General features: G+C 34.5%; 8 protein-coding genes across 11 annotated transcripts; 6 read left to right on the top strand and 2 right to left on the bottom strand.

Moving 5' to 3' along the window:
* Positions 1-2,413: 2,413 nt before the first annotated feature.
* On the bottom strand, positions 2,414-3,579 carry LOC140860434 (transcription factor MUTE). The gene is made up of 3 exons (XM_073263450.1): positions 3,484-3,579; positions 2,948-3,328; positions 2,414-2,521 (listed from the first exon to the last, which is right to left on the bottom strand). The coding sequence occupies exons 1-3, from the start codon at positions 3,577-3,579 to the stop codon at positions 2,414-2,416; spliced, it is 585 nt and encodes a 194-aa protein (XP_073119551.1).
* A 6,909-nt stretch (positions 3,580-10,488) lies between these two features.
* Positions 10,489-12,063, top strand: LOC140865854 (probable aspartic proteinase GIP2). Its single transcript, XM_073270675.1, has one exon. The coding sequence runs from the start codon at positions 10,601-10,603 to the stop codon at positions 11,858-11,860; it is 1,260 nt and encodes a 419-aa protein (XP_073126776.1). The 5' UTR covers positions 10,489-10,600; the 3' UTR covers positions 11,861-12,063.
* Positions 12,064-16,278: 4,215 nt separating this feature from the next.
* Positions 16,279-17,845, top strand: LOC140866387 (probable aspartic proteinase GIP2). The gene has a single exon (XM_073271365.1). It carries the CDS (start codon positions 16,387-16,389, stop codon positions 17,710-17,712), a length of 1,326 nt encoding a protein of 441 aa, XP_073127466.1. The 5' UTR covers positions 16,279-16,386; the 3' UTR covers positions 17,713-17,845.
* A 1,333-nt stretch (positions 17,846-19,178) lies between these two features.
* On the top strand, positions 19,179-20,717 carry LOC140867296 (probable aquaporin NIP7-1). Its single transcript, XM_073272371.1, has 5 exons — positions 19,179-19,532; positions 19,617-19,841; positions 19,932-20,126; positions 20,231-20,292; positions 20,390-20,717. The coding sequence occupies exons 1-5, from the start codon at positions 19,347-19,349 to the stop codon at positions 20,601-20,603; spliced, it is 882 nt and encodes a 293-aa protein (XP_073128472.1). The 5' UTR covers positions 19,179-19,346; the 3' UTR covers positions 20,604-20,717.
* Positions 20,718-22,728: 2,011 nt separating this feature from the next.
* On the top strand, positions 22,729-24,148 carry LOC140866181 (uncharacterized GPI-anchored protein At5g19250-like). Its single transcript, XM_073271092.1, has 2 exons — positions 22,729-22,883; positions 23,460-24,148. Exons 1-2 carry the CDS (start codon positions 22,814-22,816, stop codon positions 23,969-23,971), a joined length of 582 nt encoding a protein of 193 aa, XP_073127193.1. The 5' UTR covers positions 22,729-22,813; the 3' UTR covers positions 23,972-24,148.
* A 224-nt stretch (positions 24,149-24,372) lies between these two features.
* Positions 24,373-27,285, bottom strand: LOC140864371 (peroxisomal adenine nucleotide carrier 1-like). 2 transcript variants are annotated; one of them, XM_073268518.1, is made up of 6 exons: positions 27,030-27,285; positions 26,741-26,896; positions 25,593-25,824; positions 25,163-25,309; positions 24,904-25,067; positions 24,373-24,820 (listed from the first exon to the last, which is right to left on the bottom strand). In XM_073268518.1, exons 2-6 carry the CDS (start codon positions 26,881-26,883, stop codon positions 24,541-24,543), a joined length of 966 nt encoding a protein of 321 aa, XP_073124619.1. In that variant the 5' UTR covers positions 26,884-26,896; positions 27,030-27,285; the 3' UTR covers positions 24,373-24,540. The 2 variants fall into 2 exon arrangements, with proteins under 2 accessions (XP_073124619.1, XP_073124618.1); XM_073268517.1 differs by having other exon boundaries at positions 26,998-27,283.
* A 14,944-nt stretch (positions 27,286-42,229) lies between these two features.
* On the top strand, positions 42,230-48,607 carry LOC140864732 (protein phosphatase 2C 70). Of its 3 annotated transcripts, none has more exons than XM_073269065.1 (14): positions 42,230-42,290; positions 42,372-42,575; positions 43,638-43,830; positions 43,961-44,155; positions 44,256-44,431; positions 44,513-44,671; positions 45,536-45,679; positions 45,762-45,823; positions 46,224-46,359; positions 46,894-46,988; positions 47,228-47,343; positions 47,430-47,559; positions 48,268-48,322; positions 48,407-48,607. In XM_073269065.1, the coding sequence occupies exons 2-14, from the start codon at positions 42,396-42,398 to the stop codon at positions 48,566-48,568; spliced, it is 1,803 nt and encodes a 600-aa protein (XP_073125166.1). In that variant the 5' UTR covers positions 42,230-42,290; positions 42,372-42,395; the 3' UTR covers positions 48,569-48,607. The 3 variants fall into 3 exon arrangements, with proteins under 3 accessions (XP_073125166.1, XP_073125168.1, XP_073125167.1); XM_073269067.1 differs by having other exon boundaries at positions 42,242-42,290; positions 42,382-42,575; XM_073269066.1 differs by having other exon boundaries at positions 42,266-42,279.
* An 821-nt stretch (positions 48,608-49,428) lies between these two features.
* On the top strand, positions 49,429-54,483 carry LOC140864032 (probable LRR receptor-like serine/threonine-protein kinase At5g59680). The gene is made up of 9 exons (XM_073267911.1): positions 49,429-49,954; positions 50,292-50,838; positions 51,273-51,736; positions 52,235-52,370; positions 52,663-52,734; positions 52,817-52,885; positions 53,112-53,183; positions 53,904-53,975; positions 54,054-54,483. Exons 1-9 carry the CDS (start codon positions 49,861-49,863, stop codon positions 54,091-54,093), a joined length of 1,566 nt encoding a protein of 521 aa, XP_073124012.1. The 5' UTR covers positions 49,429-49,860; the 3' UTR covers positions 54,094-54,483.
* The last annotated feature ends 16,649 nt before the right edge of the window (positions 54,484-71,132 follow it).

A 71,132-nucleotide genomic window follows, 5' to 3' on the forward strand; every position in this document is an offset into this window, starting at 1 on the left:
TCACGCTTGGAAACTGGTAAAAGTGAAGGATTATTTCTTTATCACGAACAAGTGGGCATGAGAGAGTTTCGAGTGATACGGGGCTAATTGCATTCACCCCTGTGAAAAGTCTAAAAGACATAAAACCCTTTAAGAAATATTAATAGGCTAATGCATTCCTAATTTTTTTAAAATGTAGCACATTTCACCCCTATGTTATATAAACTCGGGCACATTTACACCCTCTCATAGGGTTTTTATGCTAATTTTTTTAAAACATAGGATCTAACATGCTATTAATTTTACACATGATGTTTTATGTCTTTTATACTTTTTACAGGAGGTGTGAATGTAATTAGCCCAATGATATGTTCAACATGTGCAAAGTTTATAAACTTAGGCACCGTTTGGTTTGAGGTATGGTATAAGTAATATATAGATAAGTAGTATAATGCAATAAAAAATAAATAAAAAATAATAAGTAAAATTTGATTTGATTGATTAAATTTTATATAAAAATGTTAAATGATTTTTTTTGTACTTTTAACAATAAATAAAATAAAAATTATATTATTTATAAGGGGTAATATAGTAATTTGAATTCAATGATTTGATTGATGGTGAGATAAGTAATTAATGATTTGATTGATGTAAAATAAATTGTTAATATATGGAAAAATAATATGATGAGAAGAACATGAGATGAGATGAGATGAGTTATATATATATTAATAATATAGTTAACAGAACGGTGCCTTATTAGACAAATTATATATCCTTAATTTCTTTATCCAAACTAACAACAATAATTTAAGTTTTGCCGAATCTTGTGAATTAATTCGATTTCGATTTTAATGCGTAAAGGAATGTATTTAGGTTTGTGGGCTCACAATTATATATAATAATTAGTATGAGAAATGAATAATACAAAATTTATTTGAAAATTGAAATAGAGTAGATGTGACTCCATTCCCATCTCGGTCAACACCATAATGTGAAGTTAGGTTTTGATAATGACGCTCCACATTTCCCACATTTTCATACTACACGGATCCGCCATAAAAAATTAACCAAGATGCAAAAATTATCGTGTTTTGATTTAACATTTATTGCTCAAGACAAAAAAAAATTACACTGTTTATTTATCAAATTTATTTTAGTACGATGTTGTTATATAAAAACCTAAATCATAAAATAATCAATATAATTTTGCGTTTTAACAATATTGAAGCTTATTACAACTTTTGTTTTTGCATGACAATTAAAGTTGACATCATATATGGATATCACACAGTCTGATTCACACTTCACGAATGTGGAGCACATGATCTTTTGAATCTTTTTTTTTTTTTTTTTTTTTGGAAAATATCTTTTTTGACTCTTATAACATTCAAATAGAAAAATAGAAAAAAGGTTCAAATAATGCTTTTATATTTCCATGCTTATCGACATGATTTCTTAAAATATTAGTCATGTGCTTCTATATATATGCTGCAAAATGAAATGTGCAGACTATCATATGAAATAATAGAAAATAATAAATTTATCAATGTGTGTGAATATATATTAATTAAAATTTTAACTCAATCTCAAATCAGGAATATTTCGAATTACAACTCAAATCTATTATTTCTCGTTGTTTGAGCCAAAGAGCAAACCGAAATTTGGATGGTTAGATTTCGAATATATTTTTAATGTTTACAGAAATAGATCATAAATTTCTAATATATTTTGATTGTTCAGATAAATAGATAATAAAGTTCAAATCCTATGTAGATTTTTTTTTTAAAAAAAATACTCACACAATCACACCTATATATGAATAATTTAAATTTATGTTAGCTATTGTTATTATTATCATTACTGGATTTTCTGTTCCAATGCATGTGAAAGCCCAATAGTCAACAAATAGCATTAGCCACCAACGAGTTTTAAACATTTGGGCTTCAAACGAAAAAGGCCTTGTAAGTCAAGTTTAAGGCTAAATTTTAGCCCGATTTAAAATTCGGACACAAAAATCTCAATCCGGCCGGCTTGCTTGTAATACAATTGTCACCGGTCTGATTGAAAATCCGTGTAGAAAATAAAGTCATAATGTTTTAAAATATGATTTTTAAGAAATCGGTTTCAAAATGTAATATTATAAACAGGGTTCTGCTTGGCTTCGCCATTTTTGTTTTACAAGCTAATTAACCAAATAAAAAAAGAAGGATTTTTTTTAACATTTTTAATATTCAAATAGGAAATTGGAAAACATTATAATTCAGTTGATAAAAACCAAACGGGCAAAAATTATAGGTTAACCTTAACGGTAAATAAACCATAATTACTACTATATATGTTATTCGATGATGATCATGTAGCATTGTCCATATATTATATTATATATGATCTTTTAAGAAATTAATTCAAAGCTTAAATATATATATTTGGCTTAAATGTGTGTAGATTCCTTGATACAATTAGCCGTAGCCTCTGGGCAAAAACTTTTCTGAACTTCCAAGGCTAGTTCCTCCACACTCACTTGGCATTCCAATCCAATCTGTCCAATATCACAAAGAGAAATTAAAAGGGCTAATCTAATTTCTTAACATGCAAATTCATATGTATAATAATTTCAAAGATATTGAAAAAATTGGAGGGTTTGGACTTTTGGAAAATCAAATCCCAAGTTTTGATGATAATCATATATGCTGAGGTGAAGTGACTATATTAATCATGCAAGAACTTGCATTTAATAACATTAAGCCTTGATAAATAAATTATATATAATTCGGTTTGGTTTTATTGATGCATATCAAGTACTGTAAGAATTTGATGCTAACTTAAAAAATAATCAATACTAAGGTAGTATTTAGGAGAACTTTCCGGAAACACTTTTCATCTTTTTTTTAACAAAATTTCAACGGAGAAATTAGCATCAAGTCCTTGCGTTACGAAACCTAAAGCGATGCTAATTAATTTATACCTTGATGACAAATGAGTATAGGACAGTATCTTCCATGCTACTGATGTTCAAGTGAAGGATCTCGAAAGAGAGATTCTCTAGGACATGGATGATCCTCACAACTTGACCGGGGATCCGCTTGGAGATGGTTCGAAGGAGAACGTTGGACCCCGAAATCTTGGCCTCCACATCTACGATGGGTGAGTTGCAGGAAGCCCCGAGTTCTTTGAAACTATTAGTGTCACCATCTGGTTCACGAGGACTCAACTGGAACGGTTTCGGACTCGGTCCCGGACTAGGGCTCATGCTTTTTCTTTTCTTTTTAGCTTCCAAGGATTGCACCACTTGGTGCAATTCTTTGATAAATTCAATCACTCCACCTATAATGGATGCTTGATCTCCCTTTGGAATTCACACACAATACGTAAAATTAGTCACAATATTATTAATTAATTACTAGAAACTTTGCTATGTACGTCTTCTATGTACGTACATAAATATATATAGAGATAAATAATAAATACATTTTGGAAACGGATTGAGATGTGGTGATTTACCCTTTTGATGTAGAAACATGGAGTGAGGGAACGTAAAACCTTGAGATGTTCATTCATTTGTCTCCTTCTATTTCTCTCTACAGCAATGTGAGCCATGGTTTATATATTCAATTCCACCAAGAAATTATATTTGTTGTTGCTGCTTCTTTGTACACAAAAAGCCACTAGCTTTTATAGTGATCTGTGTGTGTGTGTGTGTGTAATTAATAAATCCAGCACGCAAATGCAATTAAGTTGGTGAATGCACGCACACAAAAACATATGTATAAATATATTATTATTATAATTATTATTATTAAAAGTACGTGTAGGGGAGGGATATCCCTAAAGTTGTTACTACTTGCTAGGGTTTTCATTGAATGCAAAATGCTGCAGTCTCGTGAGGTTAATTATTCAGTTTTTACTCTTTTACACTCCATGTGACCACACGGTTGGGATAAATTTTCATGCCTTGCATTGTCCATTGATACAACATATTCACGGTTTAATGAATGCATGGTTGTAGCCCTCGAACCTTATAGATCGGAAAATATTGATGATGTCGATCACGGGTCGATGTATTTTTCTAGGTCGTAGAGGGTAGTCATATAGGCAATTGAATCCAAGGTTTATTTAGTGATTGGAAAACTGTCAATTTTTTCATATATGTTTATCATTTTGTAATTTTGGTAATGATCATATACGTTTTCAAAGTGATTGTAGTTTTATATTTTCAGTTTTAGAAATTTTAATCCTCGATCAGTGGGAATGTAATTGCACATTTGAGCATCACGTTGTCATGTCGGTATCACATCAATATCATATTAGAAAAGAAATCGAAATAAAAAAAAAAAGAGATAAAACTACATCATGAACAAAATTATAGTTTTCTCTTAGAGATTACATTGTTGCCCTTATTATTGCCGAATGACTTACCTAATATTTCAAGGAGTAGGTCTCTAGTAAGACGGTCTCACGGACGGATTCAACACATTTATATTTACAATAAAAAAGTAATATTTTTTTTATAGGTGACCCAAATAAAATATCAATCTCACAAAATTGATCTGTGACACCATGAGTTTATGTGTACTTCAAATTGAGTCGAATTCTCAAGTTTTTATACGTGATATGATTTTGAATAATATAAGAGTACATTAGAACTGCTTCAATGACGAATAAAATACTTTCGATTACAAATTGTTGAGTTAGTTGATGGCTCGAGACTCATTGATTCATATGCAAGTGTGACTGCTATATTGTATCTCACGCTCATGCAGTTGGATCGAGTCATACGTTTGACGCGTGAAATACCATAAATTAAATAAGGATACTAAAAAGGGTATTTTTTTTTTAATATTTCATGTATAGAATATTATTCAGCGTATATATATTTCATGCACTTTACCTGTTACCTCATGCACGCCACGCTTTATTCTTCAACACTACATAGTCAACCCTATATGAACCACTCAATCCCCATGCGCATTCATTAGTCTATCTTTGTGCCAACTTAGGATCACCTTCATACACTACTCACACACAATAACGTCTTAGCACGCGCTGGAACGTAGTCAGAAAATTTTTTAACCCGGGGCTGGCTGTTTCGATAAAAAGTTAAAATAATATAAATTAAATATTTTAAATATAAAATATAAAAAATATCTAAAGTATAATCAAGGAATACTTGCAAAATATTTAATGGTAAAAATATAAACTGCTAAAGATATGATGTTTCAAGTGAACTGACTCGTGAAAATTCTTGGTCGTTGTAAAATATATGATGTTTCACATATATAACATACTAAATTTTCCTCTTCAATATCAATATTCTTACAATGTACTCAAAAAAAATGATGATGTTTTAAGTAATATAGAGTAGATCATATATACCATGCAAAAAAAAAAAAAAAAATCACACGTAAACGACTCAAAAAATATCTTATCAGTTATAATAAAAGAATGAGAAATTTCTTGTAAAAAAAAAAGAATGAAGAAATTTTAAAATGCAAAAATATTTATTTCAAATGAAAAAAATGCAAAAATAACATAGAAATTTATAAAACTAAATCATTTCAAAATATATATATAAGAAAATCTGCATCACAATTATTTTCTAGAAATCCATGATTTCGCATATCAATTAAATTAAGCGGTTAAAAAAACAAAATCTAATTTAAATAAACACAAAATTCTAGATAAAAATTGAGCGTTCGGAGCGAATGAGAATAAACTTGAATGGAAAAATAAATGAAAAAGAAGAAGAAGTGTTTCATATGCTTAATTCACTTTTTTTGAGAAACAATTTTATAAATCAAACAGCGCACGTCTCACAAAATATTTCAAAAAAATAGACTTTACCAAGTCTACACAAATTTATGTTTTAGAAAATAGATTGAACTAAGTATGGGGTTAATCAAAAAATTTAAGACGGGCTAATATTACAATTTTAACCTTAAATAATTAAATATACAATATAACTAATATATATATATATATATATATATTTTAGCATGGGCTGGAGCCCACCCAGCCTTTGGGGTGGGTCCGTCCCTGAGCACACACATATATATGTGTATATCAGATTAAGATAGTATTTGAGAGAGGTTCTAGTAAACATTTCTCAACGTTTCCTTAACAAAATTTCACAAATTTCAAACTTTTGTTAAGAAAAATATGATATGTGCTTTTTAAAAACTCTCTCAAATACTACGTAAATTAAATTTAAAATTTTCCTTAACGATCCAACACGCCAATAATCATTATTGGAAAAATGAGAAAATGATCTTAAGCATATGTGTATGAATAAGATGAAGTAATAATTTTTATGAAGGAAATCAACTACCAAGTAGTCGAATATGCTAATGGGAGGTTATTTCACTAATTTTAAAATTTATCAACGTGGAGGTGGAATTAATGGAATGCCTTGTGAAAATAAATAAAAGTTCGACATTTTGTTTACATTTTCAATTTATTGTGCGAGGGTTAATTTTGGAAGTTTACTTGAATATATTGAAAATAGTTATTATAATACCTTAATCTTTTATTAAACATAGAATAGATATATATATACTTTTATGATGTGTCAAAATGGGCCGACTCACAATCATCGCAACCCACCATCAGGCGGGCCGGATCGGCCCATCTTTTAGGCGGGTTCAGAAAACATCAACCCAACTCAACCCACCTAATTTAGGTGGTGTGGCGGGACGGGGCGGCCCACCTTTAGGTGGGTAAGGAAATTGCCAACCCAACCCACCTATTTTATATGGTGGGGTGGGCCAACTCGACGAATATAACCCAATTTAACATCTCTACTCATATTATCTTTGCATGAGTTGCATCGTCTAATAGTCCCGAGTTTGGCTAAAGTTTACAATAATTGGAGTTACATAAATAATTATCATGTTATCTTTATCTTTCGATTTATGGTCTAATCTCACGAGCCGATCGGTTAAATGGTTTGATTAATAAGCTACGTGTTTAAAACCATGGATTTTAAATTCATTTGACTTAATTATTTAAATATATTGATACTGATGATCAATTTCAAATTCACCAATCACCATCATTTAATTTAATAAGTACATTTATCATCAATATAATTGTGATATTGACGCTAAAATATTTCACCCAAACATATACATTTCACGTTATTGGCATTTTACTGTATGTAAAACGAGGACCGTGGAAAACTTAAAAATAAAGGGGGTAAAATGCGAAATAATTTCTTAAATTTTGACATTAATATATATCACATTATGTATGTCTTGAAATGCATATATGTTGGCAATATTTTGTGATCAAAGAGATTATCTATTTTGACCATTTTATCCTATTCGAACAAATCTATTCCTAATTGGTTTATCCTATTTTAAATTCGACCCAACTTACTCGATAATCTAAACTAGTAATCCACCGTTCGCGTTATGTGCTTATATAAATTTTTTTAACGAAAACAAAAAGATAAAAATAAATTGTGAAATTTATTTTTAAAAATTAAAAAAATATGGCATTTCCTAAGAAAATAGTCAAAAAATCGATTTTACAAATGTGAGTTGCATTTTCGGAAATAAATAAACATCAACGGACACAAAGTGTGTGTTATTTTAGTAAATAATAAAAATTTAACGGCTAAAAAAGAAAAAAAACTATATAAAATGACTGATTTTTCTAATCATTTTGCTTTTATTGAAAATTAAGTTAGAATATATAATAATTTCAAATCAAGATTCACCATTAATTTAAAATTAGTTAATTAGGAGGTCTGCCATAATAATATTGTAAGATATATTATGGTTTTAAAAGTAAAACAACGACAAAAAGAATTAAAATTAAATATACAAAAACTTATGTGAATAGGTTTCACGGGTCGATTTTGTGAGACGGATCCCCTATTTGAGTTTTTCATGGAAAAATATTGACAAAAACTCTTATGAGACGGTTTCAATGGTATTTTTTTTAGACATGTCTTTTATATGGGTTATCCATTAAAAAAGTATTATCTTTTATGCCAAAAGTATTACTTATTATTATTATTATAAATATGAGTAGGGTTGACTTGTCTTGTGAGGCCCATGCTCTCAAGCCCAAGTACCGCCCCGGCCCAAATTCCTACTTGATATTTAAAACTGAATTCTTTCAGTACTCTAGGAGGCGAGCATTAAAAGTATAATCTACCTCTCAAAAATCTCTCTCTCACTCTGTGAAAACTCTCTTTCTTTCTTTTTTTCTCTCTACGAAGAACGTGAACGTCAAATGCCATCTGCAAAGAAAGCTCTCTTACAATCAATCTTAAATTCAACACTAGTGTAAGATGGTAAGTGTAACGTGTTCAATTGGTTTGGTTGGAGATAGTTTTCTACAATTATTTTGTTTGAGTTGATATTATTTATGATTTTGTCTAGTAGGGTTAAAATAGATATACATGATCCAATCTGGGGAGTTAAGCCAGATACTTATGATCCAATCTGGGGAGTTAAGCCAGATACTTATGATCCAGTCTGGAGAGTTAAGCCAGATATTATGATTCATTCTGGGGAGTTAAGCCAGAAACACATGATCCAATCTGGGGAGTCGAGCCAGATATTTGATGTCTATCATCGTTTATTTTAGGCTTAATGTTTTCTTAGAACTATTTTTTTAACTGTAAATTTTGAGAACACTGCCGATGTCCATGCCGTCCAACTCGGGGCGTGACACGTCTCATGAATGAGACCATCTCACAAGAGTGTTACTAAAAAATATTACTTTTTTCTGTCAAAAATATTAATTTTAATTATAAATATGGTTAGGATTGACTCATTTCAAGAATAATGATCCGCAAGACTGTGACAAGAAACCTACTAATCAGTGGCTAATAATCCAATTATTACAAATTATCGAATTGTTGAAGTCCATGAAGATCAGGAGTCAAGCCCATGAACGGCTTAGACCAAGAGGAAGGGCTCGTTTGTTACAAAGCCCATGAAAGTTCTAATAAATATGTCATTTTCCTCACTTGGAAGAGTAAGTTTTCATTGTTGGCATCTCGAGCTTCTTTCGTTTGTTCTTGTTTTTTGGCAGCACTGATTTGATCGTCAGAGAGCTTTCGTCGAACAAACTTCGACACCTCTGACACTCCATTCGTCACACTAGTAACGATCCACTATTGTTTTAAGGATTCGTACACGTGATATTTGCTTGTGTGGACCGATGCTCCTCCCTCCATTTCGATATTATCTTCAATAGAATACATCCAGGTTTTAAAAAAAACAAATAACTAAATACGTCTCTTGAGTTATTTGTCATACTATTTTCGAAAAATATGTGGTTCACGGCATGATTCAGTGTTAATAATATTCTACTATAGTTTAAAAAAAAAAAGCAAAATAAATCATCATTTTCATAATTCTTTTTTGAATAAATCATTTTTCATAATATTAAGTTGTATTGAAACTTGATAAAATTCTTATACTTGCACAATCTTTGAATTTATCTCATTCTAATATAAGATTGTTTCATTTATATCTTTCTTTACTTAAAAATCTATCAAAATCCACTCTTTATCCAATTGTTTGTGAAAACCTCTTGATATTGACGATATCTTCGCTCTCTTATCAAGAGGCATAGTTTGGTACGAAGGATAAGATAAGTATATGATATATAATATAATGATAAATTAAGGATAAGTTAAATGGTAGGATATTATATTGTATGTTTGATATGATTTTAATACGAGTGATTAAATTTATATATTCGATTTTAATGACAAAATTAGCCTTACCATAATGTGGAGGAGAATGAGACGTGGTTAGAGTTTAGATGTTTTTATATAAGGAGGATAATTATGTCTTTTTGTAGTATTTTTTTTAGTTGTATTAAATTTATCACGCCAAATTAAATGGATACATAGTTCACCTTTCAAAGCATTTATCAAAGGCCTATTGAATTATCATGGGCATTTTAAAAATGTATCAAAGCATGAGATGAAGGGCTTAGTTCAACCTACCTTAAGGTTATTATCTTAATAGGAGATCTAACAACTAATGATTTGTCATGTCAACCCTATAATATTAATTATGCATATATGTGTTGAGATGTGGACCCTTGGATGAATGATTTGGGTATTACTCATATGGTAGGATTTCATTAAACAAAATGTAAAAAGATAATTTATTAATCACACTCTTAACAATGTACCAAACAATGCTTAAATGTCAAGCTAGAGGGAAAAAAAAACGATATTGGGTTTTAAGTGACCAGTTGTCCAAAAAAAACAAGAATCCATAAACAATGGTGAGAAACCCGGTGGTTGGTTCAAATTTTGCATACAATATTTAATTAGTTAAATTTATTGTATGTAAAGAAAATTTTGCCAGGAAACCCACAAGTCTCTTCACAAAAACGTGATAGACATTCAAAAATTTAAAGAATCGAGTCTAGTCAGCACAATTGAAAAACCCAATCGATTCTTTTCATCCAACCTTATCCATAAGCTTTTTCTAAAAAATTAATTTAATATTTTCAAAAGGCAAAAAATTAATTTAATAATATTAAAAAAAAAAGACCAAGACTCCGCAAAACCTTGAAAACAGCCGTCCACTGCGACACTCCGCCACATTCTCTTACCACAATATCATCCTCGTCGTCTTCTTCCATGGCTGGTTTTCTTCAATTTCTACTACTTTTTCCATTGATTTTATTACAAGGCGCAATTGCTAAAAAATATCCCACGTTGCCGAAAGCTGCGGTTCTTCCACTTACCAAAGATCTCTCTATTCTTCAATACGTTACAGAACTCGTGATAGGTGAAAATCTAGCCCCTGTCAAGCTTGTGGTGGATCTTGGAGGCAAATTTCTGTGGGTTGATTCTGAGTTTACCTCCCAATTTTCATCTCCCGGGTCTGTTAAAAGTTGTTCTCTGCAGTGTTCGATGGTTGAAGTTAGGGGTTGTTCTAGGAGTGGTGGGGTGGGGTACGATGCCTCCAAGACTTGTACTTTACAGGTAGAAAACTCTGTTTCAAGTGTTTCGACATCTGGGGAGATGAAAGAGGATAGAGTTGGTGTGAGATTCCTGGATGCGATGAATCCAGGTTCATATGCGTATATTCAACGCTTCTTGTTTTCATCTGCACCAAACTTGTTGCTTCAAGGCTTAGCTAGAGGTGCCAAAGGTATGCTGGGGCTCGGAAATTCAAGAATTTCTTTCCCATCTCAGTTTTCTACTACTTTTGGCTTCTTCCACAGGAAATTTTCCATGTGTTTGTCCCCATCAAAGGGTGCAATTTTCTTGGGTGGGAGTCCTCCTGAAATTGAAAACGATCCCCCGATTTCAATGATGTACACCCCTCTAATTTCCAAGAACAGCAACATACAAGATGGGTACTACATAAATGTGAACTCGATCAAGATTTCTGGCGAGAAATTGTCTCTAAATCCTAAAGGGTTTGTTGGAAGGACGAAAATAAGCACAACCATCCCTTACACCACAATGGAGAGCAAGATCTACAGCACATTCGTTGCTGCTTACATCAAGGCTGCTACTTCAATGAACATGAGTTTGGTTGCACCTGTGGCACCGTTTGAAGTTTGCTTTAGTCCAAATGAATTGGGAAGCAAAAGTATTTTGCCAAATTTTCCGACAGTTGATCTTGTTTTGCAGAGTGAGTTGGTGAAGTGGAGGATTCTTGGGAGGAATTCAATGGTGAGAGTTGGTGATGAGGTCATGTGCTTGGGATTCTTGAATGGAGGATTGAATCCGATGGATCCAATTGTTATCGGGGGTCATCAATTGGAAGATTACATGTTGGAGTTTAATTTGGGGAATTCTATGCTTGGATTTTCTTCACCATTGGGGATGGGGAAGAAGAAGTGCTCCGATTTTGATGCATTTTTTGTGTATCCAATGGTTTCTTGATTTAGTTAGTGGGTGTAAAGCAAATTTTGTAGAGATTTGTTGACTTGTGATTTATTAATTTTCATCTTGAAATTGCAAGGCATGCCCTAGAGGCGAAGGGCCGGCCACCGTGTTTTTATTTTTTCACGACCGTCGGGTGTCATGTAATAGTTTTTTTACATATATAAGATTATTATATTGCCAAGTTTTGCTTTATAATATTGACAAATACGACCAATTGCTTTGATCTTTACGAATAGAGTCCGTTTATATACGGTTGGCAAAAATATTGAAGTTTCATGTACATCTAAGGTGATGCGCGATCGTACTGAAAATCGTATATCGTATCAAAAAATATCGAAAATTATGATACTATAAGAAAATGTTATAATGATATTATACCGAAACTTTATGTATACCGAAAATCGTTATATCGAAATTTTTGGTACATATAAATAGCATACCGATCGTATTGAAATTTTGGTACGGTATTGGTATATACAGTTTTATATCGAAAAAAACCTTATATATTTTTTTAAAAATTTAAAAATTTATTTTTTATAAATATTATATATTTTTACATTTTTATATTGTTTCGTCTTACCGGTATATATCGAAATTTTCAAATTTCCTACCATTACTGCACCGAAAAATTCGTTATCGTTAACGTACCGTACCGAAATCTTCGGTATACCGAAAATTCAATAAATTTGATACGGTAACTTTGGTATATCGAAAATTCGATATTTTCTCCCCGGTAGATGAGATCCTAGCATATGGGTAATACCCAAATCATGTATCCAACGGTTCGTATTTTTACACATAGGTGTAATTAATTATATATTATTGACGTGGCAAATCATGAGACATTAAATCTATCATTGGGATATTACTCATATGCTAGGTTGAAATAAACCTTCCCGCACCCTTAAATACATCAAAGTTACTATATCAAAAAATATATATTTTTTATATTTCAAAAATTTCAGTACAATATGATATTGAAATTGTCGTATGGTGTCTTTATAGAATTTTGAGGGATTTTATGTTATATCAATAGCAAGATTCTTAGCGTATTTTTGTATAAAATATTTGCGCGAATATATCTCTCAAAACAAACGTTTTAGAGTTTTTTATTTTTATTTTTTTTGTTTTGAAAAGAAACATTCACGTTAATATTTTATAAAAAATATCGGAGCTCTCCCCGTAGCATAGAATGGATAAAGTGGAATATACTCTAATGCAATATATTGAAGGGTATTTTTGCAAGAAAATATCACGTCAAAGAAATTAAAAACAACCATTTTAGGTGGATTTAGGCGCGTTCAATAAAGTTTGGCCTTTGGATACTTGAAAGATCGTCCTCTCTTATGTTCATCAAGGAATGTGCGTGTTTTCCCACGTGACAATTTAAACCATTATGCATGTGACAATTTAAATAATTGTTATTTCAAGGGTATATTCTTTTATACTCGGCATATTTATACCCACTAATTATAAATCACCCATATATAGTAGAAGAAATTAGTATTAACTTAAATAATGCTAGAGGTACAAATAATATATCGTACAACGATATTTACAACAATTATATTGTGATATTTTGTTATTATTTACCAAAAATTTCGCACATATTGTATATTATACTGACATTTTTTAGTATTGAAAAATTTATATAAATATGATCTCGGTATATCAAATCCGAGATTTCAGTATGATACATGTAACATATTCATATATATCGAATATTTCAGTTGTACCACGATATTGATACATTATCGATATTATGAATTTCATACCCAAAAAAAACCTTATTTATAAAATAAAAATGAGGATTGGAGCGATTTTGATTTTTAGGAATACAATTAAGTTTAAAAAATTGATGACTTTTGAGTCTTAGTTTTCTTATTTTATTTATAATAATTTCATTACTTAAAAATATTATATATTTTTAATTTATAGATATTGTTGTATGACAAAAATTAGTTTGTAGGACAAACTAGTTACGTGAACCTTTTGAATAAATCAGAAACCACTGATAATACATAACAAACAACCGAGACCTGTAAAATTACAATTTCCTTAAAAAAGATTCGTCATCTCCCGGATGTGCTCGGAGGATCACGACTGACGTCTGTTTCCCATGATACAACGGTATAACCCTGTAGTCACCTGGCACGAAGGTACCACACCGGCGTACTGAATACGTAAATGAACGGTATCATGTAGAAGCCCAACTTGAACAGTATGGAACAAAGCAAACTTCCAAATATCTGAGCAGTAGAATAATAGCTCGAGCAGTGATGAACAAACCAGTATTGCATGCACTTTTCCACAAGAATGATGAAGCATAAAGCTTTTCACGTGAGAAGGAATTGAATTGCTTGTGTGTTGCCTTCTCAATCATGCACATTTGCTATTAAATACACATGCACTTGGGCAGCACACCATCTCGGGCAGCAGACTTGTTGGGCATCTCAGGTAGCACCGTAGCAGCCATGCATTCAATTACGGATTCCAAGCAGCCCATGTTGAAAATACAAAATGCACAGGCACTTGGACATGCATTTATTGAGGGACAGGCACTTGGACAAATCTATTGAGGGATGGCCGAACACCATTAATTCAATTCACATTTCCATTCACATTAATGAATGGTCCAACAATTGTTTCAGTATAATATACCGAATTGTCGTTATTTTCAAGATTTCAGGTTCAGTATGTGCTACACTAGCTAAATTGGTGTACTAACATTATACAAGATCATCAATTAATATATATATATATATATATATATATATATATATATGTTCTAAATTAAAATAAAAATATCGTTGAGCTCACAAGAATATCAATTGATTTTCTTATATAAAATCATATGATCCCTTTGTGCCACACCCGATTTACCGTAGATTGACTCATGAATCCATATTCTGGATGTTATAAAATATATTATATTAACAACAAACTCGTGATCTCATTCTTTAGACATGCTGATTTCAGAATATATATATTGATGCATGCATGTTCATTAATCAAGCATGCCACTTCATTTGTCGTGATTTCATTCCAACAAATAGATCGATGCATCCGGAATTTGATTTCAATGTTTTGTATGTTTTCGACAAAATATACATGTACCCTGACAAGTATGTATGTATATATATATATACATAATTTATAATTATATATGATCTTTCCAGAAATTACACTGCTTCTTGTATTACGTACTTTTTTCCAAGATCGCGGGCCAATTATCTTTTGAATAAAAGATTATCAAAATGCAATTATTTGTATTAAAAAAAATTCTACATAAAAAAATCACACATTTTATAATGTTTTTATATATATAGAATATAAATATAAAGGTTTATATTTATCATGTATAAAGTAATGTAGCTAGGTTCATCATGAATATTTTAAATCATTATTCATATTGGACTAAATTTTTTCATGTGAAGTTAAGCATGATCATTAATCTTTGATCTTTGACCAATATTGAGTTGTGAATAAAGAGGTGAGCATGAAGTTAAGTAAATATTTATTGGAGAATCCTGTGGGCAGTTCATAAAATAATAAAAATAAAAATGGGCAAGAAATGCAACATTATCCTACAGCTTACAATATCTTGGTTTGTGTTCCTCCAGTTCATATTCACGTGTAATTTAATTTCCTTCAAATTAAAATCTCGTCCACCGTTTTCGATATATATATATTACAACAGGGGTTGGCCTTTTACTTTGAAGTTTGAAGAGGATCGGATTCATTATTTATTATTATTATTATTATTATTATTATTATTATTATTATTATTATTATTATTGATGGGATACACGTTATTGCTAACAAGTTGGGATCAAAAATTTAAGTTTGGACTGTTTCATTTCATTATTTTTAGTTACTAAAAATACACTTTCCTATTTTATTAGCGGTTTCCTCTTCTTCAACGATGCATCCATTTTATTATTATTACTTATCTAGTACTTGAGGTTTTATGAAAATTCAAACTTAAAGAGTGATTTATAATAGATTTATATGTAAATAATAATAATAATTTGAGAGGAGATTTGACTAATTCAGAATTATGAAGTGATATGATCTGCATATATGTAGAGAGAAAAAGAATTTGACTAGGTTCACAATTAATAATAATAATAATAATAGCAAGCTATGGAAGCGTTGGAGTATATTAATTTATGTAGTACTAGTAGGCAATGAATTACAAGTCACACAATCGTAGGAGTATGTATATCAATTAATTCCAAAATAATAATGAAATTTCAAAAGAACTCATAAAAGTCAACAATCATAAAAGTAAACAACTTGATAATTTAAAATAAAACCAATAACCAAGAACACATAGAAAAACTCACAATTGACAGTCCTACAAATATACGTAGGAACATAAACTATATATAAACATTTTTAGATCAAACTAATTTTTTTTATATATAACCTCGAAAAATTGATGAAGTGGAAAAAAATAGAAAAATCTCTATATATATACGTTTTTTTCTGCAACCCGTTTCCTCCAGCAAAACAAATAAATGTCTCCTTCAATCTCATTCTTGCTGCTGTTTCTGGGCTTATTCCTTTCATTCAGCCCTGCCACGGCCCGGAACATCGGAAAAGCTTCCCCTGTCCGGGCCATTCTCCTTCCGGTCACCAAAGATCCATCTACGGGCCAATACTTTACCGCCATCGGGCAAAGAACTCCTCTGAAGCCCGTCAAATTAACTCTAGACATTGGCGGAAAGAGCTTATGGGTTGCCTGCGATCGGGCCGTGTACATCAGCTCCTCGTATTCGCCCGCTCACTGTCTTTCCCCACAATGTTCACTCGCCGCGTCCAAGACCTGCGACAACTGCTGGGACGGCCCGAGACCTGGCTGCAACAACAACACTTGTTCCAATGTGGTTTACAACACCGTAGAACGTTCGGCCCAGTTAGGAGAGCTGGCTACTGACGTGATCGCCCTCGAATCCACCGACGGGTCGAATCCGGGCCGAATCATTCGGGTTCCCAACTTCTTGTTCTCCTGCGGTTCCCTCTTTCTTGGAGAGAAACTCGCTGAAGGAGCTCAAGGGATGGTTGGATTGGGTAGGACCAACACTTCGCTACCTTCATTACTGTCGAATGCATTAGGAATCAGCAAAAAGTTCGCAATTTGTTTGAGTTCTTCCAAAGGGGTTGCTTTTCTTGGAAACGGGCCGTATAGTTTGCTTCCACCCCCTGGAATGGTAATTTCAGAGCGACTTTCATACACCCCACTTGTAGTAAATCCTGTCAGCACTGTGTACCCTGTTCTTGATAACTTCCCCGACAAATCTTGGCCGTCGATGGAGTACTTCATAGGTGTCGAACACGTGAAAATAAACAATCAAATCGTGGAATTGAGCCAGAAATTGCTGAGCTTCGATGCCAAAGGCAACGGGGGAACTAAGATCAGCAGCGTGGTGCCTTATACCGTTCTGCACACGTCGATTTACAACTCGATTACAAAGGCATTCGTTAAGTCGATCTCCAAAGTCCCTAGAGTAAAACCTGTGGCGCCTTTCGGGACTTGCTACAACTCGTCCAGCCTCGGGAGCACCAGGGTCGGCCCGGGGGTGCCTCAGATTGAGTTTGGACTGCGGAACAATGTTACATGGACTATGTTTGGTGCCAATTCGATGGTGTACATTAATGAAGTTTCGTGCTTGGCTTTCGTCGATGGAGGCAAGAATCCTAGGACCGCGATAGTGATCGGAGGGCATCAACTTGAGGACAACTTTTTTGAGTTCGATGTTGAGAGATCGAGACTCGGGTTCACTTCCACGTTGCTGGGGCGTCAAACTACTTGTGCCAACTTCAATTTTACATCAACGGCTTGAGGAATCGTTTTGATTTGCAGTTGCTATTTGAAATCTTCCTAGTGTAGTTTGGGCTGTTATGGCACTCGATGTACTTGTCTTGTTTCTTTTCCATGTGTACGCATTATGAATGCAAAAATGTTACGTTTCTTACTATGCTGTCTCATACGCAAGCTGGATGCATGACTTAGGTGGTAGTGTTTGAGAAAAATCGCTTTTTAGCTTTTTCTTAACAAAATTTTAAGTGCTTCCTAGAATTACTATCAAACACTAACTCAACCCATTTCTCCTAAAAAGGGTGTAAGAAGAGATGTGAGATGTGTTGGAGTAACTTTGTAAATCTTTTTACTGTTAAGTCAATGGAATCCGGATATCTCCACAATGGTATGATATTGTCCATTTTGGGCACAAGCCCTCATGATTTTGATTTTGGAAACCCACCCAAAAGACATCATACCAATGGAGATATCATTCCATATTTTAATCCATGATCTTTTACTTAAACTTTCAATGTATTTCTAATAATTTTCCAATGTGAGACTTTGGTTGACTATTCTTTAACAATCCTCCCCTCAAACGAAGTTCCACCAGGCCTCCCCTCAATTTGTCCCTCTAATCGAGCCTACTCACCTTCAAGGTGTTGCAGCACACGCCTTACATGAGTTTCCGGGAGCGTCCCTCGAGAGCTTTTTCACGGATCTTTAATCGGGGCCTCAAACTTCTTCTCCTTGAGTTTCCGAGGATTCCACCTAACATTTGTTTTTATCAGACCATGAATCGTTTCCCACAGACGGCCCTCCAATCGAGCCTACTCACCTTCAATGTGTTGCAGCACACGCCTTACATGAATTTTCGGGAGCGTCCCTCGAGAGCTTTTTCACGGATCTTTAATCGGGGCCTCAAACTTCTTCTCCTTGAGTTTCCGAGGATTCCACCCAACATTTGTTTTTATTAGACCATGACTCGTTTCCCACATACGGCGCCATTTGTTAAGTCAATGGAATCCGGATATCTTCACAATTGTATGATATTGTCCACTTTGGGCACAAGCCCTCAAGTTTTTGATTTTGGGAACCCACCCAAAAGGCCTCATACCAATGGAGATATCATTCCATATTTTAATTCATGATCTTTTACTTAAACTTCCAATGTGAAACTTTTTTGATCATCCAATGTGGGTATTTGGTTGACCATTCCTAATAATCTTCCAATGTAGTACTTTGGTTGACTATTGTTAACACTTACAACACAAATCTTGGATTCTCCAAATGTTTATTATGGAATTGGTGAACATTATGGTCGCAGAACTAACTCTCTAGGTACTAAAAAATTAGGAAACAGTTGGGCAGAAATAGTCAAACTGTACGTGTTTTATAGGTACATGCAAGAAGTATGACTCAACTTTTCATGCTTTTTCAGGAAACAACGCAAGTGTTGCGTGTTTGTTCTTGAACACTTGAAGAAACCACCGTCCCTCATTTCCCAGCTTCTCACGTTTTTATTTCCTGCAATTTCAAAAGATAAATATGCAAATCAAAAGTACAATCTACGAATCCTAATTTGGGATTTCCATTTACATTGGCTTACCTTCAAACACAATTCAATATCCACCTTGTTGGACTTGATACCCTGAATCAAGAAAAGAGATTCGAAACATGAAAGCCACTCCATTTCAAGATTCGTTTTCTCCTCATGCTTCGCCGAGTACCTCCACAAGATTTGATCAGCCTTCGAATGATCAAGAGTTCGGATGCATCACACCTCCTAGCATTGTAAACATTCCAAGGAACAGACCTTTGTTTGAGTCCCCTTGTGAAATCAACCCAACGTTTATCCGAAAGGTAACAACCCTTCCAAGAATTGACATATCAAAGGCTGGGGCAAAATTTTTCGACGTATTTATAACATAAACCAACATTCTGCAGGTCATGGCAGAGGCCTTGGGAACATTTCTTCTAATGTTTTGCATTGGTGGGATAATAGGAAACATGGCCTTCATGGGAATTAAAGCAGGGCTAATGGAATATGCAGTAACAGCAGCTCTAACAGTAGTAGTTTTAGTTTTCTCTATAGGTTCCATTTCTGGTGCTCATTTAAACCCTGCTGTAACTATCGCTTTCGCAGCCGTTGGTCCATTTCCATGGCCAGAGGTAAAATTTCCAACACCAGATTAAAATTCTTATGAAACTTGTCTATGCCGGGAGACAAGATTCACCCTTGTTTTAATTGCAATTTTTAAGGTTCCACTGTATGTTCTTGCACAAGTGGGAGGCTCGGTTTCGGCAGCTTATATAGTACCGTTGGTGTATGGCATTGAAGCTGAGATTATGATGACAATGCCACTACACGGATGCACAGCAGCATTTTGGGTCGAATTTTTAGCCACGTTCATTGTCCTGTTCTTGACTACATCCTTGTTTAATGACCCGAAACCGGTATGTAAGACAATGCTATAATCGTCCTGCAAATGCTATATTCGTCCCTGATCCCAACGACGGTGTTATCGACACTAAACATAACACAAAATGAATCCTTGCAGATGGGCCAGATGTCTGGGTTTGTTGCTGGAGTAACCATTGGCCTTGGAGTGCTGATTACAGGGTAAAAACTGGATCATAACACATTGAACAAAAGTTATATGTTCCACATGAACTTTAACTCCTCTTGTTCATTCATTTATCGAAAATTTTGAATCCAGGCCTGTTTCAGGAGGCTCAATGAATCCAGCAAGATCATTAGGACCCGCACTTATTTCGTGGAGATTTGATCACCTGTGGGTGTATCTTTTAGCCCCAACTTTAGGGGCCATTGTAGGCGTTTCCGTTTACCGGATTTTACGGCTTCAAGGCTGGTCTTGCCAATCTGAAATGTGTACAACCCCACTTCAAGCTAGTAGAGGATCCTTGCATTAGAACATGTAACAATTAAGCCGATAACATCTGGAGTAGTTAATCTGATGTTTGTTTTGAGTTGGATGCTCCATTTTATGATAAACTTTTACTAAAATTTCCAGGTCATAACATCATTTTTACCGAATTAAATTGGTTTCATTTTAAGTGATAATTCGTGAATTATCGTACTCCTCTTTTCCTCACTACTTCTGCATAATTTTTCCTGTTCTACCACTTCATCAGTATGATGTAAATTTTCTCCGTAGAGTCACATTACCAGCCTCTTAATTTACTATTTTTTTTCAAAAAAAAAAATCTAGTTATCCATTTCCACTATAAAAAATTAAAATATGGTAAACTAATTGATTTAACTAGTTTTATCCTTGTGTAATCATTGCAAAACGCAAATTTTATTTAAATTATTGATATCGATGGTTGGATGTTGAATCTTCAATATCCAATAGCTTTCTTTTATATAGATTGAATTGGTATATAAAAAATAACCTAAAGTCTCTGTATCGAGTAAAGTAAGAAGGGAGGATATGAAAATGTTATATGTATATTGAGGGTTATAAGTTGGTTTAGATATTGTATTTGAAATTATAATTTTTTTTTGTTTTGTATTTTATTTGAAAAAATTCTTTAAAAAATGTATTTGAGATAACTTTGTAATTTCAAATGCAATCAATTTAACCCTCGTAGAATTTTTTAAAATATAATTGTACCAGTCAGCATTTATATACGGTATTGGAGTTGTTATATATAAAATTAAAATATTTGAATTGCATTCTTATAACTAGTTATAATATATATTCATAGTTTAAAGTATTTAAACATGAAACAAAATATAAATGTTTAAAATAATTTATGAATTGATAACCCATAAAATTGATAGAATTATCAAAGAATGAACACGTTCATCTAGGTGGCATCCGAGTGGTTATTATGATGTCCACTCATATTAGTTTGAACACCAATTGAGTATTATAATACCCACTTTGAACAACCAATGTGGTTGCTCTTATAAATAAAAAAAAAGTTATATTAAAGAATATTCATTTTATAGTAAAGTTTAAACAAATAAAATACATAGATATGAATCTTATATTTAGTGCATAAATTACAAGTAAAAATAAGTGATGAAATAAGATTTATGGCTTAAAAACTGGTTAAACATTAGTTTTTGAGTTAAAAAAAAAAATTTATTATTGAATTTCGAACTTGAGATTTTATCATTAATTTAAAAAAAACTCGACTTTTTACTTGTCATAATTCTTTCTTCTCCTCCACGAACAATAGGACGTCAAATTATTGAAGAAGTAAATGATTTCTAAAGTGTTGCCCTTTCCTTGTCCATGTTAGCTGCTATGATGTTGCACGACTAACTAACGAGACTTTCTTTTCCCGAATTCAGAGTTAAATTAGCTTTTCAATCCCCCTTTATTAATTATTACCTTCATTACTATGATATTTATTACAATCACTTTGAATTACTAAAACTAAATTGTTAAAACATTGATTTTTCGTTTGAAAATGATGGAGCAACAACAAATTCGGGTCTCGATTGTTGAATTCTTGTTTAATAAATTCATAATACGACTAATTTTACATGTTCTTTTAAAAGTTGATCTCTAATCTAAAATGAATGGTCGACAAATTTATATTTATACTGAAAAATGATTTTTTGTTTAATTTTATAAAATAGTTCCGTGAAATAGTAGTATGACTAAAGGAGTTATGTTTTTTTTTTTTAAAAAAAAAGAAGATAAAATTTTTCGGAATTTTATATTTGCTATGTTATTTTATTGCCGCAAAATCATCTACCTCGAGTAAAAAAAATAGGGATTATTTTATGTTATATCTAGAGTATTTTTCCTTTCATGATGTGGTCAAATTACAACTATTGGATCATAAACAAACATGTCAATTTTCATACAAAATATAAGGGTCCCACGTGATCTAATGGTATTGAAATAGGGTGTAGCATAGACTAAACCGAAAAAAAAAAACATAAAATTTAATGGCTTTTTGAATTTTTTATATTTTTTAAAATAAAAAAAATGATAAATTGTATATTAAATTTGGTCCAAAAGGTCATGCACCTACCAAGGCCTCAACTGCCGCGTCACCAAGTAGTCCCTTATATTATATTACACAAAAGGCTACTCATCTTCCTTCCCGAAGAAAAAGAATCTCCACGAAAAAGCTCGAAGCTTAGATTTCACTCAGAAATGGCGTTTCTCCGATGGTGCCTCCTCCTCTCTCTGTTCATACACTCCATTCTTCTCGCAAGATGCGATGGTAACTACTCTTCTTCTGCTTGTCCAGCAAACCCATCTTCTTGAATGTTAAAGACAAACAAATGTTTTTGCTTTGACGGATTTGGATTACGATATTCTATGTATTGTGGTGTTTTGCTTGTTGGTTTCATTATGTTACGATTTCAGGCCAATTGGGTGTCTTGTTATCAACTTTTATCGACAACTTGGTGTTTCCATTTCTTGGATTGAAGATCTGTTTTTGTTCGCAGATGAGTTCTTGATTTTGTCGAACATATGTTTTAAACCACTTCTCTTGTGTTGTCTGGTTTCTTGGCACGTTCGTAGAGGGTTGAGCTATTAATGCATTCTAGGAACGGATCTTGTTGAGTAAAAATTGATAAAGGTAGTGCCTTTTGAACCAAAATGGACAGAGGAAAGATCAAGAAATTGTGGACATCACTGTTTCATCTCTATTCTGGTTTAAAGATCTGACCAAAGTAGGTCTCGATGGGGGCTACAAATCTGATCTTTAAAATCAGATGGAGGAAATATCTTGTCTTTGACTTTTAATGTAGATTTTTAGGTGATAACTCCATCTTTATTATTCCTTCCACAGATGAGGACGACAATCTCTTTCAAGCGATCAACCAGTACAGAACATCCTTAAACTTGACAACATTAACCAAGAATGACCGAGCTGAATGCCTCAGCAGTAAAGTTGCAGATCAATTCAAGGGCCAACCCTGCACCAACACCACAGGTTCGAACACCGTACCAGGCACCGAACCTAATTACAGCAACTTTCCGAACCTTCTTACAGAATGCAAGTTAAACTCCACCACTACAAGAGATGGACAAATCTTACCTGCTTGTGTTCCCAATCTCGATCCAAGTCTTGTCGCATCAAATTTCACGAAATCGCAGTACGCGCGCTATTTAAACGACTCCACATTCACTGGCATTGGTATCGGTTCTGAAGATAACTGGATAGTTGTCATTTTGACCACAAGCACACCTGACGGCAGTTACTCTGTTGGAACTAATTTCAACGATGACAGTGGAGCGTCGAACCTCGCTTCTGTCGGCCATTTGGTGGCTTTGCTTGCAGCATTTTTTGTATTGCACTGAGTGGAGTCGATCGCTCGAGGTTGACAAATCTAGTTCATTTTCCTTTTGGCTCGAGTATTTAGTAAAGCAATGGCAATTGGCTATGTTATTTTGTGTCTTAGGAAATCGACTCCTTCATTTTCCAGTCTGGACAGGGATGAGAAATATTAATGAAATCGTGGTAAAAAGCTTAACATACATATTGACGTGTTACTCGCATTTTGCAATATGTTGTTCTCTCCGTTCTTCGGCTCGTCCCACCCCGCCATAAGAAAACATCTTCCTTTCTCGCATGTTTCTTCGGTTGACAAGGTGACATTGTCGTAATTTCGTCAACATTATTTGGATGGAATGGTATCACTACCCAGGTTCCAGAAACTGGCTAAATGTACAACTCAGTAACATAATAAGTTATGCATATCTGGATAATCTGGTTTAGGCTCATTCCTAACTTTATTTCAAAATTCTGTCTTCATAATACAATCATGTGTACAACTAAGATAATAAACGTAAAATCTTCTTCGAAATTACTGGACCGGAAGCTTTACGGTTTGTGCCTTTGATTGCACGGCACTCATGCCGATGCTACTTTAAGAGCTTTTTAACCTGGGTCTTGTTATCAACAAGAACCTCCTCAGTGCAATCATTAGGACCCATGTTGTCTTTGTGACCTTCTCCTTTATCATCAAAAGCAGAGCGGAGCTTAAGACAGTCTTCAGCATTTGAGCATGTAGCCCTTTGAAGAAACCGAGTAACCCTTCTTTCTCCCAGATGGAGTAAAAAGTTCCAGACATGGTCTTACGGGATTTAGGTTGAGCGTTACCCTCGTCATTTTCATTTGACTTGGCTGACTGAATCATCACCTTGCATCTGTTTAGAAATGAAAACGTAACTTAACCAAAATGTCAAGTCAACTACACAAGTAAGATGAATTCATAAGATCCTTCGATTACCTTATAGCTGGGTAGGTTAGACAGGTAGCGATGCATTTGGAGACTGCACCCACCACAAAGGCAGAAAATGCAGAAAGTGCTTCTGGAGATGATAGACTGTCTCTCTGTTCGATCGTTCTGTTCTTTAGTAGTAGTCTCTGCTTCAACTGATCAAACACGGTATACTGCATGGCGTTGTAATTTCCATTAAAATTGGTTTTCAATGATATGAAGTTACCCATTTTCAGAAGTGGAACTCTTTAAAAGAAAAGGCATCAACCTGTATGGAAGGATTTGTTGTAAGCAGAAGAGAGATTCCTAGACCATCAAATGCCTCACTCCAAGTTCCCTCGGAGAGGGACTTCCAAAGCCCTTTGGATTTCCCAAAATCACTTGTTTGCATTCTTGATGATGCCGTATCAAGAGGCTGATAAATAAAACCATTATCAGGTCGATGACAGATATAACTAGGCTACCCAATTCAGACGTATTAACATATACACCGAAAAATATTAATGCAAAACTGGCAGGTCGAGACCTGCTACAATATAACATATCCAAGATCCTTTATATTACTAACCAGGGGAACAAAACCTTGTAAACTTCAACCCTTTTTCATTATTCAACATACAATAAATAAACACTCATCATGCAAAACCAGAATGGTGCTGGCGTTTTTTCAAATCGGAATATAGAAATTCCAGACTTGCCTGCGTTACTATGGCCGTGCATGCGCCAGCAGCAGCAGCAATGACCAGATTAGCTGTAGTTCCGATAGATTTGGATCTGCTTTCTCTTAAGTAGAGTTTCTTAAAGAAGCTATATCCATAGAAATAGACAAACTGTGAAATGAGAGCCTGCAAGTTCTTAGTTCCCAGGCCTTGGTACAAGGAAAGTACTTGATGCCTGGAAACTGCTTCCCAGAAGACATCTGAAATACTCCTGTTAGAAAAAAAGTCATAGACTCAGCTTAAGATGGCTGCTGTTTAACGACGAACAAGAGACATAGGTACAGAAGCTCTTCAAATTTTATGCTGTTACCATGTCATGTTGATGTGAGTATGTCACAGAATCCTAAGCTACCAATTTCACCAATCCCAACCCAATTCACAAAACGGTCTAAAATTGCATTACAGTGTTTTTGAAATCATCAAAAGCAGTAATTCCAAAAACCAATATTTCGAGACAGCCAACAAGTTAATCTAAAATAGCAATGCTGGCATGGAATATGCTCGAGTCTATCTTTGTTTAAATCTCAAACCTCATGAATCATAAATACTTGCAAGAGTAACAAGTCTGCATAGTTTAGCTTTCGCACCATTGCTTTCTCGGGTCTGTTTCAATCCCCATATCCAAATAATAATGAGAATCACAATCTTTCCAACCTAAAAAGTCACCTGATTGAAATACATAGGTCATGTAATGCAAAAAGTTATTTAATTGAAGAAAAATCATATAGTGTGCATCAACCCTGTCTCTCCCCTTAACTTCATCCCAGTAAACATTAGACACAGTTCCTCATTTCCCAACTTCTTCCGGGACGTTAGGACAAGATAACAAAAAGCACCCACTTAATTCAAACACCCAAGATTTCACATCACCCACCAAAATCATGGGATCAAGCAAACAAGCAAAACAAAACTATTTTCCCCCTCACACGCTAAAAGGGGGGAACATGATTCATTATAACGATGGAAACACTACATGACATCTAGAGTTTACCCCTTCTAAAAAAAAAACGAATCACGATCGCAATAGATGAACAGTATATGTATAATCACTAGCATGACGCAGAAAATGTACCTAATTGCCTATAAATTAAAATTATCAACCACAACGCTTGAAAAAAGACAAAAACCTGTATTTTTGGCGATGGTGAGCTCGATTTTCAGCTTGATACTTCGTCTTGCAAGTGTCGAGAGGGTACAAAATGGTGGTGCTGACCAGTGCACCCACCGCACCCGACGTCGCCTCCACCAGAGATTCCAGATCCACAGCCATAGAAAAAATCAACCTTTACACCCAAGAAAAAAAAAAGCCAATTCATGATGAGAAACAGTAACAGTCAAAGTTTAGATCAATCATTTGCCGCCTTTCCGGCGATCGCGCTCCTACCACGGTAAAAAATGAGGAGTGTAGAACAAAGCCTCGACGGTTAGTGCAACGGCGGCGGAATCCAACAGCGAAGTGCAAATGACCACGGCGGTCCGTGGTGGTAGAGGTGGATGCTTTTATGACCGCCGCCGAGAATTTGGTTGGGTAACCGATCGCCTTGGTATTACCAATGTGACGCCATATTTGGGACCAATTTTACGCTATTTATTTATTTCATTTCGTAAACATTTGTTCATTTGAGAAAAATTTAGAAAACTTGCCAACTATTGTGACATAAAGGCTAAAGCTATAGCTATTCAGTCAAAAAATATATATATTCAGCCTTATTTTATTTCAAAAGTTGGTAGTATATTACATCCGCTATTTTATATATAAAATTAAACTAAATGATTGATTAATTATTTCTGCTTATCTCTCTTATTCTCTAATAATTTATAAATTCCCATTAATTAAAACTACTTTTTTTTTTAGGATCTCAGAAACTTGAAAACTATGTGAAGTTCAAAAAAAAATTTTGGCACATAACTTTTATTATATATAAATTAAGAGTTATTTGCACCAACCACCCCTATGAAATATTAAAAATGCAAATTTATCCCCCGTGAAATTTTAATAGGCATCTTCAACCCTGATCTTTTAAAAAATTAGCACACTCGCCCCTTCAGATGAGTGATTGTTGCGCACACGCCCCTCATGCGACTAGACAAAGATTTTGATATTTTTTTTTGCATCAAATACCCCTGTGAAATATTAAAAATGCATATTTGAATCATGTGAAAATAATTTTTAAATCTATTCAACTCATAATACATAATTTTTAATAAAATCCAATTATAAATATTTAGCAAAAATTTTTTGTTTTATTAATTTTTATTTTTTTTATTTTAAATGTATTATCATTAATTAATTATTTTTCTAAAAAATATTATTATTTTATCCTGTTATCATTATTTTATTAAATTCACTTCGTATTTCCAACTTTTTCATTAAACATGCATTCATAAATACGTATTTAAATAATTTCAAGTACCAAAGTATTGAACTAAACTGATAAGTTCAAACATATTGTTTTTTCGAATAAGGATTATATATTATTGAACCAAAATTTAAATTTTTTGAGAATATGCATTGCACAATTTGTAATAAATAATAAAAAATAACATGCTTATATAATTCTAAATTGAAATTGTAACATTCATGAAATTATCATTTGGTTCAATATTTTGGTATTTTTAGATATTTAAATCCTTATTTATGAATCATGTTTAATGGAGAAGTTGAAAACTTGAAGTGATGTGATAAAATAATGATAACGAGATAAAGTAATAATTTTTTTAGAAATAAATACATTAAAAATTATAAATTTAAAATAAAAATAAAAACAAATAAAATTAAAAATGTTTGGTACTTATCATGCACTTATCATTTTGATTTAATATTTTGGTACTTTTAGGTATTTAAATCTCGTTTATGAATGCATTTTTAATGAAGAAGTTGGAAACAAAAGAAAGTTTAATAAAATAATTATAACAAGATAAAATAATAATATTTTTTAAAAAATAATTATATAATCATAATAAATTTAAAATTAAAAATAAAATTAATAAAACGAAAAATGTTTGCTAAATATTTTATAATTATATTTTAATAAAAATTGTGTATTATAGGTTGAATAGATTTAAAAATTATTTTCACATGAGTCAAATATGCATTTTTAATATTTCATAGGGATATTTGGTGCAAAAAAAATTATCAAAATCTTTGCCCAGTCGCATGAGGGGCGCGTGCGCAACAATCACTTATTTGAAGGGGTGAGTGTGCTAATTTTTTAAAAGGTCAGGGTTGAAGATGCCTATTAAAATTTCACAATGAAGAAGTGTGCATTTTCAATATTTCACAGGGGTGGTTGGTGCAAATAACTCTATAAATTAATTACACAAAATTCATTTAATTTTGTGTGATAGATCTCTTACTCGAATCAAATCATGTAAAAATATTACATTTTTATGATTGAAATATTATTTTTCACCATATATATGAATCAAGTAAAATCTCACAAGAAACTTACTCATATAATTAACTAGGGGCGGCAAAAATTTCCGAAATCCCGACCCTTCCCGAATCCCATCCCATTCCCGTCCCGAAAAAATCCCAACCCAAAATTTTCCCCTACTCGAACTTTCGAGATTTTTTCCATCCCGATTAATATCGGGAGCGAGATCGGGAATAAAACCTTATCCCGACGGGATTTCCGACCCGTCCCGAAATAATATAACAATATATTTTATTAATATTATTAATATAATAAGCTAAATATTATTAGGTTTCAACAAATATAACACTTAATTGTGAACTTAATTCACATAATTTTTATTGTTTGGACCATCAAATTGTAAAATCACGAAATGTCATTTTATTTTTGTGTAAGTTTTTTAAAAATTAAATTAATAATTTAATTAATTCATATTTATAATTATATAATTAGAACAAATATGTAGAACAAGACTCAAAAGATTAATTTGACAATCTATTTACCAAAATTTATTTAGTAATTGTATCCGAACATTTTATTAATAATTATCCGATACATTTTTTCTATTAACAAAACTTTAAAACATTATCCAAAATATTTTAATAGTATATGTTTTAAGTTAAATATTTATTTTTATTTATAAATATAAGTTTCTAAATAGTATATTTAATAAAATTATCACAATTTTTTTTATTTTTTGAACGAAATCTTGAATATGAAAAAAAATTCGGGATTTTCTCTCCCTACCCGACGGGATCTTGAACATTCGGGATCCCGAATAGTCAGGTCCCGAAATATTTCGGGTACGAGATCGGGAGGAAAAAAAGTTTTCCGATTCTTTTCGGGACAGGAGTTGGGTAGGGGGTTTACGGAACGAGTCCCGACCCTATTTCACCCCTATAATTAACGCATACAATTAGTCGATATGGACTATATATTACACAACACAAAAATATCAATCAATGTCATAAAAGTGTAGAATCGAATATGTTTGTGTGTGTATAAATATATATATATATATATATATATATATATGTGTGTGTGTGTGTGTGTGTGTGTGTGTGTGTGTATAGTGAACACCAACTGTGGATACTTATGTGAGCACTGATTGAAATGACGCCCTATATTCGAACAAATAGATGTCATCTATATAGGTGCTTACGTATGTGCATACGTTTGGTGCTAACCATATCAAAGCCGTATATTATATATATATGATAGTTTTTTTTTTCAAAAGCCGAGTTTTTCATCTTTTGTGAGACGAGTTAATCATGCCCATAATTACAATAAAAAATAATATTTTTTTACGGATTACCCAAATAATATATTCATTTCATAAAATTAACTCTTGAAAATGCTCACATGGGCTTTTGTGAACAATAAAATATATTTCACTTAATTTTTATCTCTCCAGCTAGCTTGCTAGCGTAACTGCATAAGTACACTAGCTCATACAATAACACTTGGTAAAATCTACTACAAAATTATAATTTCCATGCATAATCTTTATAACTAACATGCCAGAGTATCTATGTTTCTGTCGATTGACCAATTCAACAAAGAACGAATTAGATCGACAAAGGATATATATATTCACCTGCAGTACTGTGTTGGCCATCGTCATCTGAGATACAATCTTGAATTTCGATTCAGACATTATAGAAAAGATCATCTCCAAACTATATCCCATTTCGTCCATCGATATTGGTTTATATATATGTATGCTCGCTAATTATAAATCGGAAAAGGTAGAGTATACAGAGAGAACATATATATATATATATATATATATATATTATATGCATGGTTTCTTATTTGAAGGAGAACACAGACCAACTTTATCCAAATTCAACAGCATCCACCAATTCTTTGAGGTCCTCCTTAATTTGAATCTAGAATCATTTTTATTTATTATTATTTTTTTAATAACGTTAAAACTCACAATGATTACTTTTCGGTACGTATTTGGCACATCTTTGGACTAACATTATAGTTTGCAAGCTACACGATTGTGATATCAATGGGTGTTTCGACTAAAGTATTTGGCACATCTTTGGACTAAAGTACTAAACTGCATTAATTGGAAACTATGTACGACAAGTTTGTTTGAGAATGTGTTTGTACAAAAAATTAAACTCGTGATTATTGATCAGACACTCAACGATTCCACTAATTTGAATAGTCAGTTGGGAGCGACATTCTATTTGTATATTGTGATATCAATGGGTGTTTCGATTGGTAGAAATTCGATGTTGGCCGCGATCTTAAAAATTGTACGTTCACGAGAATTAAACAGTATTTGCAACCTCGAAAAATAAGTGATTACAAAATTTTTCTTAACAAATTTGTGAAGAAAAAATTCATAATCACTTATATTTAGAGAACTTACAAACACTACCTTAATAACTTTTGAAATTAAAAATCAAACAATATTCGTTTCAAGTTTTTATATCCCTAAAATATCCATCTTCTTGTCTAAATTCGGCCCCCTCATTCAGTCATTCTCAAATCCTAGGTTTTTCATTTCGCCTACCCAAACTGTCATTGAAACCTTGAATGTGCAAGTATATATTCTCAGAGCATGTACAAGCAGTGTTCTAAAAAACTTGATCATACCTCGTTTAAGCTTGAAACTTCTCCAAAACGCCTTGTTTCGGCTAAAAACGGTAAAAAAAAACTTGTTTCGGCTAAAAACGGTCAAACACATGTTGATCATATTAAGTGTCATTAAATACGCTTAAGTGCAATTTTTTAAAATACCAAAATTGATTAGTAACACGAAGAAAGAACATGAATTATCAAATTTATTATTAAGTAATGCTAGCAATGTAAAAATTGTACAATCTTGGAAAGTTAAGTGTACCAATGATGAGTATATGCAGTACATATTGAAGAATATTAATACTAATATTTTAAAGTATTCTAGTTAAATTGAGTTTGTATTTGATGATAACTGATATAAAATGAATGATATAATAAATTGAATTAGACTTTGGCAAAAAATCAATGCATTCTAGTTAAATTTATTATATTTAGGCATTATTTACTCCATTAATTTGTATTAGATATTTAAAATTTTACGTTTAAGCTCGTATTAATATCACATACGCTTGCTTACTTTCAAGCTTCGATGCGTTTCACGCTTTTTAGAACATATTATTAATTGATAATGAGCTTATTTTTATTATATTATTTTTAGATATGTAGGAAACTATTAATTAATATAATTTTAATACTTTTATGTTTTTAAGAACTTGAAATTTATTATTTTAATATTAAATTTATGGTAATTTTATCATTTTATTTATTATTTGAATTAATATTATTAAAATTTTAATAAAAGTTAAAAACGTTTTTTTGCGTTTAAACTCGTAATAATCTCGTTTAAACTTGAAAAATTTGAAACTTGACATTCACGTTTCGACGCGTTTCGCGTTTTTGAGAACCTTGTGTACAAGGGTAGGGTGAAATATAGTCTGATGAAGTTGGTAATTACTAATTAACTTGATCACATGTTGATGCCAACGTTGATACTTTCATTTTATAATATTCTTATCGTGTTTAGATAGAGTTGCAGAGATAGTTGAAATATTAATTTTTTTATTCAATTTAATAACTTTGTATTTAAATTTTAAAAAATAGTAAAATTTTAGATAATTGAGAAAAAAAATTAGACATAATTAAATTTTAAAACTTAGAGATAATTTTTTTTAAAAAAAACACAAATAATTAAAAAATGCACATAATAGAAAAAAAAATGAGACACGATTAAAAAAGACATAAGAAAATAAATTTATATATATTTAAAAATTTAGATATTTTTCGATTTTATAAAACTTTTATATTATTTTAAATAATATTTATAACGAGCGATCATGAACGACCGTTCATAATTTTTTTTTAAAAAAAAAAATGTAAAGAGTTGGTGAACTTCACCAGCAAACTGCAAAGACTCTTCACCCGAGGGGCCTACCAACATCACCCCACATGAATCACCAACATCACCCCACACATGAATTACGTACGTACTTGAATACAAATTTGTTCAAAGGGAATCGTTGTTTTTTTTTTAATTATTATTATAATTTTTCAATATTAATATTCATGCATGATGCATATGGAAGCAGCACCTTCCTATTTATTCCATTTTTGGGGTTCCAGTCAAACTCAAAATAGTGCTTTGTAACTCTTCATTTGACTTCAAAGAAACATGTTTTTTTAATAAAAAAAATTAAAATTAAAAATAAAAATAAAGAAACATGATTTAGATTTTATACAAGCTGTGTGTGTTTATGCGACTATACTGTCGGCCTGTGTGTGGTAGGAACATCGTGCATTGTAATGTGTTAATTCCATTATTAAATATTTAAATGCATAAACATCTTCATGTCAACCTTAATTACGATGATTCACGTGATGGTAGCATAAGAGTAATATTTTCATTTAGTTAAATTATAATTTAACTTCGCGAGATATTCTATATATTTTGATAGATCTCACATGTTCAAAATCAATTATATAAGGACCTTGGATTTGATATTAAGGTACGTATTATCCTTATACTAACATGATTACATGAAATCAACCCCTTAATTATACGGTTATACCACTCATTTTCTAGTATGAAATTGATGTCCAAATTCCATCATGAAATCTTGAAAAAAATGTGTTTATTTAGGTTGGCGAAGTCAAACAATATTTTTGGTTGTGAACTTATAATAATCAATTTCTTATTTGAAAACAAATATTGCATATGCGTAATGTACGTGTTATGAGTAACGTTTTTCTAACCGCACTTCATTAATGTTATTCCACACTCGGCTACAATTTCTATTTATTAAAAAACAAAAAGGGGACTTCTAGAAATGAAAAAAAGAAGTCAATAATCGAAACTTGATAGCGTGAATTTGGGTAGAAAAGAGAATTTGTTTTTCCTCCTTGAATATATATATAGCTGGGGAGGGCGTGGAGCAGGCGGTCGGCAAAAAAGGTAAATTTTCAAATGGCGGGGGAATAGCTAAGTTGACATTTTAACAATATATATGTGGATAATTTTGCTATCCTGCCCACTCATCGTGCCCACCTAATGTGCCCACCATGAGGTGACACTCAACTATTGGATGTGATGAATTGTGTGTCCAATAGTTGAGTGTCACCTCATGGTGAACACATTATGTGGGCACGGTGGGTGGGCAGGATAGCAAAACTCTATATATGGATATGTTATATATATATAAACAATCTTTTAATTAAAATATAAAAGGTTTGATCTATTGGATATCAATCGCTTAAATACCTACTTTAACGCCGACTAATGTGACATTCACATATTGGTTATTAGATGTACAAGACACCACATGAGTCGGTGCTCATGTGATGACATAGGTACCCACTGTAGGTACCCGAATTAAAAATCAAACCTATACATCTATTCTTCTATTCTATATCTATCTATATTATAATGCTTAAGGGTGCTAGAGTAACCGTTTTTGGTCATTTTAATGTTTGTACCAAATTACCCCTATCAACCTATAACTACCCACTTTCTCACATTCATCTCTATGTTATTTTTTTAACCATCTATTTTATAATAATAAAAAATAAATCATGATAATATATATATATATATGTAAATATATAATATTATATATTATATCACACGCAAAACGTGTGCATGGATGTTAGTATATATATATTCATACGCATACACACATACTATACATCGCACATAGCAAGTGAATAGCGTTGACTATGGAATGCATATACATGCTATCTTTGGGGTATTATATTAAGATGTATTGGATATTTCTCGAGTATATATATATATATATATATATATATATAAAAGGTCCACGAATAAAGTAGATCTCACAACAATATCTTTTGGTAGCATCGGGCACAAACCCGATTCATTCCTAAATGTTTGGACACATTTCTGGTTCAATTCTAAATATTTGGATGTTACCGGTTTGGTCCTAAATCTTTCTTAAAAGTTTCCGGTTCAGTCCTAAATGTTTATACGTTCCCGATTTGGTCATAAATGTTTTCCAAAAGTTTTCGATTCAGTTCTAAATATTTTTACATTGCCGATTTCGTGCCAAATATTTCTCAAAAGTTCCCGGTTTGATCCTTTCATCTACTCGTGTGTTAAAACTAACATCGCATAGTGTTATATCATTTCTATTAATTTTGTTATATTCTCATTCATGATGCTTGCACATTTAAGAAAAAAAATTGAAGGTTTAAAACTCTTTTTATAATTTAAAAATACTATTTGGAAAAAATTTACTATTAAATAAAACTTAATTTCATATCACTACTTCAACGGTGGTCAAATACTTCATTATATTTTCTCAATTGTTAACCATAAGTATTCTTCTCTTGAAAATTTTGATGAAAATTTCAAATATTTTGTGAAATAAGTAATACTAATTATTTGCTAAAATATTTGTTTATTTGTTTGTGATTGATAATGTTTTTAACCAATGTTTTCATAACCGGACCGGTGATCGAATCGGTCTACCGTAAAAAAATGGTCCAACCGGTCCGACCGTTTTAACCGGACGGTCGAACCGAAAAACCGTTTATATAATATAGTATAATTAATAATATCTTTTAAATTTTAAAAACCTAAAAGATGTATATAAATAGACAAAAATATATTTATCATAATTTTAAAAATAAATAACTATATAAATATATTCAAAATATTAATTATAATTATACATATATTTTTAAAAATAAATAAATTAATTAAAAAAAACTATAATAGTACTAAAATAAAATTTTTAACAAAGTACAAATTCCAAATAATCATGTATATATATATAAAAATATTAAATTAAAATTTAAAAATTTAAAAAAACACAATTTTTAAAAAAAATAAAATAAATTCGAAAAACCGGTTTGACCGGTTTTCTGGCCGGTTCTTGGGACCGGTTCTAGGCCGGTTCGACCGGTTTTGACCGATTCTTGACCGATTCTGAGCGGTTGAATCGTTAAAACGGTTTTTGGGGGTGTTCCGGACCGGACCAGTGATCGGTTCCCGGTCGAACCGGCCGGTCCGGTTCGGTTTTGAAAACATTGTTTTTAACTATAAGATTTCACGGTTCAATTATTTTTTATTCTATAATTTTATTTTACATAATTTATATTATATTTTAATTTGAAAGAAATTCTTGTTCATTTATTATTATTATTATTATTATTATTATTAACTTTTATTTTATTTAACTTTGTTTTTTGTTTGTAAGTTTTTTTTATCACGCTTTGTTTGTAGATGAAAGTACCAAACCGAAAACTTTTGAAAAATATTTAGGACGAAATCTGGAACATAAAATATTTAGGATTGAACCGACAACTTTTTAAAACATTTGGGACCAAACTGGGAACGTAAAAATATTTAGGACTGAACCGAAAATTTTTGAAAAATATTTCGGACTAAACCGGAAACATTCAAACATTTAGAACTGAACCGAAAATATGTCCAAACATTTAGGACTAAACCGGGATTTTCCCCGATAGCATCCATCTTTAATTTTTTATCTCCCGATTCATACTTGATGATCGTTAGGTAGTCAAATCTTCGAATTCCAAATTCAATAAATTGCAAGCTTAGATGAAATTTGAATTTTATGTGTTATATTTTATCATCAAATTAAGCATGTTGTGTTTTATCCACTGATGTAAAAATGTTTTTTTTTTGGTTGGGAAATAGGCGATATACATTACGAGTTTGTAATCATTTTTGATTTTCTGGTTTTCTAAAGACTAGTATTCTAAAAAATGGGTTTAAACGTGAAACATAATGAAAACAATACGATTTAGATAAAAAATGGAAAAAAAGTCAAATATAAGTTGACCATACATTCGTCATTAAACATGTTTTATTGAGATTGAAAGTGATTTTTTTAAAAAATTATCAATTAAAAACTCATAAAATAAAACTATTTTCTTCAAAATAAAAGAAATACTCCCGGCCGTCATATCTCTCTCAAAATCTCTCTTTAAAATTTTTGTGTTTTATACAATATTTAAAATTTTTGATGTGGTTAGTCATAGGCACTACTAAAAATTATAATTTGAGATTTTTGTTCTTTTAAAAAATTGACAAATTATTCTTAATCTTATATATATTTATTAAATATGTGTGTTACTTAGTCTATATATATATATATGCATATATATTGGTAGGAGATAATCAAAATTATATATATATATATATATATATATATATATTTTGGTAGAAGATAATAAAAAATTTAATAAAAATTTAAAATATTTAGGTTTGTAAAATTTGAAACTTGATTTCGATTGTATGCTTTTTTTTTTTTTTTTTTTTTTAATTTTAAACTTTGCAAAAGATTAAGCTGGCTGACATCATCAGAGCACACTTTTTCATGTCCAAATGAAATCTTTCTCAGTCAATGCCTATAGCAATTAGGTAATCTAAATTATTGTTATGACATTCGATTTCCAAAAAGCGTTGTGACAAATTTTGAATGTCACAATTTTGAAGTGGCAACATTCCACATTTTGACAACATGAATTCCGTCATTTATTGCGGAGCAGCATAATTGTGGGATTTTTATATAATAAAAAATAATTATTACCTTTTTTAAAAAAGAAATTAAAATAACCAATTTAATTAATAATCTAATTGGTCATGTTTTGTGTTTTCATCATCTAATTAAGGTATCGTTTGGTACAATAAATGAAAATTGAACGAGACATAATTTTTTTTACTAATCTCATGTTTGTCTCAATTTTTTGGTTAATTTAATTTCATCTTATCATGACCAGTGATGTTATTACATATAGGTTGGATGAGACATTAGATATTCATATAACAAACATTAAACGAAATTTTTGTTTTGAAATTAAGGAACGGTGAATCAAGGTTTATTTTCAAACTATCCTTATATTTAACTCTTGATTTTATTATAGACCTTAGTTGATTTATGATTATTTTTAATATAGTTTATTTTGGCAACCAAAAATCACAAACGTCAAAATATAACCACTCGCATACATATTTTATCTCAGATTTCACAGAACCATATCCTTACATATATTTTATCCCAAAATGTACATACCAGTATATTTCTTTTATGTTATTTAAGTATTTTCCTATAATATTTTAGTTAATTTCACGTGCCTATCCAAAGAACATTTGGTTAGAAAAGTTATATGCATGGAACGTATATAACAAGCATATTAGAATTTCCGAATTTTTCACTTTTGTTGATACTTCTATTTAAAAATAAAAATAAAAATGTTTTTTAGTATTTATATAAAAGCCCAAATCGCTTCTGTGTTTTTTTTTAATAAAAATAGTTAAAATAATGAACTTATTTAAATGTTTTTTTTTTTGGAAGTTACGATTTTTGTGTCCAAAACATGTACATATTCAATACAAAAAGTTCATGATACAAACTGAATACAAAATTCGACGATATAATAAGAAAAACTCAAATATAATTGATGTACGTTGTATTGGAAAATAAAATTTAGGAACACAAATTTCCATAAATAAAATAAATTCAAAGAAAAAACAAACGAATAGAAATATATATAGATTCAGGAAGTTGCCACCCAAAGAGCTGGCTTAAAATTATCACTGCAAAATCCTTCGCCTCCGTATTCCCCTTCCTTGCACCAATTCAGCCCATGATCATCAAACTCATCCATTTCCATTATCAAATCCTCAAAAATTTCCCCTTTTTGATTCTGTTCCACTGGATCCATAATCACTTTCTTCTTCTTCTTCTTCTTCTTTTTCTGTTTCATCGGAGGTGAAACAGCTGCCGCCACTCAAGAACCAAATCTTGAGTCTGCCGCCACTCCTCTCCGCGTGCATGTAGGAGGAATCCACTGCTTCAATAATCAGCCTCCCGCCTTCTCTACGGCTGCAGTACACTCGCAAATTATTACCATTGGAGCCGCGCCTCATCGAAGTCGGCGGCGGCGGCGGGGGGACAATAATATTCTTGAATTTCTTTTTTGAATTCTTGATCTCCTCATGTAGGCTTGCTGACAATGATTTCGATTTCTCGGGATTGATCAATGGAGGCGACTGATCATCGCAGATATATGCAGTACTAATTATGACATCGCATCCAGTTTCACTCCCTAAATTTTCAGTGCATAATTGGAGGGAATATTTGACGCTGAATCTTGAATGTGTACTGTATATGCTCCTGTTTTCGAGTACTTTCCCAGATTCAAGATTTTGGCAGATCACCATGGTGTGGGAGAGTTGAGAAGCTAAGAGAGGATATATATTGGAATAATATTAATTGGTGATAAAAAGTGATCAGGGGAATTTATATTGATGCATATTGAATAAATTCATCGAGCTGATCGAATGAATACATCAGCATGCAAAACCACGTTTTTGTGATAGGCATGCACAATAAGTGTTGATGGAGAGAACCGAGCTCGTGATCACTTGGTCTAAGTTCACTTAATACTCCGCCGATTAAGGGATTGTATGAAAAAATATATATAATTTTGTAGAAGTAATTAAATTTATAGATTGTAAATAAAGTGAAAAAAAATTATAAGTAGGCAGTGTTTGAAAACAAAATAAAAAAATTGATAGTCAACAGTACCGGTAGCCTTTGATAAATAAGATATTTACTAGTATCAATTCGTTATTAAATCATTTTAAAGAATCAAAATCATCATATGACCAGCTTTTTCATTTTATCTAAATTAGGTAAAAGCTAACACTGAATCTTGGTTTAAGAAACACATAAAAGTAAATTTTTTTTTAAGTAAAAGCCAAAAGTCACTTATTTCTAATGATCGCAAACCGTCTCTAAAATACTTTCGTTAGAAAATGATTAAATGATATATATGTTTTCGAATGAATTATATAAGTCGAGTCTCGCATAAAAAGGAAGGTAAATCATGTTTTATGTTAGCAGCCGTTAAAAAAGGTGATAATGATTCTCGCCGGTGCATCTCTCCTCCTTGATTTCTAAATTAATTAATATGATATAATAAAATATTTGAAATGCAACTGACGAGCATGCCACATACGGCCATACGGGGAACACATGGACTTTATATTATCAAGCCAAATAATATATATGAAAAGCTTCACAAAAATAATAATAATAATAATAACATGAAAAGCCATAGATGTCTTCTTAATTTAATTAATGTAGATAGAATTAGACAATACGCGTATTTGAGTTAAAGTCAAAACTGTACGTTTTTTTGTATTTTGAAGGAAGGGGAGAAAAGCCCACGAGGAGAAATTACTAAAAGGATATTCATGCCCACTACTTTTCTATATATATTTAATAAAAAAGTTATCACTATTTTTTGTAGCATGTAATTTTTAATATTTATTATTTGAGATTCAAAATATTTTCAAATGCGATTATAATTTACACATACTCGAGCTTCTATTTTCAATTTGTTTCGATAGCATTTGATGTTGGAAATATATTTAAATAAAAATTTTGAATGAAAATAATAGATCATGAATGTGTAAATGTCTTTTGGCTCTCCATATTTTTGAATTAATTTCAGGCTTTTGACTCTCCATATTCTTGAGTTAAATGAAAGATTAATTGAGTTAATTAATCTTATGACTCTTGGTGTGCTTTTTGAAGCCTATAAATAGTGTGCTCATTTTCTCAATCCAAACACACACATTATTCAAGATCTCACTCAAGAATTCTCTTGCATTTCATATTGTTAGCTCTTTTTTTGGCATCCGTTAAATTTTGGTGATAAAGTGAAGGTACGATTCAAGTTCGCCGGAGTAGTGAATTTGTGCTTAGTTTGCTACTGGTTTTTTCATTGTATCCTGGGTAACAGACGTCTGTACGTGTTGATAATCAAGCATCTAGTGGAGTGGACGAATCTATTTTAAGAAAACTGTACTAGTTACAAGCCTCGGTTTGCTTGACTATTTTCTTACTTGTTTGCTTTATATTTTTCAGTATTTGTGTATTCGTTATATTATTGAATTGTTATACGATCATTCTTTCTTCTTGTAATATTATTTCTGTAATATTCACGTTTTGAGTTTGCATATTTTGGATAACATTTGAATCCCAATTTTAATTCTAGATGTTACAAATTGAACTTGTTAAAATCCACCAAAAAATAAGTTTTTTTTATGGTACCAAATTTTAAAAGTTGAATAATTAATGTATTCACAAAGATGTCAAATTGCTATAAAGAATAAATTTGCTATAAATCCCTAAATATAATTTCCATTCAGTCTCTATTAAAAAAAAAAATATGTTTGAACTCTTTGATCTATAACAAAATGTTTATGCATTCTCTATGCCCACATATTTTTTTTTTTGGATAAAAGTCGGTATAAAAACATTTAAAATACAGTAATAATACATGATATTTGATAATAAATTATTAAATTATTTCAAATATAGTATCAATATATGCTTTTTGAGTACTCAAATATATATATGTATGAAAATATTGATATTTATTACATACTAGTAAACATATGCACACGATGTGTGCCTATAAATTAAATATTTATCGTGTATAATAAACTTTTATCTGCAATATAATAAAAATTGAGTAATTTTATATTTAATGCAATGTTTTTTTGTTATAAATTTTTGATTATTTATTTTATTTAAAAAGAATTATGGCAGTTATGGGTAAGAGTATTTTGGAGATAAAAAATAGCATGTCATAAACTACCAAAAGTAGTTATTATGTAAGCCTCAAACTTAATAATATAGAAGAGATAGAAGAGATTTGTCTTTTTTTTAATGAACAACAGTACAAAATATTGGAAATATGATATTAATATATGACCTTGGCGTACCAATTATTTTAAATATGATACTAATATATGATTATTGGGTATCCAAAAACGTGTTCCAAATGTTGATATAAATAAAATTTCCAAATTTGTACCCAGAATTTTATCTTTTATATCAGACTTAAATCAGTTATTGCTCAAATATTATATATGAGTATTATATTTTCAATGTTTTGTATTGAATTTCACCAGTGAAAAAATATTGATCCAGAAAATACAAAAACATTTGTAAGTTTAAAACAAAATTGCTGAAGAATGAATTCTCAAATCTCGCGTTGGGTTGTAAAAGAGAAAAGAAAGAAAGATATGGGGTTGAAGTATAAATGAACATTTATGTTTGGGTAGAAAGAGAGTTTTAACTGTAATAAGATGAGTGACCATTTCAAAGCGTCCTTCTCGCGAGGCCGAGGCACGGTTTTCCCCTCTGTTGGTTGTTGTTAGGTATGGCTGGTTGGTAATAATACAAAATAAAGTTCGAATTTTTTCCGATAATATAGAGCGTTAATTTTCTCTCTCACCTAGGAAATCATAGTGATTGATAATCCAATGGATAATCCGATGCAAATCAGCAGCAGCACTTTGATATCATCATCGGTAGTGACTTTTGGGATAGTGATTCTTATGTTGCTGCTCATTATCATCCTAGTCCTTATCGCTTGCAAATTCAAGCCATGGCGTCGCTTCATCTCCTCCGCTGGTCGCCACCGGTCGCGCATCTCGATCAAGGTCTGATTTTTTTTAAAAAAATAAAATTTGAAATGTGATTTTGATATGAGTGTTGTGAGCTTTGGTCGTGAAGATACGTTTTTATCGGTTTTCTGTTTTGGGAATTTTGGTGCTGTTTGGAAGTGCATGTTTTGTGTTTGAGGTGGATTATATTGCATCTTTTTCTCTAATCCATTTCTGCATTTTTGTCATTCCTGCATAGTTTTGCATAGTAATCTTGCTGGGGCTATTTGTTTGGAACGGACGAATGTTGTTAATTTCGTTGATATGATATTCCCGTCTAGGCGTTGAACGTTTTTTTGCGCGTGACACGTGCTTGTCTTTTGAGAACATTTGAAATGATCGCGATCATGTGAGAACTGGAGGGTTTCAACGCCACTATTTGAAATTCTGGGTCTCCTTATCCGGGTTCTGTGTTTTTCTTTGCAATATTATGTTGTGTGGCACAACCAAATATTCATTGGTTTTCCTGGAAAGGAAACAGGGCTTCAATTTTGTGTTCTTAACCAATGCCACTTGGATGTCGATGTATGGAAGCTGATAGTTAAGTGCTTGCCATGCGGAGCAGTCTCTGTTGGCTTTTAAGTTTGTGTTCCTAAGGCTTGAGTACATAAAGCTTGTGTTACATATATCTATCTCAAAATTCAATCATAATTCCTTTTATCTGGTTTAAGTTCCTTGTTTTATGCTTATTCCTTAAGTTTTGCAGTGTTTTTGTAATGTACCTAGATGCATAATCCACACTAGTATTTATGTTGAATTGTTATGCAAGATGATGCAATGCTGGCACCAAACATAGGAACTTTTTTCTTTTTCACTGTTTCCCAGTTTAGTTAAATTTGATGGTAACCGTGTAATGGTTATTTCGAGGTTTTCCATATGCATTAGTTGCTATTTACTTTCTTTACATGATGATTTTGATGCTTGTGTTTGAGCATGACATGAATTGTTGCTTGGTTAGCTTGATGTAAGTACCTGCAATGACTGTATCTTCTGAAAGTTGTGCCCTCTTATTTTTTCTACCCCTCGTGATTGGTCCGTACTTTACCTTGTCCAAAACAGGACGATGACATTGAGAGGCCGCTCGTTTCTGGAGACCAGGCTATTATTGAAAGCGAAGGCAGCGTGTCTATCATTGGTGACTATATTGACCCATCTGGTTGTGATACTCAAGCTGGTTTTAGCTCTTCACCAAGTTCTAATGCGGGGGAACCTAAACAAAGGCTTCCATCAACAACTTCTCACTTGACCCACAGTAATAGATGCTAACCGTTTTCTTTGGTATTTTAAACTATAAATTATTGTAAAGTTTTTGTCCAATTATAATTGTGTCAAATTTTGTGTTCTTTTAGTAGAACTCAGAAGTTTCTTGTTGCTCTTTCCAGATGACAGCTTTATTCTCAACATTCCAAATAATTATGAGGATGATTTGGTGGGTCATACGCTGAAGCTCCCGATCGCTCCCAATAAGTTTGCCGAAGAACTGATATATGGAAGAAGAGATGCGGACTATTGCTCAAAACATGATCCTGATAAGAGATCTTTCAGAGACCCTGTTCCCTCTTATGCTGCAAATCAGAGTAATTTTCTCCTCATTGACTCTATAAGTTCTAATGTTCTTGGAGTATTGTTGGCAGGATTTATAAAACACATGATCATGATTTTCTCTTAGAAGTGCAGGAAGTACTATCATGCTGGAGGTAATTTCTGGGCCTTCTTCTGGGCTTCGGTATTCCATACAGTCGACGGATACTTCCAAGCTTCCAGTGACTATCGGAAGAGTTTTACCTAGTAATATATTGTTGAAGGACTCGGAAGTTTCCGGAAAGCACGCAATGATAAACTGGAATGCAAGTGTAAGCTTAGTTCTTTGTTGTGCTATGCACTTGATTTTCATACTATATGCTTTCTGTTTTGTTGACGTTGCACTGCTGCAGAAATTTAAATGGGAGCTCGTTGACATGGGTAGCTTGAATGGTACACTCTTGAATTCCCAAGCAGTTCATCGTCCTCAATCTGAAAATAGACATTGGGGTACTCCAGTTGAGCTCTCAACTGGAGATACGATAACTTTAGGCACAAGTTCAAAGATTCTTGTAAGTTGATGCAGCCATTTGGATTTTATAATCTTGTCCGTGCTTTGTCTCTGAAACAATCTGTGCTGGAAAGTTTTTAAATATTGTCATGTATAGCTATCATTATTTGCTCCTGGTTGTTTGTTTAGAATATTGATGTATATGATAATGGGTGTCCTTGTGCTATAAACTCATATGTCCCACCAGGTTTGTTTTTAATTCTACATCTTCTTGTGTCTTCCTGTTGCGATCCCATTTTTTCTTGTTCTGGAAGAGGAGATTAACCAGAAAATCCATCTCGTTTGTGTCACCATGTTCATTATTTGTCTCCGTAGACTGTTATATTATGAGTGTTCTACAATGACAGGCACTTAAAAGTTCTGGCATTAGTTTGATGGTAAAATCCAACACGAAGCTTTGAGAACTTAGCTTATATTCTATTTTAGTATAGTTGGGAAAAACCTAGGTATGGAAGTGGAAGGTACACATCATCCTGGTATAGTTGTAGGTGCCAAAGAGGGTGAGGATGTAACATGTTAACAATGTCGTAATTCCATCTCATTTCCCTTCCCCTTCCAGTTTGGCTGAAAGGATGACTGGATGAGGTAAAACTCAGTAAAGTCTGAATTAACGTTGACGACAGCGTATTAATCAGGTTAAAAGTCTATATTTTTAGTTGCTGAGATGAGATTTATAGAAACACTTCTTGGTCTATATTTAGTTGCTAGAAATTACGTAACATCTCTACTCTTAATTGATTTTTCTCTTACTTTTTGTAGCCTACCCCATTGTTCTAAGTAGCAAATGAAATCTATGCCTAGCGGCTCTGGCCCTTCTGCAGTTTTGGCTACCATTGATGACTGTGCTCTTTGTTACCTGTTTCAGGTTCATATTACAACTCAGACAGATTCCCAGATTCCCCTCGGCATTGGCATAGCATCTGATCCCATGGCTATGCGTCGAGGAGCAAAAAAGTTGCCCATGGAAGATGTTTGCTATTACCAATGGCCTCTTCCTGGAACATATCAGGTTTTGCAGTTATGCCTTATTTTATTAATTTATATACATACCTGAATTAGCGATTTAGGTTTTTGCTTTTGATTTGTTGCAGTTTGGAATTTTTGGCATTTGTGATGGTCATGGTGGAGCAGATGCAGCAACATCCGTGGGCAAGTAAATCTCTTTCTTTAACTTGGACTATCCATTGCTACATGTGGAGAATCAGAAATAAAGTTTGGTTTGATATGCAAATCAGCATCTATGATTGATATTATTTTATTTTATCTTTAATTCATTGCTGCTGTCAAAATTGTTATCCACGTTATCTATTTTTCTTTTGAATACCACTTTCAAGAATTCAGACTGTTTTCACTGCTGTTGCATTGAAGTAGTTAAGTCAAGCAAAGGATTGGAGTGAAGCATTATTTGGTCTCTTCTGTACTAACCTTAGTGGGTGCTTTAGGTTTACACTGCATGCTTCATGTTAAATTATTTCGATCATTCATGATTATAATTTCTAGTATTGACAACATATTCTTATGGAAAACATATGCTTACTTACCATTTATCCCAGAATAATGCCTGAAGTAATTGCTGACATCTTGTCGGATGCGATTAGAAGAGAGAAGGTTTTATCACATTCTGACGCATCTGATGTACTGAGAGAAGCATTTTACCAAACTGAATCGCGCATTAGTCATTACTATGAGGTTCTACTCTCTGCCCTTTTTACCCTTGTTCTACCATATTTTTCAGTTTCTTGAATCATAATATTCCAAGACGTGCCACGTAGATCACTGTTTTCTAACGTGCTTTCTTCTGATTGAATTAATGTACTGCAATTCTTCGAATGATGTCTATTTTTTCTAGTGTTTTTTATAGTTCAGTCTGATGTATTAAAGAGGAGGATTATAAACTTTGTGAAAAGCCTTAATGTCTAAAGAATATAATACTGTGGGCATACATTTCTTAGGTTGGTAAGAGTTCAACTATTTGCTACAAAAAATTGTTTAACCTCGTCTCTTTTCATTGTAATGATCTAGTTAGAGACACAGAATGCTATTATTCATCAATATAGTGAGTTATACCGAAGATAATTAGTTGCTAATTCTGCTAGACTTCTACCGTGTGCGGTTTTATAGGAACCCTAAAATGGAACCCACCGGAGGTTCTCTAGTTTCCTGTCTTCATCGTATGATATGTTTAAGGATGTTAATTTTTTTCTGATATTAAAATTGTTTCAGGGTTGTACTGCAACTGTGCTTCTGGTTTGGACTGATAGTCATGGAAATTTTTACGTACAATGTGCAAATGTTGGGGACTCAGCTTGCATTGTAAAGTACGTGTTTATATTTAACATGCTTTCAGATTTATATTTTCAGCAAGATAATTTTGAGACAATTGATTGTTGTGTGGTAGACTCATTCAGAGATAATAATTGTGTTCTGGAGTATTGAATATTTATGTTGTCTCATATATGGCATACCTTGGCCACTGCTATCATGCTGTGAAAAGGATCTGGATTAATTAATTTAGTATGTTTTCACCTGAGTTATTTATTGACAAAATATTGAACAGTGTTGGGGGGAAGCTGATAAATATGACGGAAGACCATAGAATAACCAGTTATTCTGAAAGACTCCGTATGCAAGCATTAGGAGCGCCTCTGAGAGATGGGGAAACACGAATCTGCGGTGATAAAGGCCGACTTTTGGCATTAAAAAAAAGTTTTAATTTGTTCATCAAGCATATACTTACTTCATGTACTGTTTCCATTCAGGCATAAATCTATGCAGGATGCTTGGAGACAAATTTTTGAAGGAGCAGGATGCTCGCTTCAGTTCGGAGCCCTATGTAAGTGGAGCTGTGTATATAGACCAAACAAGCCAGGGCTTTGCTCTATTGTCTAGGTAATTTGCTGAAAGTGAAATGGTCACCTTCTTTTGTTTTACCCCAAAACTATTTTCTTGCTTCTCTACTTCATTTTTATTTAATATTAATACAGACTTTTTTAAAATACTCTGTATTTTTGTATTATTATTTCTCAAGTGGAATGATATATATATTTTTTCTCTCTCTGTTTCTTAGAAATAAGAACCAAGAGATTTCTTAGAAATAAGAACCAAGAGATTTCTTGTAACACACAAAGATCCTGTTTCCAGGAAATAAGTCTTTCTTTCCGTTTGGATACAAATACCATCTTCTTCAAAGGATTCTTGTTCATTTATTGAGATGTCCCCCGCTCATTTGGAAGGGCGTGAAACTAAAAGTTTTGCCTGCGTTTGCGTACCTAATGTGTTGAAAATTTCATTGCCAAAAATAAGAAACAGAGCGGCAATTGATTTGACAAGTTAGTTGATTGGTAGGGTTGAAATTTAGATGATGACATTTTCTATTTGGAGGTGAAGATGTTCAGATTACTGAGTTTTTCGGCAGTATGCTTTATCCCCAACTCAACTCATTTCTTCATCTAACTTCCAAAACATATTTTGTGTACATAGTTTATGTGTGTGTTTCTGCAAGAGTGAATACCATTCCCTCTGCACGATATATATTAGAAGGATTTCTATGTTGCTTTTGCACATTTGTAACTCTGCAAATTCTTGGTTTGGATGTAGTGATGGCTTTTGGGATGTTGTTAGTGCCAAGAAGGCGGTGCAGCTTGTGAATCAGGTAATATGACTGATGTTCTTCAATTTGTTTCCGACTTTTTGAGTTCGCGGTTTCTGATCCTACCTCATCCATATTTTCCAACAGGCAATGGAGAGAAACGCAATGGACAGAGACAATGCTGCGGAGAAGATAGCTAATTTTTTGTTGAGTGAGGCTCGAACGTTGCGTACTAAGGACAATACCTCTATAATATTTGTAGATTTTAACGACGTTGACAGAATCCAATCTTGTAAACTTGATCCCTGAAAAGATTCAAAACCAGTTTCATCTATACAAATTCTTTCATATCCGCTTACTCCCTGTTGACTGTCTGTCTTTGTCTCTGGTCATCAATAAATTATGCCACAAAAGATTTAAAATCTGAGTTGTGGGTAATTTGAATTTTCAATTTAAATTGACTTTGATAAAATTCTCACTTTTATGTTTAACGATGGTGCACTAATTTCATCTTACAATTAACGACGAACCTTGCTTTACGTTGTGTTTGCATGAGAGGTGCATGAGAGAATTCGATTTGAAAAGAAGAATCTGATTTAAGAATGTGTGGAAGAGATGAATTTGAAATGTAGTATATTTTTGGTATATTTAAATCTATCATAATTATCGCCTTCGATCAATCTTAATTCATCCAATCAATTAGATCGATTTAAATCCATAGATTTGAGATTCAAAACTTCAAATCTTTCAATGCCATCACAATTAAAAAAACGTAAAACCGACTCAAACGACTAGCATCAACATAAATTCCTAGAGGCAATTCATTCAATCATATATTAGTATTAATTATCTTTATCGAAATCACTTTAATCGAATCAATTAATGTTCTTTAATAAAATTAGTATTAAAAATTAATCTAATTATATCTCGTAATGTCCTTTTTTGTACAAATCCTCTTTCTCGAGCTTAAAAGAAAAGAAAAAAAAAAGCATGTCAAAATAGCTCCTCATTTGACTAATTTTTTTATTAAAATAACTTGAATGTTCTTTTTTTGAAACCAAATCAACTTGAATTATTAGTTGAATGTGGTGTAAATAGATGATGAGAATAATATTATGGTATTTTGTTTTTTTGTTTTAAACTTTTGAAGTGAAACTCCGAAGCGTCACTCGAACAAAGGAAGCCCATTCATCTTTCATATTGCGGTCGGTCCCTCTTCTACGGGACAAGATACTGTTTCTTCTACGAGAAATTCAGCGGCGGGGCGAGAAATTGTATAAATTCAGAAAAATGCCACAGATTTGGATCTTCATTTGTGAGACGTTGACTTGCGGACACTTCATGTCGAAATCAAAGTGACGGGCATCGCTCTGACCTGGTGTAGTTGTTGCTTCCCGCGTGAACCGATGTATATATGATTCTTTATTCTTTCCTCTTCACCAACTTCATCTGTTTCTTGCGGAATTCGCCAAACGAACTGACCAATTCCATTCCCATTCCCCGACTCCGCAAAAGCTTTGCAACCCTTTAGCCTTTGCACCTTCCCTCTCTCTCTCTCTCTGTCCAAAGATTTGATTTTTCTTGGTTTCTTTCTTTCTGCCATGTCTTTCTCTTTGGTATGCATGAAGGTGCTCGCTTGTTTACTCTTCGCTTTATCTTTCCTGACCTATGTTTCCCTTGCTCAACCCCTTAGAGGTAAGTCAACGAACGAGGAGCAAACCCTCGATTCATTTTTATTTTTGTTTTCTTGTTTTTGGTTTGATTATGATGAATCCTTCATGAAATCTTGCCAAAATTTTATCTGGGATTTTGTTTCTACTGATAAATTCCTAAACTTCGGTGTTTCTATATGTGTTGCGGGTTTGCTTGTTGATTGAGTTTTGTTTAATTAATCTATTAGGATTGTGCAGATTGTTTGTTGCTCGAGGCTTAAGCTCTAATTATTTTGTTCTGTTATTTTGAGGTTTTCTTAATTATCGAATTTCATTGGCTAATAGAAATCAAATTTTGGTGGTGTTCTTTGGTTTTGCAGGTTTCTTAATTGATTGTGGCGCCGCAGTCAAGTATTCCTACAATGGATTGGAGTGGCAGCCTGACACGGCGTACATATCGACTGGAATTTCCAGGACTATAACAGAACAAGTGCTAGTCCCAACTCTAGCCACTGTCCGTACATTTCCTGTGAAGAACAACCTCTTCAAGAAATTCTGTTATGAAATTCCGGTCGATCGGACTCGGAAATACTTAGTCAGGACATCATATTACTATGGTCGAGTGAACGGGAATGTCAATCCTCCTGTTTTTGATCAGATAGTTGATGGGACATTTTGGAGTGTCGTTAATACAACCGATGATTATATAACTGGGAATACAAGTTATTACGAAGGGGTCTTCTTGCCGACGGGAAAAAATTTGAGTGTCTGTTTAGCTTCAAACACATACACTGATTCTGACCCTTTCATCTCTGCTCTAGAGGTTGTGCTTTTGATGGATCAGTTGTATAACTCGACAGACTTTAAATCTTATTCTTTGAGTTTGGTAGCTAGACACAAGTTTGGGTATGATGGACCACATATTGAGTAAGTATTTGAGCTCCTTTTGCAATGTATTGTCAAATTGGATGGTTTATGTATTATCTGCTTCTTTATTTTTATTGAATATATTCAAGGCTTCATAGTTTAGGGTAATTTTGGAAGAAACTTGTGTGAAAATCTTTTCTTGTGATCATTTTCCTCTGTTCATGGTGTTTGTTTTCTTTTCTTTTCATTTAAAATTGGATTTCTGACAGTGGTAATCATTCTGTTTGGTCTCCCTTTTTATTTTCAACCATTTCAAATATCATGATTCAATGCGAATTCTGAATTTGTTTATCTAGAAACCAAAAAGTCCATTGTGTGTTCTGATGGTTCGACAAAGCATACTGTAGTGTTACTGTTCTTTACGGAAGTTTATCATTGCATTGTTCAAGAGGGTCTTGTCATTTCTAGTTAACTTCTGGAATGCCAATGAGCAGGTATCCAGATGATCTATTTAACCGCTATTGGCAACCATTTGGAGAAAACACATTTTCGCCATCGAGTTCAGGAGAACTAGCTGTTTCTGGTATCTGGAACCTTCCTCCTGTGAAAGTGTTTCATTCACGTTTGTTGACAAGCACGTCAGAACCTTTAGTACTACCTTGGCCTCCGGGTCTCCTTCAAAGCGCAGATTATTATATTGCTCTTTACTTCGCGGATGATCAAACTTCTGTTCCACGGAGCACAAGAACGGTTGATATAACCATAAATGGTGTCACATATTTCAATAACTTGAGTGTGACTCCAGCTGGTCTAGTTGTCTTTGCAAACCAGTGGCCGCTTTCTGGCGTTACAAATTTAACTTTGACTGCAGCTGTTGGATCAAGCGCTGGCCCTATAATTAATGCTGGAGAGGCTTTTCGAGTGCTTCCTTCTGGAGGGAAAACACTTCCACGTGACGGTATGAATCAGCTCTTAATTATCTATAACTTGGATGGTTAGTGGGATTGTGTTTTACCAGTCCCTGCAACTCCTTTCCTCATTGGACCAAATTCTTGTATACGAAACTGATTTGATCATGATATTGTGAACGGTCAACACAGTATTTAATTATGGTAGGTACATCACCTTCGAAAATAATTTCCATGCTGATGATAAGTTTGGCTCATTCACCTCCTCAAATGCTCTAACATTTTTGGTGTCTTGCACTACACAACATCTGTTTTATGGCTCTTTAAAACCTTTCACCTGAATGAACCTCTTAACTAAGGGACTTTTATAAAATTTCTCAGGCATCGAGCCTATTGTTTCTGGCCTTCCTCCCCTCCCACTCAAACTGGAGGAGGTGGTAGTTGGTACCTAGGTGGTTGATACTTCGAAACTTTTCCGGATGGAACTAAATGCCGACCCTAAATCAGAGATGTGATCTAAGTTCTCTTTTTTCCTTTCTTCCTTTCAGTAATTGCAATGATAGACTTGAGAAATAGCTTCAAACACCCTCCGGCTGATTGGAATGGTGATCCATGTTTACCTAGTAGATATTCGTGGACTGGAATTACTTGCACAGACGGGCCCCGAATTCGTGTTGCTACCTTGTAAGTTGGACTTTATCATTTATTTTTCTTTAGGGACGGAGCTGAAACAGTGGAGTTGAGGAGTGCACATTTTTTAACTATATTTTCAGGGTTTTCAAAACTAAAATTTTTCATATTTATTTATGAAAAAAAAATTAAACCTGGTGAGCAAAAGCTGAAGTTTTGGAAGATTAACTTCAATTCTATTTGTGCTCTCTCTCTCTCTGAGCTCCGGCACCCGTTCAAACCGACACTATTATCATCTTGGGCAAATGACTCTAGGAGCTAACCTTTTTTTCCCTATTGTCCTCAGAAACCTCACAAGCATGGGTCTTTCAGGGTCAATTTCTCCAAGTATTTTTAGGATGACAGCATTGACTAGCATGTGAGTGAAAAACAAAATCTTCGAGTGCAATGAGTTGAATAGTTTGAAGAACATCTAATTGATGGCTTCCTGTTAATAACAGATCGCTTGGAAATAATAGCTTGTCAGGGACTATTCCAGACCTCAGTTCATTGATTGGATTGGAAATTCTGTAAGTTGGGATATTCTAAAATTTTCAGGCAATGGCCCTCACAATTACTTAGAGGATAGTTAATAAATGAATTGAAAATGAGATCTTGGTGGTTAATGACTTCAATTTGCAGAAATGTGGTTGGAGTTTTCATCAACTCAAACAATCTTGTTTGGATGTCACCTTTTTCAAAAATATTTACAAATTAATTTTTTGTATGTATTAATATACTCCACAATTCAATTAGGCATTTGGAAGACAATCAACTCGGTGGAGTGATACCTGCATCTCTGGGAACACTAACAAGATTACGAGAAGTGTAAGTATTACTCGGAAGCATTTTGAGAAGTTGAAAGTCTAATGTTTCTTGCAGTTACTCGTTATCCTTCCTCAAAGTATTTGTACTGTGATTGCTCCAACTAACCGAGTTCGTCTGCAAAGCTGTTTTTATCTACTCATTTTACTGTATCAACTGTTATTTTTTCACCTCGTATATATATATTCAAATTAGGCACGTATATGCTCTCAAAAATAATTTACGCATAAAGGGATCAGAAAATGTTATAACAATGAATCAAAGTAATGTTTCTCAACGAGCTGCATGTACACAAGCCAACCCTCTAGTTCTTCAACATGTAATTTTGCTCCTTGACCTTCCTGTTGAGCTATGGATTAGTTGATAGAATATATTCAGTCGAAATGCAAACACTTTACACAAAGTATATCAGTGAGGCGACAGATAAGTTTGTAATATGTCCTGGTTTGTGGTTACGTGAAAATATGCTGATTCTTGAATAATGCTCATGTACAATTTTCTTCTGAAAACTGTGACATCAGCCGATAGAAGAAAATGGAGTCCTTGGGAGATTTTTTTGAGCTTCTCCAAAATTATATATTTCTTGTGCGGCCTATTGGCTCGGTATTTAGGCTTTCCGTTTATTATGGACAACATACTACATTTCATTTGTTGGAATAAAAATTTGGGATTTCCTACGAGCTTTGCAAATGACCCCATGCTAACATAGTTTTATACACACAGCTTTCTGCAAAACAACAATCTGACCGGCCAAGTACCAAGCAACCTTGCTGGAAAAGCAGGCTTGACTCTCAGGTCATTATTCTCAGCTAACAAACATTTCCCTTGTTTTCACTTAATGGTTGAGTGATTCAATTAATATTTGTTGTTCAGGTATTCTGGGAACCCATTTTTGACACCGCCCCAACCGTGAAGGAAATGTTCAAACTTCTTCTCTTCAACCTGCTAACTTTACATTCGAAAACATGCCAGGGTCGAGTTCTTCACGTACAATTCCTGAAGAATTGGGAAGTCAAGTTTATGGTTCATCCACTCTAACCACGTTCTTACTTCTACAAGCAATACAAGTGAATATTATCGTTTTATGTAGTTAGATAAAGTGTATTACCCTCTCTTTTGGAATCAGCTGTGCGTGCATATTGATTTGTTTTGATATTGATTTGTTTTGATAGCCGTGTCATTCTTTTCCCCCACAATACGTTATTGTAAAATTTTTACTCTCCTTTTGGAATCAGCTGTGTGCATATTGATTTGTTTTGACAGTGTAGTAATTAATTATTTTTAATGTACTGGATGTTTGACTTTTGTGGCTTAGAATAGTAGCCAATGTCTTTAGACAGTAAATATATTATTATATCCACTAGTTTAAATAGGCAAGCTTCTTTTTTACGTGTATCAATCTCAATCTTTGAATGAAAGCTCTTGCTGCTAAAATTCTTCTTCTCTGCACAAGCTTAATTTTTTAGCTCATTTTTATTCTTCAAAACTCAACATTTGGTACCAGAGCCAGCTTAAAAAATCTGGTTTCTTGAGCAAAAATCATGGCAAACCCAAGCAATTTACAGCAGGTTGCTCTTCCAATTTTTGGGGGAGAAAACTATGAGTTTTGGTGCAAGAAGATGAAGACTGTGCTCATATCTTTAGATTTGTGGGATCTTGTTCAAGATGGTTACAATGATGAAGAATCGGAAGAACCTACAGTAGTTCAAATAAAGGAGCTAAAAAAATCAAAACAAAGAGATGCTAAAAAAATCAAAACAAAGAGATGCGGCTGCTTTGTCAAAAATTCAACAAGCTGTAGCGGATTCGATTTTTCCAAGAATCATGATAGTTGAAAAATCAAAAGAAGCATGAGACATTCTTCAAAAGGAATTTGGAGGAGATGAGAAGGTACGAAGCATTAAACTTCTAAATCTTAGAAGAAAGTTAGAAAATCTGAAAATGAAGGAGAAAGAAAGCTTGGATGTGTTTCATTCAAAGTTTGTGGAGTTATTTAACCAAATGAAAACTTATGGTGAAGAAAATCAAAGAATGATTGAGAAAATTTTAAATTGTCTTCCGGAGAGATTTAATCCGATAGTGGCTGTTATTGAGCAAACAAAGGATATTTCAAAAATGAACATTCATGAATTGATTGGAGCATTAAAATGTTATGAAGAAAGGTTGGTTAGACAATCTGAAAAATCTGTTGAGAGTGCATTTCAATCAAAATTAAATATGAATGTTAAAAACAGTGGAGAGTCATCTTCAAGTGGTTAACAAAATAAAGGACAATCATTTCGAGGTGAAAGATTTGGTAGAGCAAGAGGAAGAGAAAGAGGTTGAGGAAGAGGCAGAGGTTTCTATCATAGAAACCAAAATGAAAATGAAAGAAAATGCACACATTGTGAAAGAACAAACCATGAATACAAGGATTGTTGGTAAAAAGACAAGTCTAAATGTCGCACTTGTCATAAGATTGGTCATGCACAAAAAGATTGTACTGAAAATAATCAGCAACAAGCCAATTTTTCTAAAGAAAAGGGAGATCAAGAAAATATGTTCTATGCTTGTCATCTTGCCGCCGAAAAAAAGAAAAATGTTTGGTATATTGACAGTGGTTGTAGTAATCACATGACGGGTGATAAATCGATATTTTTGAGCATTGATTCAGTTGTAAATTCTGAAGTGAAAATGGAAAATGGTACTCTTGTTACAGCACAAGGAAAAGGAACAATTTGTGTTGAAACAAAGGATGGAAATAAATACATTCATGATGTGTTGCTTGTGCCGGATTTAGAGCAAAATTTGTTGAGTGTTGGACAGCTTGCTCAAAATGGATATGAAGTTCACTTTGAAGGGAATTATTGCACCATATTTGACAAGAATGTATCTAAACAAATTTTGGCAAAGGTACAAATGGAGAAAAACAGAAGTTTTCCACTTATTTTCAAGTATGCAGGAATTATGGCAATGAGAGCTCAAATGATGAATGATTCTTGGTTATGGCATTGGAGATTTGACCACTTGAATTTTCAAAGCCTCAAGCTGTTACACAACAAAAATATAGTACATGGACTTCCAAAAATTGAAGAAATTCAGCATGTTTGTGAAGGTTGTGCTCTTGGAAAGTATCATAGACAATCATTTCCTAAAAGTGGAGCATGGAGAGCAAAGAGGCCTCTAGAACTTGTGCATTCAGATGTGTGTGGACCTATGTCGACACTCTCTCATGGAAATAACAGGTATTTCATCCTTTTCATTGATGATTTTACCCGCATGACTTGGATATATTTCATGAGAGCCAAATATGAGGTGTTTAACATTTTTCGGAAGTTCAAGAATTTCATTGAAAAACAAAGTGGATATGCCATTAAAGTTCTAAGGACAGATAATGGAAAAGAGTATAATTCTAATGAATTTGATAAGTTTTGTGATGAAGAAGGTGTTGCAAGACAGCTTACTGTCCCATACACCCCACAACAAAATGGTGTATCGGAAAGAAAAAATCAAACCGTGATGGAAATGGCAAAATCAATGTTACATGCTAAGGGTTTGCCTAAAACTTTTTGGGCTGAAGCGGTATACACGGATGTTTATGTGTTAAATAGATGTCCAACAAAAGCTTTGATGGACAAAACACCTCTTGAAGCATGGAGTGGCAAAAAGCCATCGATGAAGCACTTGAAAATTTTTGGATCAGTTTGTTATGCACAGATTCCAAAAAAAAAGAGACAAAAACTTGATGAAACTAGTGTGAAATGTATTTTTGTTGGTTATAGCAGCATGTCGAAGGGTTATCGCCTCTATAATCTGAAAAATGGAAATATAATAAGCAGCAGAGATGTCATATTTGATGAGAATTCAGTTTGAAATTGGGATAAGAATGAGGTTGAGAAAGGTGCTGCATTTTCTCTTAATGACCAACAAAATTTAGCAAGAGAAGTTGATGAAAATGATGAATTCATTCCACAGGCAGAAACAGATTTTCCATCCTCTAGTGACTCATCTTCAAGTTTAAGTTCTTCTTCATCAAGTTCCAATACACCAAAGATGAGAAACTTAAATGATGTTTATGCAAGGTGTAATTTCTGCACGATTGAACCAGAAAATTTTGATGAAGCAATCAAACAAAATACATGGAAAAAGGAAATGAAAGAAGAAATCTGTGTCATTGAGAAGAATAAGACATGGGAATTAGTTGAAAGACCGAACAATAAAGAAGTTGTTGGTGTGAAGTGGATTTATAAGGTAAAATTCAACGAGGATGACTGATAAGTGCATTTTGTATGCATTAGTTTGTGATATTTTTATATCTATTTTATGTGCATTCATATTATTTTTATGTGTTTTTATGTGTTTTAGTGCATGCTTGTGTATTTCTCTCCTCAAGTTAATTTTGTAGGAAAATGAATTGTTGAAGAGTGAATTACGGAGCAGCTTTGTTCAAAAAATCAAATTTAATTTTGGAGAATTGAAATCCGATCTCCACCGTTCAGAATGAAGTTCAAGATGTTTTGAAGCTGCTGGCCAAATTTTAGCTCGATCCGACGGCTAGAACTGAAGATATGAATTTTTCAAGAAAATTGCGCGCAGGAAAGGATGTATGCACGGACCCCGTGCCTTGGTCCGGATAAGGGTCCGTGCATCTTCGTAAAAAAATCGGCGTTTCCAGTTTAATGCACGGACCTAGACACGAACCCTTATCCAGGGTCCGTGCATGTCGCAGAATCAGAAAAAATAGAATTTTGGGAATTAAAACTTTCAACTTTCCGGGCTTTATGTCTTGGGCTTTCAAAGACATATAAATAGAAGATTGTCAGACGTGAAAGGGGTTGGAATCGCATAAGAGAGACGACGGCTAGGAGACTTGGAGATTGAAGAACGCTCCATTCGAGTTTTTTTTTCTTTTCTTCTTTAGATTATTAAACTTTTGTTTGAACTATATTTTTCGTTTATTGATTAGTTTTTCTTCAACCAAAACCGCGAGATTGGGTCAGACAGTTTTATGTTGAATATTTGGATGTTTATTTAGGATTTTTGGATTTTTGTTAATATTATTGATTGTTGGATTTAAATTATGTCTTGTGAATAACCTGATCAACTATTTACTTGCTTGTTAATTGATTCCAAGTCGACAGAGGAGGAATTGATTTCGATCACTCCAATAATTGACATATGGTTAAACCGACTAGAAATAGTATTCGGTTTCAGTATGCGGCTTTAGGTGAAAAATGAATTATCACAAATATTGAATGCATTCATGTTTGATTAGAATTATGAAAATTAATCCGTCATAACTTGAATAGGTTTAACATGTTCTAGAAATAGACTGTTAAATAAGATAGGATAATTCGTCGTGATTTAAGATTAAATCTGGATCCTGGATTTGCCACTTGTTTGCATGATTTTTTTGGTACCTGCGTATGTCTTGATTGTCTCTATTTAATTGAATTTATTCTTCTTCTAGTTTAATTCTTATTTTATTTTATTAATTAAATTTTAGTTAATTCGTAGCACTTCTTTTATTTATTTGTCTAGATTAAGTAAAATAATTAATTCTTGAGAATTGACAACAGTCCCTATGGGATCGATACTTAGACTCTCTGTCTATTTTACTATTACTTAACCTAGTGCACTTGCTAGTTGATACCGAATTAAGCGGTCAATGACTCTTTTCAAAGAAACAAGGCAAGACTTGTATCCAAAGGCTACACTCAACAATATGGAGTTGATTTTCAAGAAACTTTTGCACCGGTTGCTCGTTTGGATACAATTCGAATACTTATTGCATTGGCAGCCCAACAAGGATGGAAATTGCATCAACTTGATATAAAATCAGCCTTTTTAAATGGAGAATTGATTGAAGAGATTTTTGTGGAACAACCTCAAAGATTTGTGGTGAAAGGAAGAGAAAATGAAGTATACCGATTGAAAAATGCTTTATATGGACTCAAACAAGCTCCAAGAGCTTGTACATCCAAATTGATTCATATTTCAACCATCAAGGTTTCAAGAAAAGAAAAAGTGAGCCTACCTTGTACGTGAAAACTCAAGGTAAATTGACACTTGTTGTTGCCTTATATGTCGATGATTTATTGTTTTGTGGTAACGATGAGAATATGATCTTTGAGTTCAAAAATGTGATGATGAAAAAATATGAAATGAGTGACATGGGGCTGCTTCATCATTTTTTGGGTATGGAAATTTATCAAGAAAATGATGGTGTGTTCATTTGCCAAAAGAAATATGCTGAAAATATTTTGAAAAAGTTTGGCATGAGTGATTGTAATCCAACTACTATTCCAATGGTAGTGAATGAGAAACTAAAAAAGGAAGATGGTGAGAAAAAAGGTTGATGCTACTTTGTATAGAAGTTTGGTTGGAAAGTTATTGTATCTAACTGCCACGAGACCGGATATCATGTTTGCCACAAGTTTGTTGTCAAGATTTATGAGCAATCCTAGTCAAGCACATCTAGGAGCTGGAAAAAGAGTGATGAGATATATTAGAGGAACAGCCAACTTTGGTGTTAAATATTGGAGAGGTTGCAAATTGAAATTAGAAGGATATTGTGATAGTGATTGGGCTGGATGTTTGGATGATATTGTTAAGTGTGATGCCCATTCTCGATTGGATCAGTCTTATTTTTATGTTTGGGCCGAGGCCCATGGATCAAGATATTAATCAGTTGGCTTATATTTGGACTGGACTCATGACAGTTAGAAGCCTAACAACCACAACCGTTTGACTGGAAGAGTTGGTTGCAAGGGTTCAAGAATATGAGCAAGTCACCGGCTGATGAATGATGGATGATAAGATATATATAAAGAGAATAGTTTCCAGTTGAGGGGGTAACAGAGATCAGTAGAGCAACAATATTTGAGAGTTACACAAGAGGAAAATCGAAAGAGTTTATTCAAGATTTGTAAAGTTGAGAGTGTGATTTCTCAATTGTAAAATCTTGAGAGAAAATTCATTGTATTTGAGTGCTTTTGTAATTCTGAATTGTTGTTTGATCTTCACGTTAAAGTGGAATAAAGAGATTGATTGTAGTAGCCCGTACCCGAAATCAGTAATTAAGTGTTAATCAATTCATTAATCCTACTAGTTAAGAGTAAACATGATTAAGGGAACTCTTAATGGGTTAACGGAGTCCGGAATTGGATTCAGAACACTTGAAAATGGTTTGAGGGTCATCGAGTTCGGAGGCTCCGAAGTCAAGGTTCGGACGGTCCGAAGAGTGGTTCGGACGCTCCGAACGTGCTGCCGACAGTCGTCATGGATGATGTCATTGTGCTGACGTAAGCAATGACGTATTATTGGGTTCGGACAACCCGAAGTCGAGATCGGACGGTCCGATCGTGTTCGGACGCTCCGAAGTCCAGTTCGGACGATCCGAACTCTATCTATAAATAGGAGGGCCGAGATTCAGATTTAGACGCACCAATCACCTCTTCTCTCTCGATTCCTTAGCCTTCTAACTCAGATTTAGGGAATCCTAGGCGTTCCATCGGGAATCCGGAAGTGGCATAGAGATCCAGGCGTAGTAGCGGAGCTGCGGCCTAGTTTTGAGGCAATCGACAGCAAAGGGCTAACGACGGACGAAAGTATAGCTTTTTCTTCCTATAAATATTTAGGAGTATGCAATAGCTTAGTTAAGACTTTTAGAGCACTATAATGATAGTAGTATCATTTGGCAGTGTAGAGCAGACTATAGGCATGGACCTAGAGTTGGTAGAGCTTGCACTGATTTGAGGTACGAAAATACTGTTCGAGATATCCTGACTGAGTATGCATGTATTATGTGACTGCATTGTTTATATGTCATTGATTTATGCTGCATTCATTTGCATACTGAGCTATCTCCTTCGAGATGTCTGTTAGTAGGGTTTTTCCCTATCCTGTTAGTGGTTGGACTTCCATCGATTTGGGTCCGGCATATCCACTGGTATTATGGTATGGGAGCCACCTCCTGAAGCGACGGCACAGCGTGCTACATACCAGGGCCCGATCTGTCTCTGTTATCTGATCTTTGACCTCGAGTTTATAGGGAGTTCACTTTGCATGCATGTATACTCATACTCTCGTACTGAGCATTTTATGCTCACGTCTCGTACTCTGTGTTTCTGGACACCCTATTCCATGGGGCAGGTTTGCTATTGGATGAGGCGGGTGGATCCAGGAGGGGCTAGACAGTTGTTGGTCAGCTGGAGCTTCGCCTAGGTTTTATTTATGTTGTTATTGGATTAATACAGCTGTTCGATATGGTTGTATAATATTTAGGTATTTACAGATTCCTTGCCTTGGGATTGTATATTGTTTTATGGTTTCCGCAGTTTATTCTGATATTCATTTAAATAAGTTAATTGCATGCCTAAGTTCTGTTTAGTAGGTGATCCAGGTAAGGGTCACTACATTTATGGTATCAGAGCATGCAAAGTATTCTTGGGATTTAGATTCCACATAAAGATAACCGCTAGGTTAATTTTGTAGATGGCAGATCGTGACGACCAGAGTTCTCATGGCAGTATTGGTGGGCGTTGGGGTGATGCCGACCGGGAGTCTCGTCGGGAACGCCGCCATCGTCATCGAGATGAGGACCGTTTCAGTGTTCGTCGATTCTTGCAGATGACACCTAAGCCCTTGGTTGGAGGTGAGTCTCCGGAGGATGCGGAGAACTGGTTAGACCGCATGGAGACGACTTTTCAGACTTTCCAATGCACCGAGGAGCAGAAGATGGAGACCTTTGGTTATCTTCTGGATGGACGTGCGCGCAGGTGGTGGAGGTTTATTTTTGCACCTTTTGTTGCGGCGAGAGGAGTGACCACCTGGGCCGAGTTCCGCACAGCTTTTCAGAAGCTGTATTTTTCTCCTGCACTCCGTCAGTCGAAGGCGGGCGAGCTACTGAGTCTGCGACAGGGAGCCATGTTTATTGATGAGTATCAGCAGAAGTTCTTTGATCTGCTATCCTATTGCCCCGAGATTGCCTACAGTTCCGAGATGAAGTATAATCTGTTCCTTCAGGGCCTTAACCCTGAGATCCATGATCGTGTGGCGGTTGGCGACGACATGTCCTACGAGGGTTTGGTAAGCCGTTGTCACCAGGCAGAGGACAACATTCGGCGGAACAGGTCTTTCTCTCAGTCGAGACCTGCTAGTTCTTTGGGTCCCCGTGCCCAATCTTTCAAGAAGTCTGGATCTACTTCTTCCTCTGGTTCTGGAGGTGTTGTCCGTTTCGGTAGGAAGGACAAATGTGATCACTGTGGGAAGAACCATCCATCCGACAAGTGTCGTAGAGCTTCTGGAGCTTGTTTCCGTTGTGGAGAGACTGGTCATATCCGAAGGGATTGTTCACGATCTGGGGGAGGCGGTTCAGGTTCAGGTTCAGGATTTGGTTCTCAGGCCACCGTTCAGCAGAGGTCGCAGGGACAGCCTGCTGGGAGTTCTCATTTGAGGCCACGAGCTTCTGGCCAGGTATTTGCCTTGAGGCATGATCTGGCAGTGGAGAAGAATGAGAAATTCATCGCAGGTACATTTCTGCTTTATGATATACCTTCTCTTGTACTTATTGACACTGGTGCATCTCATTCCTTCATTTCTGCACGTTTTGTTAAGAGGCATAAGTTATCATGCATTGCACTAGACATAGTGATGTCTGTTTCTACTCCGACGGGCCAATCTGCTTTGACTAAGCGTCTAGTGATGGGTTGCCATTTAGAGTTCGAGGGAAATATTCTGTTAGCGAATCTCATGGTTCTTACGATGGATGACTTTGACTGCATTTTGGGAATAGATATGTTGATTACCTATCGAGCTTCAGTGGACTGCTATCAGAGATTAGTACGCTTTCATCCGAAAGGAAGTGAGAGCTGGTTTTTCTATGGAGAGGGAGCGCGACCCCCGATGCCTTTGGTATCAGCTTTGAGAGCCTGTCGAGCTCTAAAGTCTGGCGGGGAAGGCTACCTTATCTATGCAGTTGATTTTGTCCACTGAGAGTATTGGGATAGAGAGTATTCCTGTTGTGGATGAATTTCCAGATGTATTTCCCGATGAGATTCCGGGTTTTCCTCCTGTTAGGGAAGTCGAGTTTGACATAGAGTTGATGCCGGGTACTTCGCCAATTTCTCGAGCACCGTATCGTCTGGCTCCGTCAGAGATGCGTGAGTTGAAGAATCAGCTACAGGATCTTTTGGACAAGGGGTACATTCGTCCTAGTATATCTCCTTGGGGAGCTCCTGTTCTTTTTGTAAAGAAGAAGGATGGGTCTATGCGGTTGTGCATTGACTATCGGCAGCTGAATCGAGTCACTGTGAAGAACAAGTATCCTTTGCCTCGTATTGATGACTTGTTTGCTCAGCTGCATGACACTTTAGTTTACTCCAAGATTGACTTAAGATCTGGGTATCATCAGTTGAGAGTCCGTGATCAAGACGTAGCCAAGACTGCATTCCATACTCGCTATGGGCATTACGAGTTTCTAGTGATGCCATTTGGTTTGACTAATGCGCCGGCTATATTCATGAATCTGATGAACCGTGTCTTCAGGGAGTATTTGGACAAGTTTGTCGTGGTCTTCATTGACGATATCTTGGTGTATTCGCGTAATACGGAAGAACATGTTTCTCACTTGCGGTTGATACTGCAGACTCTTCGAGATGAGCAGTTATACGCCAAGATGAGCAAGTATGAGTTCTGAATGGATCGAGTGGTCTTTCTTGGCCATATCATATCCAGGGAGGGGATTTCTGTTGATCCAAGCAAGATTGAGGCGGTGCTTAATTGGTCTCATCCAACGACAGTTGATGAGATCCGTAGTTTTTTGGGTCTAGCAGGATATTATCGTCTCTTCATTCTGAATTTCTCTCAGCTAGCTCGACCTTTGACTCAGCTTACCCGAAAGGGTGTGGATTTCGAGTGGTCCTCCGAGTGTGAAGAGAACTTCTGTGAGCTTCGACGGCGGTTGACTTCTGCGCCGGTGTTGGCATTACCGTCAGGATCTGGAGGGTATGTGGTGTACACTGATACTTCTCTTCAGGGGTTAGGTTGTGTCCTGACTCAGAATGGGCATGCGATCTCATACGCTTCTAGACAACTGAAGCTTCACGAGGACAACTACCCAGTCCATGATTTGGAGTTAGCAGCCATTGTGTTCGCTTTGAAGATCTGGCGTCATTATCTGTATGGCGAGAAATTTGAGATCTTCACTGACCATAGGAGTCTCAAGTATTTTTTCACTCAAGCGGAGTTGAACATGAGGCAGAGACATTGGATGGACTTGCTTAAAGACTATGATTGCGAGATTAAGTACCATCAGAGAGCTGCTAATCTCACTGCTGATGCTTTGAGTCGCAAGGTGCGATTATCCGCACTTCAGACTTGTTCGATGTCTAGTGCGATCAGTGACTGTTTTACTTCGAGATATTCCTTCAAGCATAAGAAAGATATGCAGAGTATCCAGATGTTTGCGATATTATCTGAGCCAGCTTTGTATTCGCGGATTCGAGATGCTCAGATGTCTGATTCGAAGACCCAGCGTTTGGCTCATCTAGCTAACGAGGGTAGCTCATCTGGATTTCATTATCAGTCAGATGGCTTTTTGTGTTTGTCTGGTAGACTTGTGATTCCGCAGGATGTAGAGTTGCGAGAGGATATTTTGTCTCAGGCGCATCGCACTAAGTTGAGTATTCATCCTGGGAGCAACAAGATGTACAAGGATCTACGTACTCGTTTCTGGTGGAAGGGATGAAACACAATGTTTATCAGTTTGTTTTGAGATGTTTGGTGTGTCAACAGGTCAAGGCAGAGCACCGACGACCTGGAGGATTTCTTCACAGTCTGCCTATTCCTGAATGAAAATGGGAGTTTATCACAATGGACTTTGTGACCCATTTGCCGGTATCCCCGAGGAATTGTGATGCTATCTGGGTTGTGGTGGACCGACTCACCAAGTCAGCGCATTTCATTGCCTATAGCCGGGAGTACAATGTGGATCGTATGGCTCGGTTGTACATTCAGGAGATCGTTCGATTTCATGGAGTGCCTGTGAGCATTGTCAGCGATCGAGACCCCAGGTTTACTTCTAGATTCTGGGGGAGTGTTCAGCGTGCGATGGGTACTACTCTCAGTTTGAGTACTGCCTATCATCCGGAGACTGATGGTCAATCAGAGCGCACTATCAGTACTTTGGAGGATATGCTTAGAGCGTGCGTCATGGATTTTGGTTCAGCCAGGCAGGATCATTTGTCATTGATCGAGTTCGCGTACAACAACAGCTATCATACTAGTATTGGGATGGCACCTTTTGAGGCGTTGTACAGACGATGTTGTCGTACTACACTCTTCTGAGAAGAAGTGGGGGAGAGACAGGCTGAGGGACCGGAGTTTATCCAGCAGGTGGTAGACATTGTTGATCAGATCAAGAAATGGATTAAGACTGCACAGGATCGTCAGGCCAGCTATGCTAACACCAAGCGTAGGCCTTTGCAGTTCGATGTCGGAGAAAAAGTGTTTCTGAGAGTGTCACCTTTTCGCAAAATTCTTAGATTTGGCCTTAAGGGCAAGTTGTCTCCCAGGTTTATCGGTCCGTTTGAGATCTTGGAGAGCATTGGCGATTTGGCTTATCGACTAGCTTTGCCACCGCATCTTTCCAGTATTCATGACGTGTTCCACGTATCTCTGTTGCGACGGTATGTGGCGGATGAGTCTCATATTCTGCAGCGGTCTGAGGTTCAGGTGAGCAAGGATTTGACCTATGTTGAGAAACCTATTCGTATCCTGGATTATAAGGATAAGGTTTTGCGGAACAAAGTCATTCCTTTGGTGTTCGTTCAGTGGCAGCACCGAGGCACTGAGGAAGCTACTTGGGAGCTTGAGGATAGGATGCGTGAAGACCATTCTGAGTTGTTTTGATTTTATTCTTAAGTTGTATTCAGTTGCAAACTCTGTAAACGTTTGACTGAAATGAAGAATGTTTCTGATTTCTGTTTTACATTCAGTACTTAAGATCTGTTTTCGAGGACGAAACATCTTAAGTGGGGGAGAATGTAGTAGCCCGTACCCGGAATCAGTGATTAAGTGTTAATCAATTCATTAATCCTACTAGTTAAGAGTAAACATGATTAAGGGAACTCTTAATGGGTTAACGGAGTCCGGAATTGGATTCAGAACACTTGAAAATGGTTTGAGGGTCATCGAGTTCGGAGGCTCCGAAGTCAAGGTTCGGACGGTCCGAAGAGTGGTTCGGACGCTCCGAACGTGCTGCCGACAGTCGTCATGGATGACGTCATTGTGCTGATGTAAGCAATGACGTATTATTGGGTTCGGACGACCCGAAGTCAAGATCGGACGGTCCGATCGTGTTCGGATGCTCCGAAGTCCAGTTCGGACGATCCGAACTCCATCTATAAAAAGGAGGGCCGAGATTTAGATTTAGACGCACCAATCACCTCTTCTCTCTCGATTACTTAGCCTTCTAACTCAGATCTAGGGAATCTTAGGCGTCCCATCGGGAATCCGGAAGTGGCATAGCGATCCAGGCGTCGTAGCGGAGCTGTGGCCTAGTTTTGAGGCAATCGACAGTAAAGGGCTAACGACGGACGAAGGTATAGCTTTTGCTTCCTATAAATATTTAGGAGTATGCAATAGCTTAGTTAAGACTTTTAGAGCACTATAATGATAGTAGTATTATTTGGCAGTGTAGAGCAGACTATAGGCGCGGACCTAGAGTTGGTAGAGCTTGCACTGATTTGAGGTACGAAAGTACTGTTCGAGATATCCTGACTGAGTATGCATGTATTATGTGACTGCATGGTTTATATGTCATTGATTTATGCTGCATTCATTTGCATACTGAGCTATCTCCTTCGACATGTCTGTTAGTAGGGTTTTTCTCTACCCTGTTAGTGGTTAGACTTCCATCGATTTGGATCCGGCATATCCACTGGTATTATGGTATGGGAGCCACCTCCTGAAGCGACGGCACAGCGTGCTACATACCAGGGCCCGGTCTGTCTCTGTTATCTAATCTTTGACCTCGAGTTTATAGGGAGTTCACTTTGCATGCATGTATACTCATACTCTCATACTGAGCGTTTTATGCTCACGTCTCATACTCTGTGTTTTTGGACACCCTATTCCATGGGGCAGGTTTGCGATTGGATGAGGCGGGTGGATCCAGGAGGGGCTAGGCAGTTGTTGATCAGCTGGAGCTTCGCCTAGGTTTTATTTATGTTGTTATTGGATTAATACAGCTGTTCGATATGGTTGTATAATATTTGGGTATTTACAGATTCCTTGACTTGAGATTGTATATTGTTTTATGGTTTCCGCAGTTTATTCTGATATTCGTTTAAATAAGTTAATTGCATGCCTAAGTTATGTTAGTAGGTGATCCCGGTAAGGGTCACTACATTGATGATTCCTCCCGTGGATGTAGGCTAGATAATAGCTGAACCACGTATTTCTTCGTGTTCTTTGATCTGCTTAGTGTTCTACTTAAATGTTGATCTGATTAGTTTACCAAAGTGGTTTCTTATTCAAGAATAAGGAATTGAGTTACTGTGTAAACTTGAGTTTGTGTTCTTTGTGATCGGCTCTCATTAGAGGAGCAAAGATTGTGTGTTAACCTCTTTGGAAATATTACTGGCTTTGTAATTGACAAACTTGGTTCTTGTCTTACAACTGGCGCCGTCCGTGGGAATCAATTCGAAGATGGGAACAATGAAGTTTGATATAGAAAAATTCACAGGCAAGAACGACTTCTCTCTTTGGAGGATTAAAATGAGAGCTATCTTGATTCAACAGGGATTAATGGATGCTCTCAAGAATAAGGAGGAATTGTCTTCTGATGCAAAGGATAAAACTGATATCTTTGAAAATGCACACAGTGCTATTATCTTGTGCCTTGGTGATAAGCCCCTCCGTGAAGTTGCAAGAGAAACATCTGCTGCAGGTGTTTGGTCCAAACTCGAAAGCTTATACATGAAAATCGCTAGCCAACATATTGTATATGAAGCAAAGATTATATTCATTCGTGATAAAGGATGAAAAGACTCTTGAAGATCAAATTGAAGAATACACTAAGATTCTTGATGATTTAGAGAATATAGAGATCAAACTTGAGGAAGAAGACAAGGCGCTGATTCTTTTGAATGCATTACCAAGAAATTATGAGAACTTTAGAGATGCTCTTTTATATGGCAGAGAACAAACCATTACCTTGGAGGAGGTAATGTCAGCCATACAGTCAAAAGAGCTTCAAAGAAAAACAAATACAAGTTCTGAATCACAAGGTGAAAGCCTTATGGCTCGAGGTAGGCCTGAGAAAAGGAATCATACTGGGAGAAAGTTCAAGTCTCAATCCAGGAGTCAAGGAAAGTTTCCAAGAAAGTATACAGTCGGTTTTAGATGCTATACTTGTCATAAGTAAGGACATATCAGAAGGAATTGTCCATAAAGAACTGGAAAAGGAACTTATGCACCAAAGGAAGAAGGATCTGCTTCTATTGCATCTGATGGATATGATTCAGCTGAGGTACTTGTAATATCAAATCAGGAAACTACAAATGAATGGATATTGGATTCTGGATGTTCATTTCATATGTGCCCTCAAAAGACATGGTTTGAAAATTTGGAAGAAACAAGTCAGGGAATTGTGCTACTCGGGAACAATAAAGCTTGTGATATTAAAGGGGTAGGCAATGTGAGAATAAGGATGTTTGATGGAGTTGATAGGCTGTTGACAAGAGTGAGATATGTGCCTGAGCTTAAAAGGAATTTAATCTCACTTGGAAGTCTTGACTCAGATGGTTTCTCATTCAGATCAGACAAAGGACAACTAAGGATGACTAAGGGTTCTCTTATAGTAATGAAGGCAACTAAATCAAATGCTCTTTATGTGCTACAAGGAGAAACAGTGGTTGGTGCTTCTGCCAATGTCCAAATACATCAGGATAAGACCAAGTTGTGGCACCTAAGGTTAGGACATGTCAGTGAACGAGGACTACAAGAGTTATCAAAACAGGGTTTATTATGCGGAGATAAGATACAAGCCCTGGAACTCTGTGACAGCTGCATGCTAGGGAAGTCTAAGAGAGTGTCCTTTAGTCAAGGAAGACACACCTCTCAACATCCTCTAGCATATGTACACTCAGACCTTTGGGGTCCATCCAAGACTGATACACATGGAGGAGGAAAGTACTTCATGTCAATCATAGATGACTATTCTAGGAAGCTATGGACCTTTGTATTAAAATCAAAAAATGAGGCATATGAAAGATTCAGAGACTGGTTATTGATGATTGAAAACAGAACTGAGAATAAAGTGAAACATCTCAGAACTGATAATGGTCTTGAATATCTATCAGATAGGTTCAATCAACTCTGTAAGAGTAAAGGGATCACAAGGCATAGAACTGACCCAGGAACTCCCCAACAAAATGGTTTGGCAGAGAGGATGAATCGTACTCTATTAGAAAGAGTTAGATGCATGTTAATTAATGCATCATTGCCTAAGACATTTTGGGGAGAAGCTCTTGCTACAGCAACTTACTTAATTAACAGATGTCCATCTAGTGCCATCAATTTCAAAACTCCTTTGGAACTATGGAATGGGAAACCAGCAAATTATTCAAACCTAAGGTTGTTTGGATGCCTGGCCTATGCACACCTTAGAAAAAATAAACTAGAGGCTAGGGCAGTGAGATGCATTTTCATAGGTTATCCAGATGGAGTGAAATGATACAAGGTATGGAACCTGAAATCTAAAGGTCCAAGATGCTTCAATTCCAGAGACATAAAGTTTGATGAGACCAAGATGGGATATTCAATAAAAGATCATGGAAGGGTTGATAAACAGACAGAGTCAGAGAAACATCCTTTGGAGGTGGAGCTTCAAAGTGAATCTTATAATTCAGAAACTAGTTCTTGGGAGGACAAGATTATAGAGGAGCCTAAGGAAGATCTTAGCTCCTATATGCTAACAAGAGACAGAAGTAGAAGAGACATAAGACCTCCTAAGAAATATGGTGAAGCAGACCTTGCTTGGTATGCTTTGGCAGTGGCTGAGGAACTTGACATAGCAGAACCTAACTCATATGAAGAAGCCATGATCAGTAAACAGAGAAACAGGTAAAGTGAAGCCATGAATGAAGAAATGAACTCTCTGATCAAGAACAAGACATGGGAATTGGTGAACAGGCCACAAGGACAGAGAGCTTTGGGTTTTAAGTGGATATATAAGTTGAAGGAAGTGACACCAGATAAGGAAGGGCCGAGATACAAGGCAAGACTGGTAGCAAAAAGTTTTGCACAAGTTGAAGGAGTGGACTTCAATGAAATTTATTCTCCTATAGTGAGACACTATTCCATTAGGGTGATAATTGCATTAGTCACTCAATATGATCTAGAACTTGAACAACTAGATGTTAAGACAGTCTTCCTTCATGGTGACCTTGAGGAAATAATTTATATGGATCAACCAAAGGGTTTCAGTTAGAAAAACAGCAAGAACAAAGTCTGCTTACTCAAGAAATCTCTTTATGGACTTAAGCAAAGCCCACGAAAATGGAATAAGAGATTTGACCAGTTCATTACAAGTGTTGGATATAAAAAAAGCAACTTTGACAGCTGTATATATGTGAAAAGCCAAAATGATCAGGTTCTTGTGTACCTATTAATCTATGTTGATGATATTTTGCTTGCTAGCAAGAGCAAGGAGGAAATCAGGATTGTTAAAGATCAACTAAAGTCTGAATTCGAAATGAAGGATTTAGGAGAGGCCAGCAAGATTCTTGGGATGAAAATTAAAAGAGACAGAGAGAAAGGACTCTTATGGCTTAACCAAGATTCTTGCTTGAAGAAGGTAATCTTGAGATATAACATGAATGAAGCAAAGTCAGTTCTTACACCTTTAGGACAACAGATAAAGGTGTCAGCAAGGCAGAGTCCAGAAACTATAGAGGATAAGGAAAG

This window comes from Henckelia pumila, chromosome 4, assembly GCF_033568475.1.
Source record: "Henckelia pumila isolate YLH828 chromosome 4, ASM3356847v2, whole genome shotgun sequence".
In the NCBI taxonomy this organism is placed as follows: Eukaryota; Viridiplantae; Streptophyta; class Magnoliopsida; order Lamiales; family Gesneriaceae; genus Henckelia; species Henckelia pumila.

Coding starts and splice junctions, on each gene's coding strand:
- LOC140867296 (XM_073272371.1), top strand. CDS start 19,347: ATGAAAGCCACTCCATTTCAAGATTCGTTTTCTCCTCATGCTTCGCCG. Junction 19,842..19,931: donor GTCCATTTCCATGGCCAGAG/GTAAAATTTCCA, acceptor GCAATTTTTAAG/GTTCCACTGTATGTTCTTGC. Junction 20,293..20,389: donor CTTGGAGTGCTGATTACAGG/GTAAAAACTGGA, acceptor TTTTGAATCCAG/GCCTGTTTCAGGAGGCTCAA.
- LOC140866387 (XM_073271365.1), top strand. CDS start 16,387: ATGTCTCCTTCAATCTCATTCTTGCTGCTGTTTCTGGGCTTATTCCTT.
- LOC140864732 (XM_073269065.1), top strand. CDS start 42,396: ATGGATAATCCGATGCAAATCAGCAGCAGCACTTTGATATCATCATCG. Junction 44,672..45,535: donor GCACAAGTTCAAAGATTCTT/GTAAGTTGATGC, acceptor TACCTGTTTCAG/GTTCATATTACAACTCAGAC. Junction 45,824..46,223: donor GCAGCAACATCCGTGGGCAA/GTAAATCTCTTT, acceptor CATTTATCCCAG/AATAATGCCTGAAGTAATTG.
- LOC140864371 (XM_073268518.1), bottom strand. CDS start 26,883: ATGGCTGTGGATCTGGAATCTCTGGTGGAGGCGACGTCGGGTGCGGTG. Junction 25,068..25,162: donor CAACAAATCCTTCCATACAG/GTTGATGCCTTT, acceptor AACGCCATGCAG/TATACCGTGTTTGATCAGTT. Junction 24,821..24,903: donor CTAACCTACCCAGCTATAAG/GTAATCGAAGGA, acceptor ATTTCTAAACAG/ATGCAAGGTGATGATTCAGT.
- LOC140864032 (XM_073267911.1), top strand. CDS start 49,861: ATGTCTTTCTCTTTGGTATGCATGAAGGTGCTCGCTTGTTTACTCTTC. Junction 50,839..51,272: donor TATGATGGACCACATATTGA/GTAAGTATTTGA, acceptor GCCAATGAGCAG/GTATCCAGATGATCTATTTA. Junction 53,976..54,053: donor AAAGCAGGCTTGACTCTCAG/GTCATTATTCTC, acceptor TTTGTTGTTCAG/GTATTCTGGGAACCCATTTT.
- LOC140860434 (XM_073263450.1), bottom strand. CDS start 3,579: ATGGCTCACATTGCTGTAGAGAGAAATAGAAGGAGACAAATGAATGAA. Junction 3,329..3,483: donor CATGTTTCTACATCAAAAGG/GTAAATCACCAC, acceptor TGAATTCCAAAG/GGAGATCAAGCATCCATTAT. Junction 2,522..2,947: donor TATACTCATTTGTCATCAAG/GTATAAATTAAT, acceptor GATATTGGACAG/ATTGGATTGGAATGCCAAGT.
- LOC140866181 (XM_073271092.1), top strand. CDS start 22,814: ATGGCGTTTCTCCGATGGTGCCTCCTCCTCTCTCTGTTCATACACTCC. Junction 22,884..23,459: donor TCTTCTCGCAAGATGCGATG/GTAACTACTCTT, acceptor TTCCTTCCACAG/ATGAGGACGACAATCTCTTT.
- LOC140865854 (XM_073270675.1), top strand. CDS start 10,601: ATGGCTGGTTTTCTTCAATTTCTACTACTTTTTCCATTGATTTTATTA.